This window comes from Erpetoichthys calabaricus, chromosome 1 (genome assembly GCF_900747795.2).
Source record: "Erpetoichthys calabaricus chromosome 1, fErpCal1.3, whole genome shotgun sequence".
In the NCBI taxonomy this organism is placed as follows: domain Eukaryota; kingdom Metazoa; phylum Chordata; class Cladistia; order Polypteriformes; family Polypteridae; genus Erpetoichthys; species Erpetoichthys calabaricus.
The window spans coordinates 167,525,449-167,597,537 of NC_041394.2; the positions used below are offsets into that span (position 1 = coordinate 167,525,449).

General features: G+C 39.8%; 1 protein-coding gene across 1 annotated transcript; it reads left to right on the plus strand.

Moving 5' to 3' along the window:
• Nucleotides 1-5,383: 5,383 nt before the first annotated feature.
• LOC114656667 (overexpressed in colon carcinoma 1 protein homolog) lies at nucleotides 5,384-35,359 on the plus strand. The gene is made up of 7 exons (XM_051932143.1): nucleotides 5,384-5,874; nucleotides 15,387-15,411; nucleotides 18,943-18,978; nucleotides 19,392-19,471; nucleotides 21,901-21,951; nucleotides 34,266-35,086; nucleotides 35,146-35,359. The coding sequence occupies exons 1-5, from the start codon at nucleotides 5,760-5,762 to the stop codon at nucleotides 21,903-21,905; spliced, it is 261 nt and encodes an 86-aa protein (XP_051788103.1). The 5' UTR covers nucleotides 5,384-5,759; the 3' UTR covers nucleotides 21,906-21,951; nucleotides 34,266-35,086; nucleotides 35,146-35,359.
• The last annotated feature ends 36,730 nt before the right edge of the window (nucleotides 35,360-72,089 follow it).

Sequence of the window (72,089 nt, forward strand, 5' to 3'; positions counted from 1 at the left end):
GTTCCTCAAGACTCTCACTTTTTCATCTCCTACAATTTTCTAATCAAACAACTTATTTCTCCAGATGACCATGTGGCCACAGTTTGAGAAGCACTATTGTCAAAAACTCTCAATGACAACAACGTCTATAAATGCATTCAAAACCAACAATGCTCTGCAGACATTTTCTTCTTGTCAACTCCCTGAGGAGCCTGTATAACTAAAATAAAGTCTATGAGGGGCCCTTAAATATTGATGTCTGCTGATATGCAAGAAAAAAGTGTGATAACTTTCTTTGCCACAGTTACACTACATGAAGTTTAAGTAAGATCGTAGTGGAGCCAAACATAAGTAAAAGCTCTTTCCTAAAGAAAATGTGTTTGCTGAACAGTATATATGTAAGTCATCATGTTGGTAAAATAAAGAATTAGCAAGATGATGGAAGAATAACTAAAACTACTAAAACAATCAGGGTATGTGCATGTGGTGGAGGAGGATAATATTTCCATTCTACCCAAACCATTTATCAGTTAGCAGTAAGAGCGTTTTGCTGAACTATGATGAGATCACCAAATACACTTTAGTTTCATTTTATAAGTGACACTGAATTAGTCTAAACTCCAAGGGCCTCATATATAACGCCGTGCGTAGAACTCACACTATAACATGGCGTTAGCACAAAAGCGGGAATGTGCGTACGCACAGAAAAATCCAGATGCAGGAATCTGTGCGTACGCAAACTTTCACATTCTTCCACTACATAAATCCCGATCAGCGTGAAAAGTAATGCACGTGCCTTCTGTCCTGCCCCAACTCCTCCCAGAATTATGCCTCTTTGAATATGCAAATCGATATAAATAGCCTTCTGTGAAAAGATAATGGGAAAAGCACGGGGGAAAATATAAGAATTTCAGCGAATACCAAGTGGAGGCAAAGGAAAAACGTACTATTTGTTGGTTTAAACAGTGGTATAATCAACAAAAGAAAGTTGATCGAGTGACAGAGTGTCGGAGAAACTTGAAAGCTCAAGTTCACAAAGTCGCACAGTGCCGGAAATAAAAAAGAAGTCACATATCAAAGTCGGCATGAAAAGGCGACTCGTAGCGGACCGTCTGAGTGTTATATGAAAGCTTATTAGGGTACAGAGAAAAAAAATAGGCACCCAGTGGGAAAAAAGCACAAAATGTTAACTTTAATCTCGAAATTTCCACTTTAATCATGTAGTTTATTTTGTCATTAAAGTAGATCATAAACTTCATCTTAAAATCGTTTATTTTACTAGTTTCTCAAGTAGCATGTTAAATGCTTTGTTCTGTGTTTGATCTTCTATATGCTCTATGTGTGTGAATCACTACATGCTTCCGTTCTCTTTCTCCGACAGGACACAGAATCCATTACATTCGTGATATTACAGCTCTCTGAATAATTAAAATACTGAGATGTATACGTGATATCTGTTTCATGAGGATAGGAATGAAAGCATGTTATTAAACATGGGAACACGGTGGCACAGTGATTGTTCATATCTCACGCAAGAGGCTTACTGCGCCATGTGCGACCTTCGATGAAATAATTTATTACAGAAGTTCTGTCTCTTTCAAACATACTAACCTCCAATTCCTGTCCTTACTTTTCTTTCTCCAAATACCCAATCGCCACACAATCAGCTCTGTAATAGACGTTAAGCCATCTGTAAGCTTAGAATGCCGATTCTTCAAAACTTTTAAGGAACATTGAAATATCTTCGTAGTACATGTTTAATTATTCTATCCATCTATCCTTCCAGTGTTGCGTCAGCACCGGCAATAATACAGCGCAAGGCAGGAGCTATCCGTGAACTAGCTAGCGCTGCGGCACCGTGTCCTCACATGTTTAATTATTAACAATACAGATCATTTAAATGAAGTTAAAGTTTTATCTGTATACTATAAGCAACATGTTCTGCTGCATTTCATCTTAAAAATGATATCGTCATCATATGCGCTTTATAAAGTGGCGCAAGTTGTGCAATATTATAACTGTAGTGCAAGTTTACAGTGGGGTAATTGTACTTATAAGTACAAACAGTTCTACAAGGAGCACTTGATTGAGTGCGTTTATAGTTCTTGGGATGAAACTGTTTCTGAAACGCGAGGTCCGTACAGGAAAGACTGACGCGTTTTGCCGTGGCTGAGGTAGTGTGTGTTTGAAACTGTATACCGATAATTCTCTTTCCGATCAGCTGCTGCTGTGATTCCCCACTCAGATACAGTGATATAAATACTCAGTGCAGTGAGAGTAATATGGAAAAAGATGATCCGCTGTGGCAACCCTTAACGGGAGCAGCTGAAAGAAGAACAAGATGCAGTGAGAGTAACAACGCTAAAGCAGTTATGGTATTTGGAATACTATGGCTATTCCCTGGACCATTATATTGCTACAGGTTAATTACAATCAGATGCATTACACTAATAAACAATACGCAGTTAATTTCAGTGTATTTATAAAGCCGCGTCAGGAATGTGGGTCTAAGACAGAAAGGGTAACCACACAGGAACAGTAGCACTGCTTAGACACTAAGTTTTATACATCGCGATTTGAGCGTGGAAACGTTCGTACGCAACATTTCTGTGCGTATGCACCGTTTATACATGAGGCCCCGGATGTCTGGAAGGCACCAAAATGCTTAATCCGGTGGAGACGTTTTGTCTGGGGGGCCCTCCATGAATGTAATTACAATCCCCTATCATTTTATTGTCTTATAGTGGTAGACACAAATTCCCTCATACAGTTTATTGTATTTTTGGACTTTTTGGCTGGGCTGGAATTTGAATCCAAGAACCTAGAGCTATGAGGCAGCAGCATTGTGCACTGTGCACCTTATTGTTGTCTGTGTTATATTTAAGGCTTTAATAATCACACAAACATTTAATTGTGGCCTTTCATTAATGGAAAACCAGAAACACTTCTGTCGGGGTATTTCTTGTACTGGGTTGCACAGAATAAGTAACTCTTTAAGATGGCATATTGGCTCATTTGGAAACTGGTACTGTTTCTAGCCTGGAAGACTTCTGCATGACGTTTGCATGCTCTCTTAATGTTTCACTGACTTCTTCTGGAGACTACGGTTTCCTATTGCAGAAAACATAATATAATCTACTATAATGTGAATGTAACCCATGCAGATGGAATGTGTTTCATGTACCGCGGTTCAGAGGATGGTGCAAAAATACAGTATGCGCTACGACCCTAGAATTCAAATAAATTGGATGCAAGGCCGAATTGAGACCTTCACAGGCCCCTGGGTGGTTTAATGAATAGAGCTCCTTAACAGGGACTTGACCTATTAACAATTGATTTTAGCGTGAAGACACCCAGTTGTTTCATCAAGTGGAGGGGTTTGAGTTTTGAGGTGTCCTTCTTGGTGTTTTCGGACACTTGATCACTTCACTATGTAGTACAGCTTGGGTTTGGGTGGGTATATCACTTGGTGATTTTCAACACTCTCAGTCATTTCATTGGGGGGTTGTGAGGTGTCAGACACTCATCTGTTTTGTTGATTGTGGGGGGAGGAATCCTCCTTTGTGAAATAGGAGCATGGACACTCAATCGTTTCAGCGGACACAGCGATGGAGACCCCCCAAAGTAAATCTGCTGCATGTACACTTGATCATTACATCGAGCAGAAGGGTGAGTTGATGCAGGATTGGTGATTGCAAGATGAAAAAGCCCATTGTCGTCATGGGCCCCTGGGCTCGCAACCAGAACGTCCAGATGGCAGACCTGCCTGTGATTTTGTGGGTAGATTGATATATAAATTAATAGTTATTGATTTTATGTGTAGCTAGAAATCAGAGAACTAATCAGATTTTCCTTGAATGCTATGATTGATTCAGGTCAGGTTGTGGAGCATTCACTGGTACAGCACTTTGCTGCACCCATCACATGAGAAAACAGCTTAGGATCCTGTTTGGCAACCCCCCAGGCAGACATGCGGTCCAGTTCCACCCTCTAGAAATGACCATCTATCTGCCTCAGCCAGGTGTTATGTGGGTGTCCCCTTGGCCTGGTTCAGCCACTCGGGTACTCAATATTAGCCTATGGGCCAGCTCACCCTCAGGGAATCTCACAGCATGACCGTAATGCAGTAACTGACGCTCCCTCACAATATAGGTAATGTGCCTCATTCAGGACAATGTGAGCAACCGCTCGTTCAACACAAAGTCAAATAAGCAGTACCCAAGGATTCTCCGAAGAGACATAGTACCAAAGAAGTCCATAATTGATTGATTGCTTTGAAAACAAACTGTAGCTGGACATGGTTTCATCTCTGCACAGCCCTGGACCTTAAAAATAATTGCATAACTAGCTATAGACTAAATAAGAGAAGGATAAACTCCCTCAATACACTTTTAAAATCACTTGCCATCCTCTTCAGGGATGGTTCCTCCCTTGTACTAGATAATGCTAAGATAAACATTTAATTACTTAGCTTCTGTTATGTTTAACTATATGTTTACCACAAGCTGAATGGGGCACAAAGTTCTGCCAATCGCCTCTTTAATGTGCTTGCATTTTCACAATGCATAATTTGCAACCCTAGTACTCCAACACTTCAGCATGATAAAACACCTGCAAAAATTGCCATTCAGTTTTAACACCGTCCAAAAATAATTTGAGCAAGTTAAAAAAAAAAACACTCGAGATGTGTGTCAAAATAGCTTTGACAAACCAATCGCCTAACATTTTGGAAAATCTGACCTATGGTTTCAAAACGAAAAGTCGAGCACGTAATGAGCTTTTGAAGTCTGCCTGAAAAGACAGTATCAGATGATCGATGAGAGCTAAGCTGGACACAAAACTGGAGCACAAAGTGCGTTGCCTACACGCCCCCTGACTTCGTACCAATGTCAACTTTAGGACTCGCACGTTGCAGCGCCTCTCTTCATATACAAAAGTAATCGCCCACACTACCGGTCGGTGAAAAATACATGACTATTAAATGAGAAGATGTAGCTTCTCAGATTTCACCCCCGATGGAAAATAGGTTTACTGTCAAAATATCATTTGGAGACACGGAATGCATTAATTAATTTTTTGATTCCACTTTCAGCATTACACAGTTGAGGAAGACGAAATATAATGCAATAAAACCATGGAACATAGTGCAATATTTTTCCGTTTAGAAAGGTATTTATATTTTGTGTCACATATATGCACAAGTATAGAAATGACGTGTTTCTGTACATATACCCGTAGCGGTCCGTTCATTACGTCCTCCAAACAGTATTTCTTCACGACTGAATCAGCCCATCCGGGTAACCCTAAAAACACCCTGCCGGGAAGCCTGCCCCAATTAGTGCTGTTGATTTCTCATTACTGCGATCACAAGAGTTTATATCACAAGAGATGGGAGATTCAGAATCATATGCACTCTGTGTTGCGACCGATATATGTCTTGGTCAGTCCGAGTAATGAGTGTCTCCACGTTGTGTCCGTCCATACCAAAATAAACTACTCACTCCTCTGTTGTTGTAGTGCGGCTTCGAAATTGAATAAAGCTAATTTCTTCGAGGTCTCTGCAAAATTATCAGGACACGAGCAAAATAACCGTCGGTTTTAGCAGCCAAGACTCGAATTGCACCTTACAGCTCACGCTCCGGCCTCTCGGTTCTGCTCGCTGCCTGCCGCACGCCATTGGAGCAGCTCTCGCGGGGTGGGGAGAGGAAGGCTCTGCCCTCGTCTTGTCCTCATCCCGCTCTCTCCTCCATATCTGACTGCTTCCATCCTTCTAGCTGGAGATGAGACAGAGCGAGAGAAGCATCGAGAAGCCGAGAACCGTACCCCACAAACGCTCCTTATTTTTCTTCAGCATGGGATGTGGAAATTCGACTGCCACCAGCACAACGAGCGGGGGTAAGTTGTTCCAATCGTGCTGAGGCTTGTTTCATGTTTGTCTGTCTGTCTGTCTGCAGGAATGTTGACGTGGGCGCATAGAAACACACGCCTACCCACGCACGCACTCACAGAAACAGGGACAAAGTCACTTCTGTATACGGGGAGGCGAGCGCGTGCACATAGCTAGCAATGCATCCACAGCTTGTAGGGTACAGGGGCGGGTTGATATTGGAGACTTGACCAGCAGGGGGCTTTTTTTGGTTCTTCATTCTGTTTATTTGCCCTTGTCAGGCAGCTTAATTAGTGTGCATTGCCCCAGGTGTCCCCCTGCTTCGTACTCACCTCTCAGTCTGACAGTAACTGTTGTCTTTTGTGGCCTCCTATTATGTGCTACACCTTCTTAAACAAATCCATGTCACATTGTGAATATTTGCTTGAGCATGCTCTGGTTTGCGATCTCATTCTCTATTCCGACAGGTAACAATCGCCTTGGTGCCCTTCTGCATATTTCACTGGTAATTTGTGCTGGTGCTACCCACCTCAGTTTAGACTAACTAGTTATCCCCTGTGATATAAGAATACTATACTGAGCTAGTTGATGTCCAGGTATCAATCTACTAATCTCATTGCTAATTAGTGCCCAATGCCCTTGAAGCTGCTGAAGCTATATCTTTTCTAACCGATAGCATGGCCAGGTGCATTTCTGTCCAATTCTCATTTGAATTACAGCTCTTACTCAAGTGCCCCTCTAGCTGCCTTTAATGTGACTATCAGTTTCTCTCTCACCTTTGTCCACCTGTAATGTTAATGGTAGCTTGTGGTGGTGATGACCCCGTTACTTTTACACTCTTTAAAACACTGGTTCCTTAATAGCACTTCACTGGGTTATCTGGTTCTTCATAGATCCATTGCTTGACAAAGAATCATGTCATTCTGTGAAGGATTCTTTGCATATAAAATTGTTTTTGGGCTTTGAAAAGGTTATTCATTTGTGGACAAAACAGGAATCTTTAATGTATAGCAAGCTACCTAGCAGGGCACTTACAAATCTAGAAAACTTGAACTTTGTCTATGTTATTGTATACAGCAAGAGACATTTGCATGAACCCGTTGGTATTTCTCATATTTAATATTATTTATAGAGCCTGTTATGAATCTAAACAATGAAAGGTTCTTTCTGGAACCTTCACGTGGATCGTTCTTTTGTAAACCAAAAGTGGATCTCCTATGGCATCGCTCTGAAGAAACTTTTTGCACCATTATTTTTAAGAGTGTACCTCCATCCTGCCCTGGTGCCCCTTTACAGGTATTTGCCTCTTGTCCAACCTTTGAGTGGTAGCTCATACTGTTAACACTCTTCATTTCTACATTCTAACTAGTAGCTCGTTTTCTAGTTGCTACTCTACCAGGTTGCATTCTGAGTGATTGCAGTTGTCCCAGTGCCCCTCTGCTCTCCACTAGTGTAAATGGTAGCTTATGGGGCTGTCCCCCTAACTACCAACATTTTGAATAATTACTTACTTCCACCCTATTATTACTATCCTCATGCACCCTGAACACTTTTAATATAACTTGGAATGAATGATCTGGCACTCACTGTCTGATTCTAGTTTCATTAGTGGCTTTGGTTCCTGGTGCCTCTTTGTTTTCCTGACCTTTAGCTAACTTGTGGCTATTGCCCCTTGCCTCTCTGCATTCAGTATGAAAGGTAGCTGTTGTCTGCTACCCACCTCCAACATACACTCTTAAAAATAAAATTGTCAAAGTGGCTCTGTAGGTTGAAGCCATAGGGGAAACGTTTTTGGTTCCTTAAAGAATCATCTTCATGAATGTTCCAGAAAGATCGTTAATTTACTTAGACCAGTAATAGGTTCTATAAATAACCTTGAACAGATAATAGCAGATTTAAAAAAAAAAGTGTTTGAGATTAAAAGGACTCTTTCTACTTAAAGTAACACAACTAAGTTCAGCTATTTTGTATCTGTTTTTAGGTAGCCTACTGCACATTAAAGTTCTCTTATTCTTCTACATATTAGGAACCATTTTAGAGAACCAATTCCATATGCAAAGAATCTGTCCCAGAATAAAATTGTTCTATGCCAAGCAATATAATAATAATTAATAATTCTTTACATTTATATAGCCATGGTTCTATTAGGAATCCCAAATCCCAGTAAAGTGACATTTCAGAACCATTATAAGAGTGTAATTGGGCGGGTTATCCTAGTGCTGTTCTTTTATCCCCTAATCTTACTAAAACAACACTATTTATTTATATAGCACATTTTTATACAGAAAGTGTATCTTAAAGTGCTTTGCAAAAAGGAAAAGGAAATTATTACAATTACAAAAAATTCAGATGTGAGCATCAGTAGGCTTTGCTTCCCTTGAACCAAGTTACCTGAACTATTCTATAACATTTCAGTAATTATTTACCACTCTGATGCTGATCATTTTGATCATAAAATAGGTCATTATGATAGCAATTGATGAGAAGAATTCATAATTAATTTCAGAATTATGGTATTTGCCATAACTCAAGAAATTATCAAAAATTAATTTGAGGGTTGAAGAATTTGAGGGAGTGCATCTTTCTCCTGCACGATTTGGCTCAAAAACTAATCAGCACATCATCATCTCAAACCAGGGTTAAGATTCTAGTTTGGTATTTGTTTTTATTCTAGTTTGGTATTTGGTATTATGTTTTAGCACTAGACCATCCTCAAAAAACTGTGACACACAGACACACAACCCTCACTGTGGTCAGATGATCAGGGAGGAGAGGAAAATAAAAACTCCAGCTGATGACATGAAGAAATTATTAGTAACTAGTTTCCCTGGCACAGTATTCTCACTGGCTGCTATTGCCCTGGTACCTCTCAGCCTACCTGTAGTTTGAGTGGTAGTTAATATCCTTAGTGCCTTTCTTTATGCTAGGCATGTAATTTCAGTGGTGCCCTTATGCCAATACCAGTTTGATAAGTAGCTCTTGTATTATTGCCTTCCTTCTGACCTCCAATTTGACCTGCACCTGTTACACAGATAAGCTACTACCTGCCTCCTATTGAAAGTCTTTATCCAAGGGCAATCCAATTTGACTGGCATCATTTCCACCAGTGACTCTTGATTTACACATATTATTGTTGTACTTAATATTGTTGTAGCCTATTTTACCCGTATTTTCTTTGATTGCCACTATTGGTCCATGGGTGCCATTCATTCCCAGACACTAGTCTGATAGATCATTATTGCCCTATAGCCCTTCAGTTTGGCTGGTAGCTGTTTACTTGTGGGCATTTGTGCAACATTTAACCGATGTAAATTAATTTTGTCTGCAAGCCTGTTGCGAGGGTGTCCTTAGCTAAATGTTCATTCGCAGCCTGCGCCATATTCCCCGAAGAGGCGCACAGGTTGTCGGCGGCATCGTCTCTCCAATTAAACAATCCAGTACACAGCGGCGCTAATTAAAATGTTTGAACCAGAGATTCGGATCGCTGAAATTCCGCACACCTGGTAATTTAAGATTCAGCTCAGCTCCACAGCCACACATACTCAGCTCGATCTGGCCATGTGGAGAGGAATAAGGCGCTTATCTGTCAACAAGCGTATAACCGGGGTTGACAAATTGGTCGCGTTGTCGCAAGTCGATATGTCCGTGTCAGCTTCACGCTGAACGAGCAATGGCAAAGCCTAACACAAAGCGATGCACGTTTTACTTTTCCGAAGGTTATGCAAGCGTCTGGTTTTAAGCTCAGTTGCTCGTAGCTAGCAGACCAAGCCTCGTATGTGTGATGGGTATGTTGACCTACGTCTTGCCCATACAGGCGGTCGGGGACTAAGTGCGGGATCACCTGTACATTCAGACTGTTAAAAAATAACAGAATACATATTTTTTAAACAAAGCATCCTCGAGACCAGGTTTTCAAGAGTTACTGTCCCAAGCAGTTCTTTGAAAACGGAAGTCAGGAAGGGGTAGTTGGAAAATGGATTGACACCATGGCAATCAAAGATGAGATTTAAATGTCAAGGTGGCCCCACCCGTGATACACCTGTTTAGTCAGCTTTCATGCATCTAGGGGGGCACACATTCCCCTTCCGTCAGTTTCCTTAACCCCCTTTAGATGGAATTTACCTAACCTGGCAACTCTGGACCCTGAGCCCGCTCTGCTTGTTCCCCGCCCCTGACCCCTGACGCTGCGTTGCTAGGTTACACGAGTGCGAAAAAAGCAGCGTCATTTAGCAAATGCACCCTTTAATTTTTTTTCAGGCACTTCAAGGCCGAGTAGTGAGAGTCGCATGGATGCGCTGGCCCCACCTTTATCGAAGCCCGTCCCAAAACAGACCGGTTAACCCCTTCAGATCCACTCATCTACCAAACATTCGCCTACACTTTGTTTTCTTGCCCTTGAAATAAACTGCGTTACCAAAACAAAACGAGGCATATATTGTTTTGAAACAAGGACAAATACATTGCGAAATTACAAACGCATAAAAAGCCTCAGAAAGCAAGAAACACACGTACTCACCCACACAGACAGCAACAAGGACAACCACATTTACAAAAACACCGCCGTAGTGGTGAGGCGTTATCAGCCGTTGGACTGCATAGGGTCATTACAAAGTCCTTGTATGTCTTAAATTTTTAACTTACGTTTTTTATAGTAAATTACGAAAAATCAATCGGTAAAATGCGTAAGTATGGTACTTTATTCAGGTTCTAACATTTAATTTCGGGATTGTTAAAATTTAAGCAACGTGCATAGTTCGCCTTTCCCTTTATAAGCGCTGGGCAGATTACATAAAAACAGACGGGGGAAAAACAGAATAAATGAATCTCTCTCTTTGTTCCATTGCATACACAGAAAAAATGACCACCAAATCATTATTAATGCATGGTGTAAAAATAAGAAAATGTTTAGAAATGCCTTGAATTCATCCTAAACCACAATTCAGCAGAGCAGGAGTGTCGAACTGTGATCTTGGAAAGTCTCAGTAGTTGCAGGTTTTTCTGTCCTGACACTTTCTTAATCAGTAAACAATTTTTGCTGTTAATTGGCTTTTTTTGCCCTGATTTTAGTCATCTTGTTATTTTTTTATTTTTTTTAAGACGCAATCCTTTGAATTGCTTCTTTTTCCTTAAATGGCAGGCAAACAAAATTAAGATGCAAAGTGTGCCAACAGATGACCAGCTAAGTCTGGTCCTCAAACTCCAATCAATTTTACTTCAAACAGTTTCTTAATTTGATGCCAATTCTTGTTGTTAACTACACACATTACTTAATTTCATGACTAGTTGATGCTCTTATTTGCCACAGCTGACATTACCAAAACTGTTGATTTACTTTTCTAAGGGCATTGTCGAAATGTTTTGTGAATGTTGAGCAGCTCAGCATTACTGAGATCTTCTCCTTCATATTCAGATATTGTGTGATGGACACTGGTTAGATGGTTATGTGATGGCTCATTTGGTTTTTCATAATTGGTTATTAATTAAGGAAAAAATAACCAATTACAGTATAGAGTCTGAGTCTTAAATAGAAAATTAGTTAAAATTAAGACAAAAGAATTTAATAAGCAACAGAAATTGGATCTGGTGTAACCAGAACTGAAAAATAAGTGTCTGATATTGTGATTTGTGAAGCTAGGGCAATTCTTTCAGACAGGGACCTTAAGTGATTAAGGCAGGCCTTACCCATCGCTTTCAGCAAGAGACCATGACTGATTAATGCAGATGCATTGTTCACAGATAGTGGAACAAACATTCTACTGTATATTGCAGACTTAGAAGAGCCCAGTCCATACATAGCCATATAAAAGTAGCTCACCGAGTATGCTAAACATGTGGGTGTTCAACGCTATACCTGGTATTGATCACAAATAACTCACTGAAAATGCAAAATTTGTGAGTATTTAAGGGTTGTCAGGGAACATCTAGCCAGAAAAATACCTCCTGTGCTCCACCAAAACAGAACTGCAGTCATCAGCATTCCTCTACTAAAGAACTGAACGATGATTGTGCTGTTGCAGTGGCTTCTCTTTGGACTGGATTTGTATGTATAATGTTATCTATAATTGTATGTATACACTACAATGTATGTTAGGAGTAAATGCTGCTTTTTAAGTCAAGTTAAATATATAACTATCTATTATATAAAGAAATGTTGGGTCAAGACATGATCATCTCGGAGAGACACTTTGAAGTCCTGCAAGACTACTTGCACATCATGCCCTACTTACAAACAATTTGTAGGAGACACATTAACATCCTGCAAGACAAGGAAGTGAGACAAAAGGACAGTTGCTGTACAGGTTTTTAAATGATCATCGCGCAGCACGACATGCAAAACATGCAGCTCAGTAGCAGCAACTGCAAGCCAGCAGCTGATCCGTCCGCATCTCCTTAGCATGTGTTCAGCCCTCCCCCCCTCCCAATGCGAGCGGCAAAGGCGCGAAATGGCACGCATGAAGCGCGCCCCCGGGGGATTGGTTGTGGGGGTGGGCGAGCGAAGTGAGTAGGGGGCAAATATATATATATATTTACTGTAAGTACGATATCCTTTTGTACTTTATTTCTCTTGTCTTAATATTTCCACAATGGTTTCTGAAGGGGTATACATATACAGGTTCAAGTATATGCTGCATTTCAAAAAAAAAAAAAAAGAACACATTGCCAGGGAGCAAGCACCCCCTGCTGGACTTAAATGGTTAGAATGAAAACCTGCAGCCACTATAGCCCACCAGGATTGAAGTTGGACACCCCGGTAAAGCAATCGTGTATCCTTAAAAATAGTTTTAACAAGAAAATTTAGTCATGACCATAAAAATCTTCCAAGATTTTTAATATTGATATATAACACATTGCTATCACAAATAAAGAGCACATGAAGAATAACTGATATTAACAAAAGCTAACACCATGACATAGCGATCTGTGACTGAACAGTAATCTGCAAGCATTCATAAAAGGAAGCTTGCACTGAAAAATAAAAGATAAAAAGGCTTTGAGAGGTAAGTTTTCTGCTTTCTTGACCCCTAACTTACCTTTGGTTTGAAATCAATTGTGGATGTTTTTGAGTGCCCATGTAGTAATAGCTTTCTCAATTACTCCAGTAAACATGATGCTGAGTAAATGGTTTGATAGAAAGACTTGGCTGTGTTCCAGTATGGCAGAGAGGCTATTCTTTTACTTCCTCTTGGTGTGGTCTAGGGCAGTGTTTCCCTACCTCAGCCCTGGGGACCCTCTGTGGCTGCAGGTTTTTGTTCCAACCAGCTTCTGTTTTTAATTGGACTCCTGGGCTAATTAAGTGATGTGTTATTTCCCAAGTTCTGTGTTTTGGGAACAATATAGAAATTAGAAAACTAAGTTTGGTTTTATATATATATATATATATATATTAAAATGTATCAAGCAGTCATATGGGAATAATGTTTTTTTTTTTTAAAACAATATTTTCATCTTGATTTTCATTCTACTTTTCTAGGTGTTCTAATTGTTTAATTAATCTATTATTTACTAATTAATGGGGTTGATGCTAAAATACTTACAGCCTTTGATTATTCAGTGTTGTTTGCCAATGTGTCTGCTCTGTTCATTTTTAATTGTCATTAATAAGATACAACAAAAGGGGAAATCTGCACAGAGAAAGGGCAAAATATAATGAAATCAACAAAATAGATTTAAGCATTTAAATCTATAGCAAAGCAGTAATACTTCTAAATGTCTTATAAATGTAAAAATCATGCTGCTGTGCTTTTCTGAATGCAGAATAAAAGAAAAGTAATACCAGCTAATTAAATGAGATCAGTGTTATCAGGTGTTATCACTTATTAGGAATCTGATTGGAACAAAAACCTACAGCCACAGTGTGCCTCCAGGACCGAGGTTGGGAAACACTGGTCTAGGGTGAGCTGGTCAACCTGCTTGTTCTCCAGATTTTATAAAGAATGTGGTCTGTTATGAGAAATGTTCAATACGCACCACACAGTAGCTAGAACATGCAGATATAAAATGAAGGGTAATAACAGATCATTTCAATGTTTTGTATCAGATATAACATGAAAATGTCAATTAGTATCATATGCCTTTATTTCTGAATGTGAAATAAATTAGCCATTGGCAACATAAACCAAAAAACTGATCTGTTTAATGACAAATATGTATTACAAGATGTACATTATAAAACAATCAAAAATTGAAATATATCATCTCATCACACAGCTCATCCAGGAAGTTGTTGCCTAAATGGAGTGAGAAGCAAATACTGTACTGAAATTGGGAGGGAAAAGCTTAATGACATAAGAAAGAAGTATTTTAAATGCAGTAAATAATAAAAAAAAACAGCAAAAAGGATCTTTAAACAACACAGAGTGAGAAATAAAGAGCAACTCCCTCTACACTCATAGTAAGGTTTGCTTATTTAGTCAGTTGTGAGAGTTAATGAACAGCTCGGATGCTTTTTCAGCATATGACAGTATGCTTAGAATCAGGATTATTAAGAAATGTACAATATTCCAGTACTTTGCAAATAAAATAAGAGAAAATTAATGGGACTCACATCATCTTGTAAACTGTATTGCATTTTTAGTGTAAACGTATCATACAATGAAAAGGTACTAAGTACTAAATATTTCCTGACAGCTTGTTTGACAAGGGAAATAATAGATTAGTTAATTTAATGTTAGGTAACTGGCTGACCAGCTGGATGTTAGGAACAATGGATGTTTAAAAGTACAGAATTCTATCATTTTAAAATCTTTTGTCTGGCTGATCTCTCTGCTCAGTGTGGTCTTGAGGGGAGCAGAGAACAGGACTGCAGGTTCCTGTTGGTGACGCATGCTATGGTGATGACTTTGACTGTGGAATTTCTCTCTAAAGCTATGAACTTTGTGTGTCATTAACAGCTATAGAAGATGCAGAGTCACTGAGTCCTTTGTGAGTGTATTATCTTCTACTATTGGTCAGTGCTGTGCAATCCCTAAGCTGACAGGAACAGCCTGATTTTTCACTGCCAGTGTAGAGTATGACATAGGTGATGAAGTATACAGTAGACGAAAAATTAAAGAGAACACAAAGTTTCATTATAGCTCCACAAAAAACATGCAAAGGAAATGACTGAATTCAACTGTCTTTCATGTTGTTGTTGTGGTTGGTTTTTTTTTTTGGCAGTAGGGTGATCCTGACTTCAATACGACAGACATTTACTCATTTATTACTCCTGGTAGTTACCAAATGATTAGTGGATTGGCTACTCTGTTACTCCTTATTGCTAGAACCAGACTGACAACAAATGCTGTGTGTTGCTGGTTGGTAGGGCAAACTTTGTGTAGAAGTGTAGACTATTTGCTTCCATTTTAACAATGTAAATCAGAATAACCCAGAAAACAGTACTGAGCTGAGACAAACTGGACCAAAGAAAGCAGCTGAGCCTAGTACAATTTTATGGATCTTTACATGTCTTTTGAGCTGATGCTCATGCCTTCATCTGCATTATCTGTACTGACCCAAGCATTTTTTTTCTCTTTGATTCTAGGTCCTACTGGAACAACAAAGGAGACGTAAGTATGTTTGTTCTTACCTTCTTCACACTTAAAAATAACACTTTAATGGCCCTTTACAGGGTAGTGTGGTTCCTCGTAGAACCACTGTATGGCAAAGAACTAATTTATTTCTGTGAAATTGGTTATTTAGGATTTGAAAAGCTTCCCAAAACAGAAATCTTTAATGGATAGTAGGCTACCTAGCAGGATATTGACAATCAAGAAAACCTCTTAGCCTGTGTTATTATTTGCAGCAACCTTTTAAAATTAGAAATGCATTGGTATTTCACAAATCTGTTATCTACTCATGGCAATTCACTCTATGGAAGCTGTTACAGATCTAAATAAATACAGGTTCTTTCCAGAACCTTCATATGGATTATTCTTTATGAAACCAAAATGGTTCCACGGTGGCACTACTCAGAAGAACCACTTTAGCACCTTTACATTTTAGAGCATTTAATCATATTTTCTACACTGTAGTATACGTGTGCTCTGGAGAATGTGATGCTCCAGTATGAGTCATATTTCCTGCATGTAGTTTATGACTGCAAAATTAACAGTGACCTCACAATATAGAGTAGTATGGTGGACCTACCAGATTATTGATAATTTAGTTCAGTTTACTTTTATATAGAACACCTAATATCAATATTACTTTATAACTGTATAGAAATAAAACGCAGTATAGCCAAAGTATTACTAACTTTGCAACCTTCATTTCACAACACAGTGGACTGGCATGTTTCTAGATACATTTATTTCATTTTGGCAATTTTTGAAGTACAGTTAGTTTGCTCTATGTTAGAGAATAACAGATTTCAGCTGTGTTACCATTATTACAAGAGTTTCTCTAATAACCAAATATCTTTAAACATGATTAATTATGAGCTATAAGAGTTTACCATTAGGGCACTGGATATATGCCTGCAGAAAATGGGGATTTGTTGTCCTATGTGAAGAATTAACTATAAATCACTCATTTAAAACATTGGTAATGTCTTGGCCATATATTAAAATCAATGTAATAATGCCTTGGTAATAAAGTATGAATTTCTATCAAAAATATAAACATTTCCGAGTGATTCAGAAGGCACAGTAATCTTAGTCCATTTGGCAACAGAAGAGAAGAAACTAAATATAGACTGCCTCAGATGCATAATAATATCATCCAGCCATATAGGTCTTCCATGTGCATTGTAAATTACAGGCTAGCATCTATGATGTTTAAGAAACATGACAAAAGTCAGATGCTTGTTTCATCATTGCTGAGACTAGCAACTCCTATACATTATAAGGTCCCATCACAAAATCACAAATGATAAATTTGTCAAAGTCAGCTACAGGACATCAAGAATAGACTGCAATGACTGTCACAGTTATTAAAAAGAAATGCAACACCTCTGATAGGAATATGATATGTGAAATGATGAGTAAATGCCAAGGCTAAACAGCTTCTCTTATAGTGGAAGGAAGATATTCCTAGATTGTCCTGTAGCTGAAGGCTCAGCTCCCTAATACTTTATTTATTCATGGAATTTAAGCAGGCTCGTATCTGGTAATTTCTGACTAGTAATGGCAAAATGGATATTGTGGTTAGAAACAGCTAAAATGAGGTTCTTCTGTATAACTGCTGGGCTGCTCATCATAATAGATCTTTGAACCTAGACAAGCAATTTGAGGTGGTTTAGTTAAAAATGTACACTAGGAGAAGACCCAAGATACACTGGTGGGATTATATCTCATAGCTAATCTTAGAATTACTCAAACATACATTGAGGCTTTTGCTGAGGATACAGTAATTGGGTCTAACTAGTGAGTGAGTGAGTGTGAGAGACAGACAGACTTTGGTAAATTTCCCTAGATGCAAACTGCACAAAATAAATAACATTTTAAATATGAGCAAGTGGAGCACTGCCTTTTGTGAAAAAGTTTACTGAACAATACTAGAGATAAGTTAGCATGTTTCAGGTGTCATTTTCTGCAGATCATCTTTGTTTCCACCATTCAAATGAAACCTGTTGTAATTGTCTAATTAGTGTGTGTTTGAAAAATTAAATGGTTCAGACAAGAAAATACTGGTCATTTGTCTGACTTATAAGGTATATCTGAGACACTATGGCCATTAAAGCAGTGAAATTTTAGTTTTTTCTTTATTTGAACATTATGGAATTTGCCATAGGTTACGTGGCAGACAGCCAATGGTGTCTCAAATGTGCAAAGGAAATCAGGCATTTCTGCATTAGTGTAATCAGAACTGATCTTCCAAATCATTCCAAACAAAAAGCTGTGCTCTTTCGTTTGTGTTTCAGTTCAGTCCAACTTCTTTTACCAGAGCGTTTTCCATTTAATCAAATTGTATGGTGACTTTGATTCAATTAATATTTGCTTTACATAACACCTTTTTATCTGTTAGTCACTCTTTTTCATATATTTATGCATCTAAGGCATGAAAGTATAGTCAGTCAGTCATTTTCTAACCTGCTTAGGCCTGAACAGGGTCTCGGGGTTTGGGGGGGTGGTTCTAGTGCCTATCCCAGCCAGCACAGGGCACAAGTTAGGAACAAAAACCCTGGACAGGGTGCCAGTCCATCACAGGGTGAAAACATACACACCTACTACACCTGAACTACACAGTAGGGCCAATTCCGTATCGCCAGTCCACCCAACCAGCATGCCTATGAACTGTAGCAGGAACCTGGAGCACCCAGAAGAAATCCACACAGACACGGGGAGAAAATGCAAAGTCTATGTAGGGAGGACCTGGTATATGAGCCCTGGCCTCCTTAACACTAGAATTCCTGAAGCCTACGAAAAAACTCATAATCCCGGCCCACCTTAAATCCCTTCACACCTCTATCATCAGCATCTTTTGTTTTGTAAATACGTCAATCAGCACAAGCAGCAGGCAGCCTGCTGTCCCATCCCCTACCTGGACAGAGCTCAACTCGCGTGCAAAAAGGTCTCCCAGATCAAGCCAAGGCTCCTTATCTGTGGGTAAATAATGCAGTATATCATTATTTGGTATACATGCATTTCATGTGTGTTCCGTGTCTACAAAGATCTGGGTAAGTGTAGGATGAAAAGAAATGTGAGAAATGCAAAAAATGCTGAACACATACCTAAAGAAGAAACTTTTTCCATGTTACACTAATAATGACAAGAAGTATATAATGTGTGAAGACTTTAGTCCAAATATCAAATAAATACATGCGCTTTTATTCAAGAATATAACCAAAGAAAAAAAAAAAGCATTCAATTTGTAGCTGTCAATGAGTTAAAAACTCAAGCTAAAATGTCAATCAACAGGGAGTTTACACATATTTGTGAATGATGAAGAGGAAAGAACTGCTGCCTTATAACCCGAAGGTCCCAGGTTTGAGACTGGGTGCTCTGTGTTTTGAGCAGGGAGCTGCCAAGGGACAGAGTGACTGGTGGAGTGCAATTCCTACTAAAAATGTTAAAATAAAACTCCTGTTTTTGAATTTTGTCAATTTCATCTTGTATGCATCGTGGAGGGGTTACTGAACTGTTTCTTGTTAATTTTAGGACAGAAGAGTCCACATCAGAAGATGAAAAAAGAAGGTAAAAATCCAGAGACAGAAATAATTATAAAGCTTTAGTTGTCTGATGTGAGCTTGATACAATTTCTTCCCAGTGCTTCTGATGAAAAAAGTATTACAGGTATTTATTTTTTTCAACAGTAGAACTAGGACCATTACTTTGTGCCAGGTGGCGCTGCATCTGTGTCTTGTATTGCATTAAATCAATTCAGTTTATTTTCGTATACTGTATTTGAATGATCAAACATCAGTGAGTTGCACTTTTGCTATCTGCTTATTGGCCTAGAACTCATTTAAAGCATCACGTTACATGACACAAGCCTTCTTTTCACCTGTTGACTAGTAACTCACCTTCAGATAAATATGTTGACTCCTTCCACTCCAGCTTGCTATCCCAACATTTCTTCATTCTTTACTCTTTTGTACTTACCATAGGAACTATGGTGGTGTGTATGTTGGGCTGCCTGTTGATCCTCCTGCAGTAGCATCCAGCCATTCCAAGTCAAATACAAAAGGTAAGTGACCTTTCTTTTTCTCCACTCCTATGGACACTCGTGAACTATGAAAGTTTCTCATCACGTATTACAAACAAAGCTAGCATTTAGCTTAACTTTATAATTTCAAAACATATGACTGTTAAAACAAACCACACCATCATAACAAAAGTCTCTGGTACAGCAGGCATGCTGTCGGTGGTCTTTTCAGTTGTATCAAGGGTGGTTTGCTTTAGGGAAAAGGTTTAAAGGCTGAATAGCCTGATGACTTCCAACTGGACTGCACTCAGATATGAAATCGAAGTGTCAGACATATAGGTAGCAAGCAGCATGGTGAGGTGGCTGCACTTTTTCTACTCCTGTTTAAATAGTAAACAGTATTGTTTCCCCACACATTTCTTTTTCTGTCTCTTATGATCTGTACATAGAGCAGTGAACTCCATCTTTGGTAGTGGAGTGCTACTGTGGCTGCACAACCTGAATTTGTAAATTTTTTCTTAAACAGTTCATAAACAGATGTCCTGCGTCAAGGCCTCAAAATTTCAATCTAACTTGTTCCTTAAATAAAAGCAGGTACTATGAAACTAATAAAGTTTAAGCTTTAGGACCCTTAATCCCGGAGGGGCCCTATAAGTGACTTTATTGCAGATTGTTTTAAAGATTTGGGGTTTCTGCTAAATGAAAAGTAGTTTATAAAACCCCTACATGTAGTCGGTAAATTTTTAAAAAAACATTTTTGGTGATCTGTCATGGCACAACCCCATTGAAGAAGATAACAGTGGTTACCCAGACCTTGTTGCTGGTTGTGAAGTGGGCCCCATAACAGTTCAAGTTTCAAGGCCCCAAAAATGTAGGTCTGCCAGTGATAAGCCAATTTTTGTTGTTAATTATACCCTATTATTTAATTTCTTGGCTTGTTGGTGCTCTCATTCTTCCACAGTAGACATTTCCAAAGCTGTTGTCTTTTTTCTAATAACACTGTCAAAATGTTTTGAGGACCTGAGCAGATCAACATTATTGAGACATTCACCTTTCTTTATTTTCAGATATTGTATAATGGACACAGGTTGCTGGTCATGTATTGGCTCATTTTGTAACTCTTTATTGCTTGAATGCTAATTAAGGAAAAAAGAACTAATTAACACATCTGAGTCTTAAATAGTAAGTCAATTAAAATTAAGGCAAAAGAAGTAAATTAAGCAGCAACCAGTGGTCACTAATTAAGAAAAGTGTTAGAATGCAGGCAGTGTGTAGTGGTTAAGACTTTATACTTCAATATCTGAGGTTGTGGGTTCAAATCCTGCTACTGACACTGTGTGACTATGAGCACGTTACTTGACCTGCCTGGGCTCCAATTTGAAAGGCAAAAAGAAATGTAACCAATTGTATCATAAATGTTGTAAGTTACCTTGGATAAAGGCATTAGCCAAATAGGTAAATGTAAATGAATGAAAACCTGCAGCCACAACAGTGCTCCAGGACCACAGTAGGAGACCATTGACCCAGAGTAATCTGTTAAAGTTCTTGGCTATATAAAATGATTAGTTCTTGACCTTCAGCTCTGTCGTGTTTCTGGTTGTTTTCATTTAAAAGATGTTTTGTTGTATAGCTCGTATAATGGCTCATATTCCTAGGACAAGCTATAGTACTTTCATGTGTGTGGTTAATACAAGCAAAACCTATGTGCAAATATGTCAGTATAGAAAAGAATCATATAAATTATATAACCATTAAAGCCTAAATCACAGTGACATATAAATATTTGATTATATTTGCTGCACACCACAACTAACTACACTAGCATTTAGATCCACATGTCATAACTGAAGCAACACAGCCACATGGACACCCCAGACTCCCATTTACGCAAATGCTCGTGCTTTAAAAGCACACACATAAAATGCGTGTGTCAACATGAACAGCCATAAAACGTGCCATAAAATACAAACACCTAATAAAAGAAGTACATTTGGGCATAAAAGTATGAAAATTGAGTTCTTACGCTTAGTATTCAAATATCCAAACACACATACTTCTGAGCATACAAAGACACAATGATATGCATAACATTCAGTACATGGTACAGATTGTGAAGAGAATAACTTACGGCCTGAATATTCATAGTCAAGAGACATATCCATCTGAAAGTAGGGTAGGTACATTGTGTGACATATCCGTCTGAAAAAAGGTAGTACATTGTGGGATTTACCTAACTGAACTAATAGTTTGCAGCTACTCCATGATGCTTTCCAGAAATGTAGTCTTCAGAAATCCAATTACATTTATGTAGGATTTGTCTGAATGTAAAAAACCCTTTCAAATGCTTTGGTCACTGGTAGTGTAAAGACAAGTTTAGTGGCTTCCCTTAGGACAGAGCAGTGAAACAGTGAGAATGTCTGGTGATTCTGAATTGACATTAGTCTCCCTTCCCTCTTTTTTTCTTCCTTAAGACTAACAGATTATATCTGAAGAGATGGAGCCCAGCGAGTGGCCAGATTCAGGTAAATGCAACTAAGGAGAAGTAGAAGTGTGGGTGGTTTGTGTTCACAAATTAAGATCAAGAAGGGAATTAAATTTTAAGTGCTAAAATAAGTTAACCTGCAAAGTGCAGAAAAAATGAAGTGATTTTGGCATTGACTCAAAAGCTAAAAAATATTTGTTTGCCTTGGTTTCTTTTTTAGCAGAGTGAAATCATGAATGCTTTCTGTACCTAGTCAAAAATGAGTCCTGTTTTTTTCAGTAAACTAGATTTTTACTACAATGACAAACTGGAAGTTTTTGACTGTTGATTGTAATACAAGGCCAGGGTATTCAGATGCTCAATAATATGCAAGGGGTTGGACAAATTCCACATTTAATTTTCTAATTCTGGATTCCCTGTTATTTCTACAGTTTTCTGTAACTGAATTAGCATTTGCTGCATAACACAGCAGGCAGAAAACCTGACAACCACATTTTAGCTGTGTTATTTGAAGTACATTTTAGAAGGAATTATTTAATCCCACATCCTCAGGTCTTGAGTTTCACAGCATGCATTTGTAATGCATGACCTGCAAATTAAGCTGCAAACAACCTGCAATTTTTATTCAGAACTGAAAGCACATTGTGAACAATTTGTGAATAAGGGAGCTCTCCAAAAGGGGGAGGGGTCTAGGCCCCCAATTTGAATCCCCAAAAGCTGGAAAATCAAAATTGTTGGGAGTTCCTGAAAACATATTTTTAAAACATGTCACAGTGTTAAAGATCTATTACAGGGTTTTCGAGAATCTGTTGTACCAGTTAGCACAATGTTCCTTATACTGTAAGCTAGTTGGGAAGGCAGTTGTGTGTGAGTGTGTCACAGACTGGACTGAGTTAAATGCTTAAATGGTAGCAGGCTGGATAGGCATAGATGCTAGAGTGGAAGCAGCCTGTTCAGCAGTGAAGGGAAGCATATCATTTGGCAAGCCCTGAAAATATTCAAAAAAGAAGGCAGAGGTCTTTAGAATAGTATAAATCGAAACTCAACACAGTTAGTGCTTGTCTTGGTCATAGTGATGGTGAGGAATGTGTCGGTGGATATAAGAAAGTGATTGAGACTGCTCATATGGTCATACTAGCAGCATTCATGTTGCATAAAATCAATGATTTACTTTTGTAGTCATTCTGTTTTCTGTGCTCTTAGCCAAATGTAGCTGCAAAACTGGCCTGTGGCAGATTTGTTCATGGTATGTAAATGCCTTAATCTGTATGATGAAATGGCTATTTTACTGTTGCCCACATAGTGTTTTCATATATCATGAAAAGTGGCTATTTTGCATGATGCCCATTTGTGTATGAATGATGGTCTTTGTCTACTTAATATATAAATATTCTAACTGATAGCATTGTGTATAGATAATTTATTGTACAGTATATCCCATACTGCCAGAGTAAGAGTTGTGTGTTCAGACAACAACTGGGTCACTAATGGGTCCCCCTGATTAACACAGGGTATTCCGCATACTGGTTGTCAGTCCATGCTGCTTGTGATCAATATTTAGAAGCAGTCTTACACTCTAATTCCAAAAAACCATGACCATATTCAGAGTTAGCCTTATGTTTTAAATCCAAATGGCATTTGATACTGGAACTCCTCGGTACCTCAGAATGGCTATTGTATTTTTTTAATATGTTTTAATTAAGCACTAATTTATTCATTTCTTTTATCTGCTGCCTAGGCAATGCAAAATACTTAGGAATCCACAAATGATAGGCTTGTTAAAAAGCTAGTGTTAACAGGCAATTTATAGATTTAATTTCAGCGATCTTAGTTATAGGTTTATCAGTTGTTTCTCCATTTCAATTTTAAACATGACTACAGCATAGGATCTTCTTCTTCTTTCAGCTGCTCCCGTTAGGGGTTGCCACAGCGGATCATCTTCTTCCATATCTTTCTGTCCTCTGCATCTTGTTCTGTTACACCCATCACCTGCATGTCCTCTCTCACCACATCTATAAACCTTCAATTAGGCCTTCCTCTTTTCCTCTTCTCTGGCAGCTCTATCCTTAGCATCCTTCTCCCAATATACCCAGCATCACTCCTCTGCACATGTCCAAACCAACGCAATCTCGCCTCTCTGACTTTGTCTCCCAACCGTTCAACCTGAGCTGACCCTCTAATGTACTCATTTCTAATCCTATCCATCCTTGTCACACCCAGTACAAATCTTAGCATCTTTAACTCTGCTACCTCCAGCTCTGTCTCTTGCTTTCTGGTCAGTGCCACCGTCTCCAACCCATATAACATAGCTGGTCTCACTACCGTCCTGTAGACCTTTCCTTTCACTCTTGCTGATACCCGTCTGTCACAAATTACTCCTGACACTCTTCTCCACCCATTCCACCCTGCCTGCACTCTCTTTTTCACCTCTCTTCCACAATCCCCATTACTCTGTTCTGTTGATCCCAAGTATTTAAACTCATCCACCTCGCCAACTCTACTCCCTGCATCCTCATTATTCCACTGACTACCCTCTCATTTACACATATGTATTCTGTCTTGTTCCTACTGACCTTCATTCCTCTCCTCTCTAGAGCATATCTCCACCTCCCCAGGGTCTCCTCAACCTGCTCCCTACTATCGCTACAGATCACAATGTCATCAGCAAACATCATAGTCCACAGGGACTCCTGTCTAATCTCGTCTGTCAGCCTGTCCATCACCATTGCAAATAAGAAAGGGCTCAGAGCCGATTCCTGATGTACTGTAATCCCACTTCCAACTTGAATGCATCCGTCACTCCTACTGCAGACCTCACCACTGTCCCACTTCCCTCGTACATATCCTGTACAACTCTTACATACTTCTCTGCCACTCCTGACTTCCTCATACAATACCACAGCTCCTCTCGAGGCACCCTGTCATATGCTTTCTCCAGGTCCACAAAGATGCAATGCAACTCCTTCTGGCCTTCTCTGTACTTCTCCATCAACATCCTCAAAGCAAACATTGCATCTGTGGTGCTCTTTCTTGACATGAAACCATACTGCTGCTCACTAATCATCACCTTACTTCTTAACCTAGCTTCCACTGCTCTTTCCCATAACTTCATGCTGTGGCTCATCAATTTTATTCCCCTGTAGTTACTGCAGTCCTGCACATCCCCCTTTTTCTTAAATATCGGCACCAGTACACTTCTTCTCCACTCCTCAGGCATCCTCTCACTTTCCAAGATTCCATTAAACAATCTGGCGAAAAACTCCACTGTCATCTCTCCTAAAGACTTCCATGTTTCCATAGGTATGTCATCTGGACCAACGGCCTTTCCATTTTTCATCCTCTTCATAGCTGTCCTTACTTCCTCCTTGCGAATCCTTTGCTCTTCCTGATTAGTTATCTCCACATCATCCAACCTCTTCTCTCTCTCATTCTCTTCATTCATCAGCCTCTCAAAGTACTCTTTCCATCTGCTCAACACACTCTTCTCGCTTGTGAGTACGTTTCCATCTTTATTATTTATCACCCTAACCAGCTGCAGATCTTTCCCAGCTCGGTCCCTCTGTCTAGCCAATCGGTACAGGTCCTTTTCTCCCTCCTTAGTGTCCAACCTGTCATACAACTCATCATACGCCTTTTCTTTAGCCTTCGCCACCTCTCTCTTCACCTTGCGTCTTATCTCCTTGTACTCTTGTCTACTTTCTGCATCTCTCTGACTATCCCACTTCTTCCGTGCCATCCTCTTCCTCTCTATACTCTCCTGTATTTCCTCATTCCACCACCAGGTTTCCTTTTCCTCCTTCCTCTTTACCAGATGTCACGCCAAGCACCCTTCTTGCTGTCACCCTTACTACATCTGCTGTAGTTTCCCAGCTGTCTGGTAACTCTTCACTGCCACCCAGTGCCTGTCTCACCTCCTCCCTAAACTCAACCTTGCAGTCTTCCTGTTTCAACTTCCACCATTTAATCCTTGGCTCTGCCCTCACTCTCTTCCTCTTCTTGATCTCCAACGTTATCCTACAGACCACCATCCTACACTTTCCCCTGCCACCACTTTGCAGTCTTCAATCTCCTCCAGATCAACTCTTCTGTATAGGATGTAATCTACCTGTGCATCTACCTCCACTCTTGTACGTAACCCTGTTCCTCCCTCTTCTTGAAAAACATTCACCACAGCCATGTCCATCCTTTTGGCAAAATCCATTATCCTCTGACCTTCTTCATTCCTCTCCTTGACACCATACTTACCCATCACCTCTTCGTCTCCACTGTTCCCTTCACCAACATGCCCATTGATATCTGCTCCAATCACCACTTTCTGTCCCTTGGGTATACTGTTCATCACTTCATCCAACTCACTCCAAAAATCTTCTTTCTTGCCCATTGCACACCCAACTTGCAGTGCATATGCAGTAACAACATTCATCATCACACCTCCAATTTCCAGCTTCATAATAATTACTCTGCCTGACACTGTTTTCACCTCCAAAACACTCTTGACATACTGTTCCTTCAGAATAACTCCTACCCCATTTCTCCTCCCATCCACACCATGATAGAACAATTTGAATCCACCTCCGATCCACCTGGCCTTACTCCCTTTCCATTTAGTCTCTTGGGACTGGCACGAAGAAACACACCGGTTTGTGCATCCCCTGTGGATAAGTAATCAAAATTAAGGGGCTCTTATTCTGTATTTCTTAGTAGTGCAAGACAGTTAATGAAAAGTATTGCACAATTTAAGGCCTCATTCATCTTGTTATATGGAACAGAATCAGATTAACCATTCTTTATTCCATTTTAAAAAATAAAAAAGAAATGTTCAAAAAGGCAATGGGAACAATATTAGTGATTTATCATTGTGAAAGCTGTGACTTGAACTAAAACATAGTCAGTAAACACTGACAGAGACAAAACTCCAAGGGGAAAATGTCAACAGCATCATTTATTGGGCTGGTCCACAACGCCATTAGTCAGATTTGCAGCTATCACTGGGCTGAAAATATTTTCAGGGCCTGGAAACAGTGGCAAAGCATGTTTCCCCTGTTGTATATGCTCATCAGCATGACTATAGTTTGCACCAGTTTCCAACTCTGAAATATCCAGATTTTAGCCATCCACAGCCCAGGAATTTACTATCTTTCATCTTGCCATTGCTACACATTTATCTTGAGGAGTCAGTAAGGTGGCCACCTAAACTATCTTTTCAAAGAGTGCTCCCAATACTTGCTTCATCTTCACTACACATGAAGATGCGGTAAGATCATTCCAGTTACTTTCCTGAAAGAATTGTGTCTTACAGCTGCTTCAGTTAAAGGCAGGTTTATGCTGGCTTTACAAATGAATCAACATTGCTTCTTTCATTAGTTTAAAAATTGGACTGTCTTTCATGGGCATCAGTTGTGGACTTTGTGATTTATTTGTTTTATATGTGTTCTGGTGGTACGTTTTTGGAGGAAAATGTAGTATATTTTGTGCATTGCTTATTGTCTCTTATGGTCTGTTTATTCAAATGTTCTATTTTATATTTATATCTATGGGTTTTCTAGTATCCTTTAGTTAATTTAATATATGCTCTATTTTTTATATTCAATTGTGTTAATCATTGTTTCTCATGTTGGTGCGGACAGGGCCCTGGATATGATATAATATTGGCTAAGTTTGGGCAGTGAGGCAAATCATTCGCATTCTTGTTTGAGTGAGTCATTACAAATTGACTAAAGGCCACACAACTTAACTTTAAATTATTATTGAATATTTCTCTCTTTTATAAAAAAAATCCTGGGAGGGAGACGATATGTGATCTTCTCAGAATACAATTTGACGTACTGTGAGACACACTTTAGTATCACACTAAGACAATTTGACGTCCTGGAAGAGACACTTTAATGTTACGCGACTCAAGGCAGTGAGACAACATTTAAAACAAGTTCACGAACATCTAATCAATCAGTTGTTGGAATGCTTTTGGCAGACAGACATCATGTCCTCCCAGCTCTTAAAACAATGACAAGCAACAAGCAGAACACGCAGCTTGCCAGCAGCAGCAGCAGGAAACCAGTAGATGATCCGACCGCTTCTCTTTAGTGTGTGTTTAGCCCCACCCCAACCCCACTTTCACATCGCGAGCAGCAGAGACACGAAGTGACAAAAGGACAGCTACTGTACAGGCTTTTAAAAGATCGACACAAACCGTGACAAGCAGAAAACGCAGCTCGCCAGCAGCAACAAGCCAGAAGATAATCCGACTGCAACTCCTTAGCGTGCGTTCAGCCCCCCCCCCCCCCCCCCCCCCCATCACCACGTGAGCAGCTGAGACACAAAGTGGCAAAAGGACAGCTGATATACAGACTTTTAAATGATCAACGTGTAGCGCAACAAAAAGAACACACAGCTTGCCAGCAGCAGCAGCAACAGCAGAAAGACAGCAGATGATCCGACGGCATTTCCTTAGTGTGCGTTCAGCTTCACAACACGAGCAGCGTTATACAGTGCATCCGGAAAGTATTCACAGCGCATCACTTTTTCCACATTTTGTTATGTTACAGCCTTATTCCAAAATGGATTAAATTCATTTTTTTCCTCAGAATTCTGCACACAACACCCCATAATAACAACGTGAAAAAAGATTACTTGAGGTTTTTACAAATTTATTAAAAATAAAAAAATTGAGAAAGCACATGTACATATTCACAGCCTTTGCCATGAAGCTCAAAATTGAGCTCAGGTGCATCCTGTTTCCCCTGATCATCCTTGAGATGTTTCTGCAGCTTCATTGGAGTCCACCTGTGGTAAATTCAGTTGATTGGACATGATTTGAAAAGGCACACACCTGTCTATGTAAGGTCCCACAGTTGACAGTTCATGTCAGAGCACAAACCAAGCATGAAGTCAAAGGAATTGCTTTAGACCTCCGAGAGAGGATTGTCTCGAGGCACAAATCTGGGGAAGGTTACAGAAAAATTTCTGCTGCTTTGAAGGTCCCAATGAGCACAGTGGCCTCCATCATCCGTAAGTGGAAGAAGTTCAAAACCACCAGGACTCTTCCTAGAGCTGGCCGGCCATCTAAACTGAGAGATCCGGGAGAAGGGCCTTAGTCAGGGAGGTGATCAAGAACCCGATGGTCACTCTGTCATAGCTCCAGAGGTCCTCTGTGGAGAGAGGAGAATCTTCCAGAAGGACAACCATATCTGCAGCAATCCACCAATCAGGCCTGTATGATAGAGTGGCCAGACGGAAGCCACTCCTTAGTAAAAGGCACATGGAAGCCCGCCTGAAGTCTGCCAAAAGGCACCTGAAGGACTCTCAGACCATGAGAAAGAAAATTCTCTGGTCTGATGAGACAAAGATTGAACTCTTTGGTGTGAATGCCAGGCGTCACGTTTGGAGGAAACCAGGCACCGCTCATCACCAGGCCAATACCATCCCTACAGTGAAGCATGGTGGTGGCAGCATCATGCTGTGGGGATGTTTTTCAGTGGCAGGGACTGGGAGACTAGTCAGGATAAAAGGAAAGATGACTGCAGCAATGTACAGATACATCTTGGATGAAAACCTGCTCCAGAGCGCTCTTGACTTCAGACTAGGGCGACGGTTCATCTTTCAGCAGAACAACGACCCTAAGCACACAACCAAGATATCAAAGGAGTGGCTTCAGGACAACTCTTGAATGTCCTTGAGTGGCCCAGCCAGAGCCCAGACTTGAATCCGATTGAACATCTCTGGAGAGATCTTAAAATGGATGTGCACCAACGCTTCCCATCCAACCTGATGGAGCTTGAGAGGTGCTGCAATGAGGAATGGGAGAAACTGGCCAAGGATAGGTGTGCCAAGCTTGTGGCATCATATTCAAAAAGACTTGAGGCTGTAATTGCTGCAAAAAGGTGCATCGACAAAGTATTGAGCAAAGCCTGTGAATACTTATGTACATGGGATTTCTCAGTTTTTTTATTTTTAATAAATTTGCAAAAACCTCAAGTAAACTTTTTTCAATTTGTCATTATGGGGTATTCTGTGTAGAATTCTGAGGAAAAAAATGAATTTAATCCATTTTGGAATAAGGCTATAATATAACAAAATGTGGAAAAAGTGATGCGCTGTGAATACTTTCCGGATGCACTGAACGTCCTGTGAGAAGAAGATTTAACCATGCCCGGGGTTTGAAATAAAGGACAAGTATTGTTTTTACAAAAGTTTTAAAGTAAAAGTGAAAATAATGCATATGTAACAATTCCCATGAAAATAACAATCTCTTTAAATTGTATATCCGGTAAACCAAACCCGGGGGTGGGCGAGCGAAGCGAGCAGGGGGTGCCCCCTGGTACTGATAAAAGGAAAAAATTTGAATATATCACAAAATGTGATTTAAACCTTATCTTATCTACCAAACATGAGTAAACCTGACCTTGCATTATAATCTATTCAATATCTTTTTTTTTTAGAAAGTTAACTTGAGATAAATAGTAAAGTTCCTTTTCAGTACAGGAGAGTGTGAATGTTACTGTTTCCTCAAGCATTGAATTTATAACTGTGTCTGGTTTAATACTAAAAAAGGGGAATTAGATCTAACTGAACAGTGTGCTTTCTGTTCATCTCTTGTAACCTACATGAATGTCTGCCTATTTTTACCTTCTTTCACCACATAAGTAATGATTAATTTATTTATTGTTCTGTATTTATAGGCTTTTTGTAAAGTGGCTAGCTGAAAAAATGTTTTCTTTTATTGAAATGACAAATATGAAGAATATCGTCTTTGTAGATATTAATAAGATTTAAATTTAAAATACATGAGTACATTTTGAAACATGTCTCATACTCAATTTCAGCTTTTTATGGTAAAAATGTTAAATGATTTGTCACTGTATATGTTAACACTTGCTTGTAGCACTGTTGAATGTTTTGGTGCATTTTTCATTGTATCCAAAAATATTTTGGTAGGTCTTTATTTGCAAATTAAAGCATGAATTTAAATATCTACTGTATAATAAGTCATCCAGTGACACCTGGGCTATCATTTCTGATACCCTTAAATAGCCACTGTTGTTTAATCCTTACAAATTAATTATTTAACCAGAACCTAGGTTCAACTAAAAACCAGTATGCATGGAAATTGCATGTCCCTGGATGGACTGGGACCCACTGTAGAGTCTGAATTCTCCATTGGACCTGATGCTGCCTGGTTGGGCTCTGGTTCCATGAGACTTGTGCTCAGTGCTGCAGATTATGGCTCCCCCACCCTGCAGTGGAATAAATGAGTTCAAATGAATAAGCAGAAATTCTGAGAAGTCAGTGAGAAATTCTAAAAATATTGCTAATACTGTGTTTCAGTAAGTGTGCCAGAAAGAAAAGAAGTATTGCAACAAGATTTTGAGTTATGTTGCCTTGTAAATATAAGTATAAATAATGCAACAGTTTTTAATTGCTTTACCTTGAACAAAAGCTACAATTTGCTTAGGTACAAAAGTCTTCAAATTAGACACTGTGGACCCAGAATAAACAAAACAAAGTCATTAAAATATTTTGGGGCTCCACAATAGATCTTTTTTTGCCATCTTTTTAGAGCACTCACAACCAAAGACATGTGTGTCTTGTCTCTTGGTGATCTTGAAATTGACGCCCATAGAGGGGGCTGCAGGCTGTTACATTAGGGGTAGAGTGGAAGAGAAAGGGTGTTGGTGTTGTTTGGGTTCCTTTGGTTAGTCTTCTTTTGAGTTAAAGGTAGGAGAGAAAGGTTAAGTTAGTATGCCACACTTTCCCCAGGTACTTATTAAACAAATTGTGACCCATGATGTGAAAGACAAAAAGTTCTCTTTTGGCATTTGGAAAATACATTTTCAATTTTGTTTTTCTGTGAGCTAATCCTTACACATTAGCAGTCTTGTGTTAATGGCAGTGTCTATTTATCTAATGAGTCATCTGATGTTTTTTTACCATGTATAATGTAATGGTTTGTGTTTTGAAACATTTGTGTTTATTTTGGCCTAGTTTATTTTTCATTTTGTTTTTGATTGTTCTTTTTATTTATGTGATGCACTGGTCACATTAGTGGAGCAATGGCAGTGGTACCATGTATTGCTACCTCTCTGTTGGAAAAGAATCAATAAAAAAAACTCTAGTGCAGTTAGTTTCTCTCAACTAGGGCAAGTGATATGTTCGCTTCTGGTTTTGAACTCCTGTTGTTTCCTGACTTAGATTCTTGGTTTGCCCTTGTGTTTTGTTTGCCAGGTTTTTCTGTCTTTCTGGTTTTGACCTTGATCTGTCCCACACTACATTTCTTTATCAGATTTGTATTGTAACATAATTTTTCTCCCAATAATCCTTGAAGTCTCTCACATGTCTATTCATGCTTCACTATACTCCTTTTTAGCATCTTGTTTTAAACTGAAAACAGCACAACCTAACTGTAGAAATTAAGTGAGATTCTGACTACAAGAAGGTAACTGAACTTTTTTGAAATACCTGACTACATGACATAAAGCATAGCCTAGTGCATATAGTGTCCTAATGACCATAGGATCCGAAATGGCAATGCCAATGAAAACCAGCACACAAAAGGTGATTAATTTATATCGCCAAAATAGTAATAAATGATAAACAAACCAAAATGAACAATTATGAAAAAATATTCACCTTTTTTACAGGCATATTTTTGGGATGTGAGTAGAAGAGGTTGTATCTAGAGAAGACTCATGAGAACCTGGAGAAAATAAGTAAACTCCACAAAGACAGTGGAGCACCATCTAAGCACATCTTAGCAATATTGTAGATAAATGTTCCTTTTCTTTGCTTTCATATCTCAGTATCCAGTATATACACTTCATTTTTGTTGCCATGTTTTGTTAGCTAATAAATTAAATTTTAAACAAAGGTTTCTTGATTGCCTTAGCTATCTAAAGTATGGGTCACAGGTTGCCACCAGTGGGTTGCGAGTCACAGCTGTACTTAATATGAATGCGTTGCATATAGTTTGTTAAGTGGGTCACAGTGGGTCACCGCAGGTTGATTAAGCAATCAAAATTGCTCTGATGATCTTCCCTGATCCAAAGCACTCTGATAAATGGCAGCGATTCTCCAAGGGAGATGCCACTGTCCTACTCCAGGGATTGGTGGCAATTCTTCTAGAGAGAATGCTATGACAATCGCACGTGAATCTGAAAGGGGGAACCACACCTCCCCATTCTTATCAAGGAATAGGTCTCAAAGACAGAAGGGCAAGATTGGGTCAAGACAAAAATAAAAAAAATGTAGGGAACTCTGCTCTAAATGGTTCTCAATGCCATCTGGGGCAAGGGGTTTGATATCCATCATAATGATAGTGAAATATTCACTATCACGATTTTAGGGTTTCTAGTACCCTGAATTATATTCTACAGCTGTATTGTGTTTTTATGTCCATTTTGACTGTATTAATCATTTTTACTGATGTGTTTATTGATTTACTGCATTACTAATTAGAATTTTTTAATTGTGGGCACTGCTGTTTTGTGACTTTTTTAGCAGTGACAGCCATATTGTTGTTAGTAATGTCATGAGTCATGTAACATCATCACTTAGATAATATTTAAGATGGTATTGACCAAGGTTTGGGATATTGTGGAAGAATTCTTCCATCTGTTTTGTTTGTGAAATAAATTTTAGGGTGACAAGACTTCGCTTAAATTATTTAGTTTGATTTTTGGCTAGCTTACTGGGTGGTCTAGTATTGGATGTGTGATAAATGTTTTTTTCTGTTGTGGCAGAACACCACAGCATCCATCTCACCAGCCTAGTCAAGATTAATTGATCTAAAACATCCCACCATTTCTGGTGTTGTGTGGAGCATCCTAATGCACTCTGTTAGAAAACTGCAGAATTCTCTGGTGAAACACATCCTCAGATCTCTAATCTAACACACAAAGATCTGAGTATACTCTGTTCTATAATGTCATTACAGCTGGTACTTCATTAAGACCTGTTATCTTCTAGGAAACCAGCTGTATGATGATAACAGTATGTTAAAGATAACCAAGATCTTTACCCAAGTAGACATTCATGACTTTAATGTCATTCACACATAAAGACCTGAATCTGAACCTCATTATGCTCACAAATTTGATGTCATCTCACCTGCTGATCTATAAATACTTAACATCTTTGTCACCACAGTCTGGTTACCTGTGCTGTTTTCAATTAATGATTCAGCATTTTCACCATTGATTTTGGACACCAGCTATTGTAATTTCGTTAGACTGTTTCTTCTCTTCCAGGTAAATTGCCACTGATTGTTTACTTTACACCTACTGAAACCTTCCAGATGACCCTATTGTATGTGGTGAGTGGATCTTGTTTAATTCCTAATGTTTGTCTCTTTTCTAACAGCTCTCCAGAGTGTTCATTTCAGCCCATATCACTGCCTGCACTTTCAACTGTCTCTGGAGGCCAGAGCTGAATCTTTCCCTGCTACACTTCATAGCCAGATTTAGTGGAAAGGATATTGTTTTGTGACAGCTGCTACCGGAGGAGCTGACCAGCAGGCCATCATGTCCTCAATACATATATGATTGCCATGTGTCCATTCTGTTTTCTGTTTCCTTATAGACAGCTAGCTACACGATGGGATTTTTTGCAGACCTCAAACAACTGGCCTTTTTTTTCCCAACCACCCTCTCCCATTCAGTCCATGAGGTTGAAGAGGCTACCCGTAGGGTAAATTGACCAAAGAGCATTCTGAGAGCTTTCTTACTTATTGCAGCCATTTTCCTGCCTTATTTGTGTCATGCTTCATTATAAGCCAAAAATTGAGCCCAGCTAAAGTTGTCCATTAAAATGGTTCACTCTGCTCACCTTGGCCACACATACTGAGAATCAATTATGTATCTTTCACAAAAGTTTGTTGAGAAGGTCCTTACATCTCCTGATACTGAAGAGCATCTTTCTAAGAAATCTCACAGACTATGAGGTTTAGTAGTTGGGGGCTAAACTTTCCTGGATGGTACTTCTCTGTCCACAGACCTTGATGACCACTGAGGCCAATAGTGGGGTTTCAGTGTTTAAAGTTTTCTCTCTCCCACTCAGGCTTTGTCTGGGAAACGAAGCTGACTGTATGGGTCAATAACACATGTGACTGTCCTAGTTGATACTGTTGATCCCTCTAAGATCCTGTGGAACACTTCACTAGCTGATGGGGTAAACAGCTAAAGGTCAAGCAATGCATACTCCAGTTACATTTTAAAATGCACTGAACAGCATACATGCAAAGGGAATAGGAATATAGAGTGTCTGCTCATCCCTGCATACTTCTACCTGGATGTTACTGGCCGGGTGTGTCCAATTTGCACCAGAAAAGATGGAGAATATCCTGGTTGGTGCCAGCATCAATATTGTATGACTGTCACCAAGAGGCGCCTACTGCACATTGTTGTTCATCTGCCCAATAATTGTGTTGTAAAGCAATAAATTATTTTTATCTTGTTGCCTTTCTGGTTACTCTTTTCAGTGTGGGCCAGTTCTGCATACCGTTATGTTTCTGTTCAAAGACTAATGCGCTCTTTTTAAATCACCAGACTATCCACAGAGCTTCCAGTTAGTTTGCAATAATAAACCTGACTGCCATGAAGGATCTTACTGTTCCAGATGAGAAGTAGGTCAGAAATGGTCATAGTGTTGCTTTCAATAGCAGAAACTGATTGTCCCCACCTTCTGGCCACATGGGACTAGAACGGTGCATTAGCATTGCCTGTGAATGAATCAGAAAATTGCTACATACAAACTAGATAGGCAAAATGTGAGAGCAAACATGAATAATGATATGTACAGCTGAGAAAACGATCTTAGAATAGGAAATTAGCTCACCCAAGAATGAAGTGGAAGAGAAAAAAATGAGATGGGTCCATACAGACTCTGAAGAACATTCAGAGCCTGCATTATCCCACAATTATTTTTCATGTAGTTTTAAATAATGATGTATGCTGGTGTAGATTTTACTTAGGACCACACAGAAGGTCAGAAAAGTTACCTTGAAATGGTGGGTGTGGGTGCTTCTGTACCTTAATAATCCTTAGAAGCATCCAGAGATTTACACTGCTAATAGGACTGCCCATGCCAGATTGGTGCAGAGGACAAACAATCCATGAAATACCTTCAGGATTAAATCAAAGAGAACCTCAGAACAGGGATATTGGGAACTACTGCTGGAGAAACACCCAGGAGTGGTGTTCACTGGCAAATGACTGCTGGTGATGTGACATGCGCAGCCTACTCAGGCTCAGTCTAAAAAATTCACATGGAACCTCTGGTGGGGAAGAAGTCAAAGCTCACAAAGGTGGCCAAAAAATATTGTCTTGCTATCCGACTCTATGGTGATGGTTCTGGAACTAACATCTTAATCAAGGGTGGTCTGTCACCTACTTTGGAGTAGCCTTAAAAGTGATTCTTCAGCTGAGTGCCATACAGTTGGAATTTGTTTTGGTGAATAAGATGAAAACAGTTGACTGTTGTTTGTGTGTATGTACCAAACCACTTCTCAGAGTATCCTGCCTTTTTTGTGACATTGGATTCAGTGCTTGAAAGTGTGCTACTATTTCTGTAGTCCTAGTGGGAGACTTTAACACTAACATAGGGAATGACTGAGATATACGAAGAGGAATGACTGGGAGGAACAGTTTCCTTGGTCTGAACTCGAATTGGGAATTGTGATTGGATTCTTGTGCTAGCCATGGATTGGCTATAACAAGCACCATGTTGGAATACAAGAATGCTAATAAGTCAACGTTTAGTCTAAGGTTAGTGATCAGCTTTATTGTTGTGTCAACTAATCTGAGGATATGTTCTGGATACTCAGGTAAAGAGTGGTTCTGAGCTGTCAAGTGGTCACCTTTTGGTGGTGACCGAACTGAGATGGACAGAAGTCTGTGAAGATTTGCTGGCAAGAACTAGTGGATGCTTCTGTTTATGGTGATTCCAGCTCTCGGCTCCGGACAAGTTTCTTTTGCATCTCACTACAGTCTAAGATGTACTTTAGAGTCTGAATGGATTGTCTTGGAAGACCTCAGTAGTGGAGGCTGCTGGATGCAACTGTGGCCAGAATGTTGCCTGTTATGTGGAAACCCCATTGGTGAATATGAGCAGTAAGGAAAACTATCAAGATGATTAAAGAGACCTTCCATACATTGTTAGCAGAAAGAATGACCAACAGGCACTGCTCAAAATGTAATGGATAAAACAGTGAATATTGTAAAACCCTATGTGGTGGTGGTGGAGTCTGATGAGGCCATGGAAAATGACTTTCAGCCTGGCTACAAGGCAGGGGGGTTCACTCAGACTATTGTCAGCAAGGATGGGGAAATATTATGATTAGGTATGATTCAGAAAATATAAAAATTAGAACCTACTACCCTCAGGGCTCGGTCTTCTTTCAGAAAAAGAGAGGCGTAATCACTGCAGTTAAGGGACTGAGCAGTTCATAAGTAAAGGAATAGTTGATGGAGACATTTACCAATGAACTGGTGCAGCAGTAGTAGTTTTGTAGACATTGTTCTGGATTATGAAGGTACTGACAGTGCTAAATCCTCAGATGAAGCTTTTAGTTTCACAGTCAGTCTACATCCCAGTCCTATGAGGTCAGAAGTGCAAGTGGCCGAAATGAGGCTCCTGCATGGAGTTGCTAGGAACAAACTGCATGATATGGTCAGCTCAGAGAATGACCACTGCTTCCACAGATCATCAGGAACCATTTGAGGTGGTTTGCGCATTGTGGACGCTAGAGGTGCTGTTGCCCCGCTAAACCCACCAGACAGATGTCCAAGACACACTTATAAAAGCACCAAGAAGATTTCTTTAGTATTTTTCTCCAAAACTAGTGCACAAAGCACCCCACACTCCACAATTATCCAATATTCAATAATAATCACAACAATAATCAATAATACAATCCTCCACTCCCAGCAGCATAGTCACCCAACCTCCCAACTTCGGCTCCCTTGCTGGGTTTTGACCAGTTCTTTAAATAGTCCATGACCTGGAAGTATTCCTTCTCCGGGTCAAACGCCATATCATCCTACAAGTAGCCCGGAAGTACTGCAGGCTTCCGTCCTCATGCCTCCGAAGTACTTCCGGGTCATAACAACAATAGGAGTCCCCAGGTTCCTTGTGAGCTCCCCCTAGGAGGCACCCACGGCACCCAACAGGGCTGAGGAAACGGACTCCATGTCCCATGATGCCCTGAGGGAATCCAGGGAACCATTTCCGTCCAGGGGAGCTGCCACCTAGCGTCCCGGGGGATGCAGTGCCCTGAAAAGCCTGCTCTTCTTCCTTTTTTCTGTTCAGGGACGTCCCGGCCAGACTGAAACGCCGGCCGTCCATCACAGCATGTAATTAGGATGTATTCTTGGTGCCACACACAGCAGATGTAGAAAGCCAGACCCACTGGGAGAAGATCCAGGACACTATATGACTACATCTCATGAACTCCCCCAGAAGGTGCTGAGGACAAGGTGGCCTAGTCAGCTTAGCTTCCATGACATTCATCACTCTTAATGGAATGAAAGTGATAATGTTGATTAACCACTTCCCCACACTATGGGAGTAATAGCATTGCGCAATTCCCCCTACTCTTTTTACCAAGAGCTGCATCATGTAATTTCTTCTATTGTGTTGTGTTTGCTGGTAAAGCCAACAGAGGCTAATGTTCAGCAAGTTCTGATTTGGATGCCTTTTTTCCGGTGACAGTTACACCTTCCTTCATACAATTTATTAAGAGCTCAAACTCAGCAGATGTAAACAAGCCATACTGAAGATCACCATACTGAATTATGAAAAAAAATAAATATATATATATATACAGTGGAACCTCGGTTCACGAACGCCTCGGTACACGTACAACTCGGTTTACGACCAAAAAGTTCGCCAAACTTTTGCCTCGGTTCATGACCACACACTCGGTATACGAACAAGCCAGTTTCCCTTTCGGTTTGTGCGCGCTGATGATTTCCGCACGTGTTGCATTGTTCTCGGTCTGACGTGAACTGCTGAACTGCTGCAATGTAAGAGAGAGAGAGAGAGAGAGCAGGCAGGCTCGTGTGCTGATGAGAGAGAGCAGGCAGGCTTGTGTGCTGATGAGAGAGAGAGAGAGAGCAGGCAGGCTCGTGTGCTGATGAGAGAGAGAGAGAGCAGGCAGGCTCGTGTGCTGATGAGAGAGAGAGAGAGGGAGAGCAGGCAGGCTTGCATGCTAGAGAGAGAGAGAGAGAGTGCGTGCAGCTGAGAGCGAGCCTGTACGTGCAGCTGAGCAGGGAGCCTGGGTGTTTGTCAGTGTTATTCAATTTTTTTACATTAGTTTACTATTACACTGTGCATTCTGTGGTGTAATTAACTATATTTGTGCTTAAAAATATTTTAAAAAATACATTTACATACAGTTCGTACGGTCTGGAACGGATTAATTGTATTTACATACAATCCTATGGGGGAAATTGCTTTGGTTCACGACCAATTCGGTTTACGACCAGAGGTTTGGAACGAATTATGGTCGTGAACCGAGGTTCCACTGTATATATATATATATATATATATACAGTGTATACAGTAGATACAGATGGTGATAAGAAATCTAACTAAATTTTGAGTTTTTCTTCTTTAATTAAATATCTACAGAAAATGGTTTCTTTTGACTTTGGAAATATATTGCTACAGAATAAGAGCTCACATTAAAATTACTGAATGGATATTCTTGGTCTGCAAATCTTTTGTTATACTGAAATTAAGATGACTTTCAAGGGGATTTAATACTTTTGCACACCACTGTATATATATGTGTTTGTGTGTTTATATACAGTGCATCCAGAAAGTATTCACAGCGCATCACTTTTTCTACATTTTGTTATGTTACAACCTTATTCCAAAATGGATTAAATTCATTTTTTTCCTCAGAATTCTGCACACAACACTCCATAATGACAACGTGAAAAAAGTTTACTTGAGGTTTTTGCAAATTTATTAAAAATAAAAAAAACTGAGAAATCACATGTGCATAAGTATTCACAGCCTTTGCTCAATACTTTGTTGATGCACACTTGGCAGCAATTACAGCCTCAAGTCTTTTTGAATATGATGCCACAAGCTTGGCACACCTGTCCTTGGCCAGTTTCGCCCATTCCTCTTTGCAGCACCTCTCAAGCTCCATCAGGTTGGATGGGAAGCGTCGGTGTACAGCCATTTTAAGATCTCTCCAGAGATGTTCAATCGGATTCAAATCTAGGCTCTGGCTGGGCCACTCAAGGACATTCACAGAGTTGTCCTGAAGCCACTCCTTTGATATCTTGGCTATGTGCTTAGGGTCGTTGTCCTGCTGAAAGATGAACCATCGCCCCAGTCTGAGATCAAGAGCGCTCTGGAGCAGGTTTTCATCCAGGATGTCTCTGTACATTGCTGCAGTCATCTTTCCCTTTATCCTGACTAGTCTCCCAGTTCCTGACGCTGAAAAACATCCCCACAGCATGATGCTGCCACCACCATGCTTCACTGTAGGGATGGTGCCAGATTTCCTCCAAACCTGACGCCTGGCATTCACACCAAAGAGTTCAATCTTTGTCTCATCAGACCAGAGAATTTTCTTTCTCATGGTTTGAGAGTCCTTCAGGTGCCTTTTGGCAAACTCCAGGCTGGCTGCCATGTGCCTTTTACTAAGGAGTGGCTTCCTTCTGGCCGCTCTACCATACAGGCCTGATTGGTGGATTGCTGCAGAGATGGTTGTCCTTCTGGAAGGTTCTCCTCTCTCCACAGAGGACCTCTGGAGCTCTGACAGAGTGACCATCGGGTTCTTGGTCACCTCCCTGACTAAGGCCCTTCTCCCCCGATCGCTCAGTTTAGATGGCCGGCCAGCTCTAGGAAGAGTCCTGGTGGTTTCGAACTTCTTCCACTTACGGATGATGGAGGCCACTGTGCTCATTGGGACCTCCAAAGCAGCAGAAATTTTTCTGTAACCTTCCTCAGATTTGTGCCTCGAGACAATCCTGTCTCAGAGGTCTACAGACAATTCCTTTAACTTCATGCTTGGTTTGTGCTCTGACATGAACTGTCAACTGTGGGACCTTATATAGACAGGTGTGTGCCTTTCCAAATCATGTCCAGTCAACTGAATTTACCACAGGTGGACTCCAATTAAGCTGCAGAAACATCTCAAGGATGATCAGGGGAAACAGGATGCACCTGGGCTCAATTTCGAGCTTCACGGCAAAGGCTGTGAATACTTATACAGTGGTGTGAAAAACTATTTGCCCCCTTCCTGATTTCTTATTCTTTTGCATGTTTGTCACACAAAATGTTTCTGATCATCAAACACATTTAACCATTAGTCAAATATAACACAAGTAAACACAAAATGCAGTTTTTAAATGATGGTTTTTATTATTTAGGGAGAAAAAAAATCCAAACCTACATGGCCCTGTGTGAAAAAGTAATTGCCCCCTTGTTAAAAAATAACCTAACTGTGGTGTATCACACCTGAGTTCAATTTCCGTAGCCACCCCCAGGCCTGATTACTGCCACACCTGTTTCAATCAAGAAATCACTTAAATAGGAGCTGCCTGACACAGAGAAGTAGACCAAAAGCACCTCAAAAGCTAGACATCATGCCAAGATCCAAAGAAATTCAGGAACAAATGAGAACAGAAGTAATTGAGATCTATCAGTCTGGTAAAGGTTATAAAACCATTTCTAAAGCTTTGGGACTCCAGCGAACCACAGTGAGAGCCATTATCCACAAATGGCAAAAACATGGAACAGTGGTGAACCTTCCCAGGAGTGGCCGGCCGACCAAAATTACCCCAAGAGCGCAGAGACGACTCATCTGAAAGGTCACAAAAGACCCCAGGACAACTGCAGGCCTCACTTGCCTCAATTAAGGTCAGTGTTCATGACTCCACCATAAGAAAGAGACTGGGCAAAAATGGCCTGCATGGCAGATTTCCAAGACGCAAACCACTGTTAAGCAAAAAGAACATTAGGGCTCGTCTCAATTTTGCTAAGAAACATCTCAATGATTGGCAAGACTTTTGGGAAAATACCTTGTGGACTGATGAGTCAAAAGTTGAACTTTTTGGAAGGCAAATGTCCCGTTACATCTGGCGTAAAAGGAACACAGCATTTCAGAAAAAGAACATCATACCAACAGTAAAATATGGTGGTGGTAGTGTGATGGTCTGGGGTTGTTTTGCTGCTTCAGGACCTGGAAGGCTTGCTGTGATAGATGGAACCATGAATTCTACTGTCTACCAAAAAATCCTGAAGGAGAATGTCCGGCCATCTGTTCGTCAACTCAAGCTGAAGCGATCTTGGGTGCTGCAACAGGACAATGACCCAAAACACACCAGCAAATCCACCTCTGAATGGCTGAAGAAAAACAAAATGAAGACTTTGGAGTGACCTAGTCAAAGTCCTGACCTGAATCCAATTGAGATGCTATGGCATGACCTTAAAAAGGCGGTTCATGCTAGAAAACCCTCAAATAAAGCTGAATTACAACAATTTTGCAAAGATGAGTGGGCCAAAATTCCTCCAGAGCGCTGTAAAAGACTCATTGCAAGTTATCGCAAACGCTTGATTGCAGTTATTGCTGCTAAGGGTGGCCCAACCAGTTATTAGGTTCAGGGGGCAATTACTTTTTCACACAGGGCCATGTAGGTTTGGATTTTTTTTTCTCCCTAAATAATAAAAACCACCATTTACAAACTGCATTTTGTGTTTACTTGTGTTATATTTGACTAATGGTTAAATGTGTTTGATGATCAGAAACATTTTGTGTGACAAACATGCAAAAGAATAAGAAATCAGGAAGGGGGCAAATAGTTTTTCACACCACTGTATACATGTGCTTTGTCAATTTTTTTATTTTTAATAAATTTGCAAAAACCTCAAGTAATCTTTTTTTATGTTGTCATTATGGAGTGTTGTGTGTAGAATTCTGAGGAAAAAAATTAATTTAATCCATTTTGGAATAAGGCTGTAACATAACAAAATGTGGAAAAAGTGATGCGCTGTGAATACTTTCCGGATGCACTGTATATGTGTGTGTCTATATATATATATAATTGTATATATATTTATACAATATTTATACCGTATATATATATATATATATATATGTATATATATATATATATATATATATATATATATATATATATATATATATTCACGGCATTCGTTCTGTTCTGTGTACTGTACTGTATTGTATTGTATTGACCCCCTTCTTTTGACACCCACTGCACGCCCAATCTACCTGGAAAGGGGTCTCTCTTTGAACTGCCTTTCCCAAGGTTTCTTCCATTTTTCCCTACTAGGTTTTTTTGGGAGTTTTTCCTTGTCTTCTTATAGAGTCAAGGCTGGGGGGCTGTCAAGAGGCAGGGCCTGTTAAAGCCCATTGCGGCACTTCCTGTGTGATTTTGGGCTATACAAAAATAAACTGTATTGTATTGTATTGTATTCGTAGTCTGTGTCACAATCTGATTGTATGGGTGGTTACCTACCAGGTAACGCTTGTGGTTGGCCAGCAATCTGCTAACATCCGCCACGGTGCCCTCAGTTTGTGAGGAGCAGATCATAGAATGGTTGAAATAGTTTACTGTCAAATAAATGCAAAGAGTACGTGACACGTGTTTCGCCCTCATTTTGGGCTCATCAGGCGTACACACTCCACTGCACTCCCTCTCGGGAATCGAACCTCGGACGTCAGCACCAGAGGCGATGCCCCTAACGTTGCGCCACGGCGTGTGGTTCGTTTATTTGACAGCATGTAGATCGGGGTAATTACATTCACGGCATTCGTAGTCTGTGTCACAATCTGATTGTATGGGTGGTTACCTACCAGGTAACGCTTGTGGTTGGCCAGCAATCTGCTAACATCCGCCACAGTGCCCTCAGTTTGTGAGGAGCAGATCATAGAATGGTTGAAATAGTTTACTGTCAAATAAATGCAAAGAGTACGCAACACGTGTTTCGCCCTCATTCTGGGCTCATCAGGCGTACACACTCCACTGCACTCCCTCTCGGGAATCGAACCTCGGACGTCAGCGCCAGAGGCGATGCCCCTAACGTCGCGCCACGGCGTGTGGTTCGTTTATTTGACAGCATGTAGATCGGGGTAATTACATTCACGGCATTCGTAGTCTGTGTCACAATCTGATTGTATGGGCGGTTACCTACCAGGTAACGCTTGTGGTTGGCCAGCAATCTGCTAACATCCGCCACGGTGCCCTCAGTTTGTGAGGAGCAGATCATAGAATGGTTGAAATAGTTTACTGTCAAATAAATGCAAAGAGTACGCGACACCTGTTTCACCCTCATTCTGGGCTCATCAGGTGTATACACTCCACTGCACTCCCTCTCGGGAATCGAACCTCGAACGTCAGCACCAGAGGCGATGCCCCTAACGTTGCGCCACGGCGTGTGGTTCGTTTATTTGACAGCATGTAGATCGGGGTAATTACATTCACGGCATTCGTAGTCTGTGTCACAATCTGATTGTATGGGTGGTTACCTACCAGGTAACGCTTGTGGTTGGCCAGCAATCTGCTAACATCCGCCACAGTGCCCTCAGTTTGTGAGGAGCAGATCATAGAATGGTTGAAATAGTTTACTGTCAAATAAATGCAAAGAGTACGCAACACGTGTTTCGCCCTCATTCTGGGCTCATCAGGCGTACACACTCCACTGCACTCCCTCTCGGGAATCGAACCTCGGACGTCAGCGCCAGAGGCGATGCCCCTAACGTCGCGCCACGGCGTGTGGTTCGTTTATTTGACAGCATGTAGATCGGGGTAATTACATTCACGGCATTCGTAGTCTGTGTCACAATCTGATTGTATGGGCGGTTACCTACCAGGTAACGCTTGTGGTTGGCCAGCAATCTGCTAACATCCGCCACGGTGCCCTCAGTTTGTGAGGAGCAGATCATAGAATGGTTGAAATAGTTTACTGTCAAATAAATGCAAAGAGTACGCGACACCTGTTTCGCCCTCATTCTGGGCTCATCAGGTGTATACACTCCACTGCACTCCCTCTCGGGAATCGAACCTCGGACGTCAGCGCCAGAGGCAATGCCCCTAACGTTGCGCCACGGCGTGTAGTTCGTTTATTTGACAGCATGTAGATCGGGGTAATTACATTCACGGCATTCGTAGTCTGTGTAACAATCTGATTGTATGGGTGGTTACCTACCAGGTAACGCTTGTGGTTGGCCAGCAATCTGCTAACATCCGCCACGGTGCCCTCAGTTTGTGAGGAGCAGATCATAGAATGGTTGAAATAGTTTACTGTCAAATAAATGCAAAGAGTACGCGACACGTGTTTCGCCCTCATTCTGGGCTCATCAGGCGTACACACTCCACTGCACTCCCTCTCGGGAATCGAACCTCGGACGTCAGCCATTCACTACGAATGCCGTGAATGTAATTACCCCGATCTACATGCTGTCAAATAAACGAACCACACGCCGTGGCGCAACTTTAGGGGCATCGCCTCTGGCGCTGACGTCCGAGGTTCGATTCCCGAGAGGGAGTGCAGTGGAGTGTGTACGCCTGATGAGCCCAGAATGAGGGCGAAACAAGTGTCGCGTACTCTTTGCATTTATTTGACAGCAAACTATTTCAACCATATATATATATATATATATATATATATATATTGTGGACCACCATGGGGCGCACCAGCCACCCCAACACAGACAGATGTGGGACACGAGTACAAACACACGCTTTTATTTTTCTTTGTTCCCATGAGAAATGCCTTCCTCTATTTCCCACCAGTAAAGCACAGCAAACACAGTTCAGCCCAAAACCTTTTTCTTCTTGTCTGTCGCCTCCACTCCTCCTGGCAAGCTTTGTCCTCTTCCACCCATTACTGGCTGTTGGTGTAGTGGCTGCTGGCTCCTCTTATAAGGCACCCAGAGGTGCTCCAGGTGCTTGTTGACCTACTTCCAGCAACACTTCCAAGTGTGGGGGGAGTGTGGCAAACAAGGGCTCAGCAGTTCCCCAAGTGCCCCCTGGTGGTGGCTGCAGGCACCAGAAGGGTTGAGTTTCAATGCTCCAAACCCATGGAATGCCAGGGGGCAGCCTTTTAGCGCTCCAAGCAAGTTAATACTCTAGATATGCTCTCTCCCCCACACCTTCCATTATAGTGGTGTTCTGGATCTGCCACATTATACAGTATATATATATATATATATATATATATATATATATATATATATATATATATATATATATATCTATACTAATAAAAGGCAAAGCCCTCACTGACTGACTGACTGACTCACTGACTGACTGACTCACTCATCACTAATTCTCCAACTTCCTGTGTAGGTAGAAGGCTGAAATTTGGCAGGCTCATTCCTTACTGCTTACTTACAAAAATTAGGCAGGTTTCATTTCGAAATTCAAAGCGTAATGGTCATAACTGGAACATATTTTTTGTCCATACACTGTAATGGAGGAGGCGGAGTCACGTATCGCGTCATCACGCCTCCTACGTAATCACGTGAACTAAAAACAAGGAAGAGATTTACACCACGAGTCGCACGCGGGAACGAAGGTAAATGACGTTAATTTTTGACTGTTTTTTAATACTGTGTAAGCATACATATTAACACATGTGCAATTAAACGTGTGCATTTACGGGGTGATTTCTCAGGCTTAAAAGCTCACCTTTTATCAAACGCGGGAACAAAGGTAACTGACGTTGTTCACTGTCTTTTAATACTGTGTAACCATACATATTAACACGTCCAATTAAACGTGTGCATTTACGGGGTGATTTCTCAGGCTTAAAAGCTCGCCTTTTACTAAAAAGGTAAATGCAAAACTATTTTCAATCAGTTTATTGAAACGCTCCCGTTAAGGATTGCAATAACATATTCGCGAGATAAAAGAACAAAGTAGGGGGAAATGGAGGAAGAGCCGCAAACAGCGAAGAGCAAAAAATTAATTAAACAATTGAGAACGGAGCGAGTTAAGCATACAAGCATGTTCATAAGGGAAACAAAGCACGGTGTAAAACGTAAGTTTAAATTAAGTTTATAGAAACGCTCCCACTGCGGATTGCAATAACATATTCGCGAGATAAAAGTTTAATGAGAAGACACGAGGTATAAACGAACCACACGCCGTGGCGCAACGTTAGGGGCAACAGTTTCAACCATTCTATGATCTGCTTCTCGCAACTGAAAGACGGCACATGGCGGATGTTAGCCGACTTGCTGACCGCAACGTTAGGGGCTTCAACTATGGCTCTGACGCCACATCTCAGTGCCAACACTTTGCAGACTCTACTTAAAAGACACGCCCTCCTCACTGGACAGTTAAAAACACCAATCAAACTAACAATGACATCAAGTATTACCCAATCAAAAGTAGGAAAGGAGGCATCTTCATAAAATGCGTGTGGGATGATTTGCATGAGACGCTGCTTTAAAAAAAAAATGATAAAAAAAATACAGGATAAATCCCGTCCAGTATTGATTCAAAACGGGACGCGCAATTTCATTCTCAAACGCGGCACGATTCCGTATTTTAAAGGACGGGTGCCAACCCTACAGTGCCAGGTAACCACCCATACAATCAGATTGTGATTCAGACTAGGAATGCAATGAATGTAATTACCCCGATCTACATACAAGGCGAAAGTCTTGCAACATTCAAAGATGATGGTTTGGGATAAGTACACCATACAACATAAAACAGCTTATGAAGCCTTGAACCGAAAAAAGCAAGATCTCAGAGATCGTAAAAAAAAAAATAGGAGGTAATGTCGTTTTACTCGCTGTACATTTTAGTCAAACATTACCAGTTATTCCACGAGGGAGACCAGCAGATGAACTCAACGCGTGTTTAAAATCCATGCTTCTCCCACGCTCGGTTATATGTCGCGTGTTCTCCGGTAGGTGCACCAAAAAATGTATACATTTAAGCATGTAATGGGCAAACAAAAAATGAGGTATACCCGAAGGCACTGCAGTAGTACTTAATGTAACTTTACTTCTTAAATGTTAATGTTTTACTGTTTAATAATTTATACGCTTCTTATATGTTGTTCAAATTCTTTTATCAAAATACCACTGACAGCGCAATGCACGATAACATGGAGTGAATACACCATACGCATCCGCCCACGGCTGCCCTGCTGTGCGCAGATAGGAGTTGATTCTACAATAAAATAAAATAAACATAAAAAGAGTAAAACAATCATCACCCATAAAGCATGTGTGTGTGTATATATGTGTATATATATATGTTGATATGTGGATGTGTATATGTATATATGTATATATATATATGTAGATATGTATATATATGTGTATATGTATATGTATATATATGTTTATATGTGTGTGTGTGTATTTTATTTTATATATATAAAACACAGCAACACTCATAACAATGACAACACAATTACATTGACAATCATGTTACGTTATTTTTAAAATGTTTCCTTTTTTTTTCATAACCTCTTTAACACACTGCTTCTCCGCTGCGAAGCGCGGGTATTTTGCTAGTATATATATATACTAGGGGGAAAGCCCCCTGCTTGCTTCATGAGCCCACCCCCTCCCCTACCCCCGGCACACCACACACCAGCCACTTCACGTCTCTGCCGCTCGCAATGTGAAGGGGGTGGCTGAAGGAGATGCAGATGGATAACTTGCTTGCTTACTGCTCCTCCTGCCATGCTGCGTGTTCTGCTTCTCACGCTGTACGTTGATCATTTCAAAGCCTGTACAGCAGCTGTCCTTGCTTCACTCGCCCACCCCACAACCCCCACCCCTGGGGGCGTGCTTCACACTAGCCTCTTTGCGTCTCTGCCACTCGCAATGTGAAGTGGGGGGGGGCTTAACGCACGCTAAAGACAGATCAGCTGCTGGCTTACTGCTAGCTGGTACTGAGCTGTGTGATCTGCATGTCACGCTGCGCGTCAATCATTTAAAAGCCTGTACAGCAGCTGCTGCTGCCTTGCTGAATGATCTGTATGTTGTGCTGTGCGTCGATTATTTAAAAGCCTGTACAGCAGCTGCTGCTACCGAGCTGTGTAATCTGCATGTCACGCTGCGTGTCGCTCATTTAAAACCCTGTATAGCAGCTGTCCTTTTGTCTCACTTCCTTGTCTCGTGGGACATTAAAGTGTCTCCGAGAAATTGTTTGTAAGTAGGGTGTGACGTGCAAGAAGTCTTGCGGGACTTCAAAGTGTCTTTCCGAGATTATCACGTCTTGACCCTAACTTTTTTTATGTAATAGATAGATATATTGTCGTGGTACATTGGACAGACAAATGCCAACCAGGCCACTGTATTTAATAATGAATCAACAAAAAAGAAAATAACATAGCTCTTGGCAGCAAAATAAACAGACACTCGACAGCACACATGCTGTAACTACCAATGGCTCTTTCCTACGTGTCTGTCTGTAGAGCTCTCTCCTGCAGTATGTTTTGTTGAGACTGAGTCACTACATTCTAGGTATCACAACCTTTAAATGGTGGCGTGGGTTGTCTCGGATGGAGGGGGGTGGAGTCATTCGTCCTCAAGACACTGCAGAGGGAAGAGACAAGACTGTTAGCGACAGCACCCCCTATCTGATATAAGCTGATAAGGTGATTCACAGACGTGCATGTGCTAAAATTACATATATATACAGTATATATATATATATATATATATATATATATATATATATATATATGTATATATATATATATTAAGATTGCTAGACATATTTCTGGAATGTGAAAAAGCAACATTATTTGTTAGCCTGGGGTAATTAAGATTAGCCTGTGCATTAGGAAATGAGTACCTTTTTGTTAGGCAAACGTGACAGTGATTTTAGGATTACCAATCATTTGAGTAATCATTGTTACCTCCACATGGAAAGAGACATTTAAGTTTGGGATGCATGCTGCACTAAGGCTTGAAGGGACTTCTCATCACGATAGATAGATAGATAGATAGATAGATAGATAGATAGATAGATAGATAGACAGACAGACAGACAGACAGACAGACAGACAGACAGACAGACAGACAGACAGACAGACAGACAGACAGATAGATAGATAGATAGATAGATAGATAGATAGATAGATAGATAGATAGATAGATAGATAGATAGATAGATAGATAGATAGATAGATAGATAGATCGGTACATGTGGGGCAGTCTAACTTCAGTATGTAGTGCAGGTGAATCAAAATAATGAATAAGTGAACTTCCATGTTATAACAAAGGGCCTTTCATAAGTCCTGCATCTATCTGTATATTGGTTTATAGAGTCTTAATTGTCAAGTGTACACAGTACAGTGAACTTCATACTTGCACATATACTAAGATCAAGAAATAAATACTAATGAAACCACGACCTGGAATCAACAGACTGTGAAAATGGATGAATTGAAGAAAAACAATGGTGCAATATTTACAACATTGCTATACATTATACAGTATCTGTATGTAGAATGAATGGACCCTGCAAATGCAGTGGGAATTAATATATTTCAATCTACTGTCCAGTTCTTTTGCCTGCCCAGAAAGAAGCCATATGTTTCTCTCCAACAAATCTTTATTTGTTACTATTTAAAGTGTTAAAATCACAATGACCTAACCCAAGTGGTTTGAAACCTAACCAGCCAGATGATCCACCTTGTCATCCATCAGTCTGTTCATTTTCTCATCCCACTAATTCCACTACAAGGTCTTGAGGAGCCTCAGAGTTTATTTCGGCAGCATTGCACATAGAGTGGGATCCAAACTTGGGTGGGGCAGCGGATTATGTCAAGGCACACACATAAGTAATAAAATAAGTAAATTGAAAATCAGATATTATTACAAGAAATGTGTACATCTAACTGAAAAGTAGTGTGCTGCTGGTCTTTAAATTTGACTCAGGGATAGAGTATACAGAACAGAAACAGATCATGAGCAAGTGCAGGTGCAGCAGGAACACTGTTGGTTATTGTTGGTTAAAATATATTATTGATCACCTGGGGCCTCATGTATAAACGGTGCGTATGCACAAAAATGTTGCGTAAGCCCGTTTCCACGTTCAAATCGCGATGTATAAAACCTAAACTTGGCATAAAGCCACGCACATTTTCACGGTAGCTAAATGCTTGGCGTACGCAAGTTCTCCGCTCGGTTTTGCAAACTGGCGGCACCTAGCGTCAAAAGTTTTGAAGAATCGGTGTTCTAACGTTACAGATGGCTTAATGTCTATTACAGAGCTGATTGTGTGGCAATTGGGTATTTGGAGAAAGGAAAGTGTTAACATATAAATGTAAAATGCTCTCAATTGAAAGATGTGTTCCCTTTCTTAAGTGCTTGCGTGATTTTGGTGCATGGTAGTGCGCATGTGCATCTAAAAAGATTTTTTTTTGTTCATAATAAAAAGGAGACTGCATGACCGGTGTTTTTTACCCTGGTCAAGAAGCTTCAGAGAGTGTTGTTATTCTATGCTGTTAATAGTTTTCTTTCCATCGCAAGGACATTTAGTCTACATGTCAACAGGTTATGGGCCCAGGACATGTGTGAGTTAATTGGCAAGAAATTTCGAGTAAAACGACATGACGGGTACTGCAGAGGCTACTGGAATTAAAAAGAGATAACAGGGTAATTGATGGAGTAGGTTAGTGTTCGATGGAGAAGAGAAGAACTATGAACTGTGGGAAACAAAATTTTTGGGCCATCTGCGGTTACAAGGGTTAAAAGAGACGATACGCCGAAAGAAATGGTGAGGTCTATGCTGAATTAATACAGTTTCTAGACGATAAGAGCCTCTTCCTCATTATGCGAGAAGCTGCAGATGACAGCAGAAAAGCACTAAAAATCTTAAGAGACTATTACGCTGGTAAGGGCAAGCCACAAACAATTAATTAGTTTGTACACTGAGTTGACCTCATTACAGAAGGCACATGAAGAAAGCGTAACCAATTATATAATACGTGCAGAGAACGCCATTACAGCGCTAAGAAGTGCGGGGGAAACATTAAGTGATGGTCTTCTGATAGCAATGATTTTGAAGGGCCTTCCAGAAACATTTAAGCCGTTTACTGTGTATGTGATGCATAGTGATGAGACAATGACCTTTGCAGACTTTAAAGTAAAATTGAGAAGTTATGAAGATACTGAGAAATACAGTGTTTGTGCATCAGATGATCATGTGAGGAGAGTACAGATACAAGAAAAGCCCAGCGCACCAGCACAAAGCCGGGCAGATATTATATACTATAGTTGTGGTCAGAAAGGACAAATAGCCAGAGCATGTCTGAAAAAGCATTCTGGACAGACCCAGTGGTGCAGTTATTACAAAAGTAAGACACACAGAGATGCAACATGCTGAAGGAGATGGCAGGACAATGACAATGCAAAGCAGATGGCTGAGGAGGACACCGAACACACTTATGCTTTCAAGACAAGTGAAAACCTGAGCCAGCCAAGGCTGAAGCTAAAAGGCTTGATGGTCAACACAGGAGCAACATCCCATATCATTACAGACATCAAAAGCTTTAAGACATTTGATGACAAGTTCCAGCCAGGGAGGCACACCATGGAGCTGGCTGATGGAACCAAAACCAGAGGAATCGCGCAACAGAGAAGAGATGCAGAAGTGGAGCTGATTGACAGCAGAGGACAACAGTGCACAGCAACACTCAGAGAAGCGCTATACATTCCCTTATACCCACAGGACATTTTCTCAGTGAAAGCAGTGACAGCCAGCATAACCAGTATGATCTTCCAGCAAGACAGAGATATAATTCAGCTCAAAGACAGAAATTCATTTGACATCAAAGAGTATAACAGACTGTACTTCTTAAACATGGTATGTGATGGAAACGATGACAGTTGTAAAAGTTGTCAGGATGTGCAGACATGGCATGAAATTCTTGGCCATTGTAATTATGATGACATATTGAAGCTACAACATGTTGACAGATTAAAAATCAAGGGTAAAGGTGGTAAGACCAGTCTCACCTGTGAAGTTTGCATTCAAGGAAAATTACCCAGAGTAGAAACAGATGTCCTGACAAAAGAGCCAAAGAAGTACTTGAATTAGTTCACACAGATTTAGCAGGTCCAATTGACCCAGTATCAAAGGGGGGATATAAATATGTGATGGTATTCACTGATGACTTTTCCAGTGTAATATTTGTCAATTTTTTAAAGGATAAAAGTGTTAGCTTTGGAGAAGTTTATTGCTGACAGTGCCCCTTATGGGAAAATCAAATGTATGCGGTCAGACAATGGTACAGAATTTATGTCTGAAAGCTTTAAATCACTGCTGACCAAAAATGATATCAGGCATGAAACTTCTGCACCTTACTCACCTCACCAGAATGGTACTGCTGAACGACAGTGGAGAACACTATTTGATATGGCTAGGTGCATGCTCATTGAGAGTAACCTCCCCAAAGAGCTATGGATTATGCAGTGCAAACAGCAGCGATAATCAGGAACAGGTGCTACTGCAATCATACCAAACAGACACCATACTTTCTGTTGACAGGGAAAAGGCCTAATGTTTCTGGGATGCATAAGTTTGGGTCAGTATGCTATGCATACATACAAGACAAATAGAAGTTAGACAGTAGTGTGAGAAAGGTATTTTTGTTGGCTATGACAAATATAGCCCAGCCTACATAATCTACTATTCAGATACTAACAGGGTCCTAAAGCACAGACTAGTGAAATTTATTGAGAAGGGTATGATAGAGAAGAGCACACAAATTGACCGGGAACAGATTGATGACAGTGATGATTATGACCCGAGGAGGGGTAATACTAGGCAGATTAGCAGAATTATTAGTAGTTCTGACATTACTGATGAAAAGCCAGTACAGGTTCATGGAAATCAAACTGGAGCAGGTAACCAAGACAATTCACAAGCCAATCCAGGTACACGCAATCCCAGCAGAGAGCATAGGAAGCTAGCGTACTTGGATGATTATGTATTTGATATAGATAACAACAACCAAACAACAGTTAATATTGATTATTGTTACAATATTATAAGTAAGGTGCCACAAACATTTACAGAAGCCGTAAATTCCAATCAATCTAGTGAGTGGAAGAATTCAATGTAGGAAGAAATTAACTCATTGAAAGAAAATAAGACTTTAACGTTAACCACCTTACCTGAGGGTAAAAATGCAGTGGGGGGTCGATGGGTGTATACCATTAAGAACAATCCTGATGGTTCTGAGACATACAAATCAAGCTATGTAGCTAAAGGGTACAATCAGGTGGTAGGAGTAGATTATAAAGAGACTTTTTCTCCAACTGCAAATATGACAAGCATAAGAGTTTTGATCCAAATAACTGCACAGAATGGTATGTTCTTACATCAGATGGATGTAAAAACTGCATACTTGTATGCACCAATAGACTGTGAAGTGTATATAGTACAGCCAGAAGGATTTGAGGTTGATTCTGAGAAAAGAGAAAAATTAGTATACAAATTGGAGAAATCACTGTATGGGTTAAAACAGTCAGGCAGGAATTGGTACAAAATGTTACATTATCACTTGTGTAAAAATGGATTCATACAAAATCCGGCTGACCATTGTGAGTATACCAGAGAAACTGGATATGACAAAATAACAATCATTATTTGGGTTGACGATTTGATACTAGCTGCAAGTGATGAAGAGGTAATGAAAAATGTAAAAGAAATGCTAACAGAGAAGTTTAGAATGAAAGACCTGGGAAAACTGAACATTTCTTAGGAATAAACTTTGAGCAAGGAGATTATTTTATAAAAATGGACCAAGAGGGGTATATTAAGAAAATTTTGGAAAGGTTTGACTTGACAGACTGCGTTGGGTTGGCACCCTGCCCGGGATTGGTTCCTGCCTTGTGCCCTGTGTTGGCTGGGATTGGCTGCAGCAGACCCCCATGACCCTGTAGTTAGGAATATAGTGGGTTGGAAAATGGATGGATGGATGGACTTGACAGAATGTAAAACAAGAGCAACACCATGTGAGGAGAAGCTAGATTATAACCAGGAATATGATAAGTCAGTTGATCCCAAAAGGTTTAAAAAACTAGTTGGCAGATTGATCTATTTAATGACATGTACTAGACTAGGCATAGGTTTTGTCTTCAGTAAGCTATCACAGTACTTGTCCAAACCAAGTACCCAACAGTGGGTGACAGCAAAACATGTGTAACGATATTTGAAAGGAACTGCTGACTTTGCTATATGTTATAGAAAATGTGAAGATCAATTAAAATTACAAGCCTATAGTGATGCAGATTGGGCAACAGATGCAGATGATAGAAGACTGGATACTGTTTCAGTCTAAGTAAAATGGGGGCTTTAATTTCATGGAAAACAAAGAAGCAATCCACTGTGACATTATCTACATGTGAAGCTAAGTATATGGCACTTACTGCCACAGTACAGGAGGGTATGTATCTAATCCAGCCCTTAAAAGGAATAGATGGTGAAATTCAGCATGAACCAATGGAAATTTATGAGGATAACCAGGGTGTAATTGCCCTAGCAAAGAACCCTGTAAGCAGACAGAGGTGTAAACATGTGGACATTAGGTACCACTTTGTCAGAGCAATGTTAAATGATGGAAAAATTACTCTGAAGTACTGTCCAACAGAAGAAATGGTTGCTGATATTATGACAAAACCTGTAACAAAGATGAAATTGGAAAGGTTCAAAGGATTTGTATTCGGTATGTAAATTGAGAAGTCTATTCTGTTTTTATGGAAGGCTGTTGTCAAAAATGCATAGCAATGTGAGAGCAAGTGGGGGTGTTAACATATAAATGTAAAATACTCTCAATTGAAAGATGTGTTCCCTTTTTTAAGTGCTTGCGTGATTTTGGTGCACAGTGGTGCGCATGTGCATGTAAAAAGATTTTTTTTTTTATAATAAAAAGGAGACTGCATGACCGGTGTTTTTTTACCCAGGTCAAGAAGCTTCAGAGAGTGTTGTTGTTCTTCCAACATCAGTATATTACCCAAGCGTACGCTGTTAATAGTTTTCTTGCCATCGCAAGGACATTTAGTCTACATGTCAACAAAAAGTAAGGACAGGAATTTGGGGTTAGTACGTTTGAAAGAGACAGTACTGCTGCAATAAATTATTTCATTGAATTTCACATACGGCGCAGCAAGCATCTTGTGTGAGGCAGGAACAATCACTGCGCCACTGTGTTGCCATGTTTAATAACATGCTTTAACTCCTATCATCATGAAAATGATATCAAGTATACATCTCAGTATTTTAATTATTCAGAGAGCTGTAATATCAGGAATGTAATGGATTCTGTGTCCTGTCGGAGGAAGAGAAAGCCCGTTTAAGAAGCATGTAGTGATTCACACACAGAGTACTTAGAAGAACACATACAAAACAAATCATTTAACTTGCTACTTTAGTTACAATGGGATTTGAGAAACTAGTAAATGAAACAATTTTAAGATGAAGTTTATGATGTTCTACTTTAATGACAAAATAAACTATGTGATTAAAGTGGAAATTTCAAGATTAAAGGTTTTTTCCCCACTGTGTGCCAATTTTTTTTTTCTCTGTACCCTAATAAGCTTTCATATGGCACTCATACGACTCGCATTTTCACGGCAACTTTGACAACTGACAACTTCTTTTTTATTTCAGGCACTGTGCGACTTTGTGAACTTGAGCTTTCGAGTTTCTCCGACACTCTATGTCACTTGATCAACTTTCTTTTGTTGTTTATACCACTGTTTAAACCAACAAATAGTACATTTTTCCTTGCCTCCACTTGGTATTCGCTGAAATTCTTTTATTTCCCCCATGCTTTTGCCATTGCCTTTTAACAGAACGCTGAGCTTAAGGGCTATTTATATTGATTTGCATGTTCAATGAGACGTAATTCTGGGAGGAGTTTGGGGAGTGGCAGCAGTCGCGTGCACGTGCATTACTTTTCACGCTGACCGGAATTTATGGAGCGGAAGAATGTGGAAGTTGGTGAACGCACAGATTTATGCATCTGGATTTTTATGTGTGTACGCACATTTCCGCTTTTGTCCCTACGCCATGTTTTAGTGTGAATTCTACACACTGCGTTATGCATGAGGCCACTGGAACTTATAAAAGGAAAAAAAAAGAATTATTAATTCATATTTGCCTCATATGGCAGTCATGATAGGCCCCAATCCCCTTGTGCATGGATTTGGACTTCATGAGTTTGAGAATGTATAAATGGAAGTACACTAAAAAAAATTAAGGGAACACTTAAATCACATATTGGATCTCGACAAATTAAATATTCAAGTGGAAAATGTTTACTAAGTAATATTGTGTAATTCATCAAGAACAAAATGATATAACAACGGTCAGTGGAAGTCAAAATCACCAACTCATTGTGGGCTGGATCCAACATCACACAGAAAATCAAAGTCAAAAATTTTAATCAAAGGCTGATCCAACCTGTGTGAATATCAGCATGGTAGCTCATAATGTGACTCAGTAGTGTATATGGGTTCCATGTGTCTGTATGCACTCCCGAAAATGTCTGGTCATACTCCTGATGAGATGGTGGATAGTGTCCTTGGGGATCTTCTCCCAGACCAAGATCATGACATCAGTGAACTCCTGGATAGTCTGTAGTGCTACTTGGTGGCGTCGGGTGCACCGATACATAAGATTCTAAAGGTTTTCAATTGGATTCAGGTCTGGAGAATGTGCAGGCCAGTCAATGGCATCAATGCTTTCATCATCCAGGATCTGTCTACACACTCTGGCCACATGAGACTGGGCATTGTCTTGCACTAGGAGGTACCCAGGGCCCACTGCACTAGCGTAAGGTCTGACGATGGCTCTGAGGATTTCATCCTGGTACCTAACAGCAGTAAGGGTACCGTTGCCTAGCATGTGGAGGTCTTTGTGACCTTCCAAGGATATGCCTTCCCAGACCACCACTGACTCACCCCAAACCAGTCATGCTGGATAATGTTGCAGGCTGCACAATATTCACCATGGCGTCTCCAGACTCTTTCCCATCTGTCATATACACTCAGTGTGAACCTGCACTGCAAAAAATGCATATGCAAAAACTAGATAATAAACTTTAAACGAGAGTTGCTTTGCTTGTGTTTAGCAAAAAAAAATCTGCCAAAGAGGTAAGCAAAATTTACTTGACAAGATTTCTTAAAGTAAGCTAAATAATCGTAAATGCAAATTTTCGGATATGTCAATAATTCTTACATTAAAGAAAACTAGATTTAATATCAAGATTTATATGCTTTTCACTTGGCATAGATTTCATTTTTTGCAGTGTGCTCTCATCTGTGAAGAAAACAGGGCGCCAGTAACAGAGTCACCAATTGTGGTATTCTCCGGCAAATTCCAATGGAGCTGCATGGTGATGGTCTGTATGCACAGGTCATGCCACCCTCATGGAGTCTATTTCTGACAGTTTGTTCAGAAACATACCCTCCAGTAGCCAGCTGGAGGTCATTTTGTAGGGCTCTGGCAGTGTTCCTCCTTTTCCTCCTTGCACAAAGGAGCAGATTGCCGGTCCTGCTGCTGAGTTATCTGCCCAGCTCTCTTCATGTAATGCCTTGTCTCCTGGTATCTCCTCCATGCTCTTGAGACTGTGCTGAGAAACACAGCAAACCTTCTTGTGACGGCACGTATGGATGTGTCATCCTGGAAGAGCTGGACTACCTGTGCAACCACCTCTTGATACCAGTAGTGACAAGGACACTAGCAAAATGCAAAATTGGAGAAGAATTAATCAGGAAGGATATGCAGAGAGCAATTGTCTGTGAACTCCACCTGCCAAACCATTCCCATTTTGGGGGGAGTGTCTTGCTGTTGCTTCTCCATTGCACCTGTTGCCACTTTCGTTTGCACCAAAGCAGGCAAAGTTGATGCACAATCACTTCTGCTGGCTAACTGATCAGATTGATATACTTGAAGCTTAATTGACTTGGCATTAGACTGCGATGATTAAGTATTTTCTTATTTTTTTTGAGCAGTGTATTTTTAAGAAATGCTTCTTGTTACAGGTATATAATCTGAATATAGTATTCATAAAAGTGTTTCAATATCAACCCAAAATAAATAAAATCACTTATGAAGTTACAAATATTCAAAAGCAGTGGCTGATTAGGTCCATTTGTCTTGATATATGCTCTTGATCACATCTAAATTTCTGGAAAACTAAACAGTAGACGGAAAATAGCAAGTCATCATTTCATCCTTATACAGTAAGTTATAATAGGCCACCAATATATTAAATAAATATAGAAACCATGAAAACACAACAGACACCTCAAGCTTTATAACAAAAGGGCACCCATAACTCTCTCTCTCTGATTTCAAAATAATATACAACAAATAATGTCATAATAATACACAATTTCATGAAGCAAAATCATAATACATCTACAAAGATGCACATACAGATTGTTGTAGTGACAAAGATTTTCCATATCATGGAAGGTAAGATACATAAAAACTAATTCAATTAATATGCAAATACCAATAACAAATTAATAAATTATAACAATAACAAATTAATAAAGCATACATTTAAGTAGGCCCCGTGACCCTGTATTCGGATTCAGCGGGTTGGAAAATGGATGGATGGATGGATTTAAGTAGGTCATTGTATCTTCTGCTAGAAACCGAGCCAACAGCTGCTGTGCAATTTTGGCCTTGCGCCTCTATCCACACCTACGCAGACTAACAGGTTTTGAGACCCCTGGATCCTGGTGATCCAGATCATTCAGACTAAAGGTCTGGTATATTTTTATATAAAAAGAGTGTTTTATCATAAGGTTTCCAAAGGTGACTTTACTTATTTACAACAGTGCACTTTTCGGTTTTTATTGTATTATTTTGTTTTGTCATATTTTGTATAGAATTTTTTCTTCTATAGATTTAGATATAAGTAAGGATGTTTATCAAGAGCAACAGACCATGTGAAGGCATACCACAGTGAGTTGAGCAGCAGCTATTTAAGTATTTGGGAGCATTTCTATTACACTTTTCATTTTTTCAGGTATTACGATGAGAGAAAAAAACTGGACCTCAGTTAAAATGTCCTGACTCATTTACGACCATTGTGCCAAGAAGCTCTGAACATTTCTTTTAATTGCAGAACGTTTGAATGGATGGATTTATTAGCTCTTTTGGGTTGGTGGAGAGGTTCTTATATAATTTTTGGTCTTCTAATTTTAAATGAATCCATGCTAATAAGATCTCACTGGAACTTGAGGTTGCCAGACACAAGCACATGAAGTGTTTGTAGTGACCTGCAAAATAGTGTCCAGCAGATGGCAGTTGACATCTACAACTGCATATATAGATGTTTATTATGCACTGTGTATTATTTCTTTGATCCTGCAATATTTAAAAGAGAAAGATACTCTCATTATTATGACACTCATTGTTGAATATAGATACTGTTAGAGTATCCACAGTATGTTCGGTAATGCAGTTGGCAACAGGAGATGTAGAGATTGGTCCTTCAGCTTTATTGGATCACGTCACAGTACAGACTACCAAGTTAAGCAGTACACACACATCTTTATACATCACCATAACAGAACACATCATGACACTCATAGAGCAATTCAAAGTAACATTTGCCTCATATGTTTAATTACTTCATGCACATAGTAACACCCCTTCATTTATTTTCCTAACCTGTTTATCCAGATGCAGGGGCACAGATCAGCTGAAGCCTATCTCAAACATCAAGGCAAGAGCAACACCTGGGCTGGATACCAGTCTATCGCAGGGTCAACACATACACACATAGCATACACACACGCACGCACACGCATGCACACACACATACACATAATATATTCAAACCCACATAATCCTATTCTGGTGAAATCAGGATCCTGTCTCATGTTAATGTCTATTATCAATGAAAATAAGGAGCAGTTGCAAAATAAAAAAATAATTCATATTTCATACTACACATATTATTTAACTTAGGAAACCAACATATACTGTACCAATACATAGTTGTATGTGGTCTGATCCTATCATGTCAGTGTTGAGTGCAACACAGAAAGCCACCCTAGATCAGATACTCAAGGCACCCTCACACTCAGTCACCTGAATCCAGTTTTCATTCATTCAGCCTAGCTTGCATACATCTGAGAGCCAGGAATACTAAAAGAAAATGCATAAGCATTACCAACCTGAGACTTAAAAACAGGAGTTTGAAGCTGTAAGACTGCAGGTCTAAACATTGGACCACCTCACGTACAATATAGTGACCAATCTCAAATGCTTGCACATGGGACTTAATCAGATGAGGCAATACATTTTATACACAACCAATTCATGTGGTCAGTCTGATATATAAATTGCTGCCTGTGTTAGCCTGTGTAGCCCATATGTTCGAACAGTTGGCCTATTAGGCTTCCAAAGAAGGATGCTATCTGTCTGACACAGTTGATACAATTGGTCTAAAGACCCATGATATCTCCTCACCCAAACTGTTCTCCCTATCCAGATGACCTCTAGACAGTTTTGATCTGGATCTTTATTTCTTACCAGGCTTCATCTGTCAAGCTTTTGATTTACATTTTGATATACTTTGTCAGTCCCTTAGGGGAAATTGTCTTTTTGCATGATCTTTGAAAATCAGAGCACAGGATTAGCCATTGTACAGCACCCTTGTTTAAGGCTTTGCTCAAGGGCCCAGCAGAGTAGGATCCCTTATGGCAGTAACAGATCCCTTCCCTGTCTAGAAGGCATGTGGCCAGTTTTCACTTGCATCTCTGTCTTTTTAATCCACGGCTTCGTGGTTAGTTTTTCAAGTAAATTAAATCTACTTACAACATAATTATATTCTTGCCTTTCAGTTTAGGAAGGTTCCATTACTGGGGACAATAATGAGTGTGGAGACCGTCATTATGACTAGAATATATGTACATTTAACCTCGAAGGCACCAGTTTTATTGTCAGGTATTTTCCTCTTAGGCACTTTGCTGGAAGAGGGATGCCATATCCAATCCCTAAACATATTTCAGAAAAGCCATTTAGTGGACAATGAATAACTGTGTGCTGGTTTGACTTACTGCCATGGAGAGCGTGTCCAGGAATGGCAAGCCCTTAATTTCTAGTCCATTTCACTTTCTGTCTTCGGGAATTTTCTGACCTTTTAGTAGAATTGCTTTTACAGCTGTAGAACTGAGAGGGATCTTGAAATTAGAGCTTGGGCTTGCTGACTGTGTATGTGTGTGTGTGTGCATTATGTGTGTATTGAAAGATCTAGAAGAGGGTCTTTTGTCTGACTCAGTGCTTACCAATGACAATAAAAAGATGTAGAGAGCAGATATCAGAGAAAAGACATCTTCTGCGGGTATAAAAATATGTAAACAATCACTGCGGAGAGCAGCTGCGGTGCTCACAACTACAAAAGCGAACTGATCTGTTGATACTGCTAACTTCTAACACTGCAACCTGATGGCACCTCTTATTTAGAGCATATGTAATCTAGCAGTGCAGTAGTAGTGCTGTTGCCTCACAGTAAGGTGACCAAGAGTTATATTGCCCGGTGCTCCGTTAACCCGGTGTCTGGGTGGATTAATCCAGTTACTCCTGTTTCCTACCACTGTCCAAAGGCATGCAGGTTATGTGAATTGGTGTCACTAAATTGGCCCTAGTGTGTGGTTTGTGTGTGTTCACCCCTGCGATGGACTGACAGCTTTTCCAGGATTTGTTCATGCCTTGTACCCAGTGCCAGCTGGGTTTAAACCACCAGCAAGCCTAAGTGACCCTGGTCTGAATTAAGCAGGTTAGAAAATTACATGATTGTTTAGATGTAGCTTTTAAGTGAATAAACTGTATGACTAAGACCTAGCTGACAGATGACAATGATCCATAGGATGTTTTTCAAAAGATAGATTAAAATTTTGGAATGCATGCAAATAGATTAAAAGTATTCTGGAAAGATAAATGTTAGAGTGTTATTATTTTATCTATGTATGTTGTTTTAGTTCAGAAGAAACTAACCAGTGTGAATATGCTTGTGAGAGGAAGAGATAATGTGATATACGTAGGTAATTGGGAACATTACTGACGATATACTTTAAATGTCTTATTCATATTCAGCTGAATGCGACTTCCCTGACAAATGGAAATTGTCATTTATCCTGACTTCGAATGATATCATCTACTAAAAAAATAGCCATCAATAGCACCCTATAAAAAACATTTTCAGAGACATCACAACTTACAGAGACAATCTCTGTTAGATTTTCCATCTACTGCCCCTCTGATCTCAAGTATCACACTTGCCTTAGGAAGACAAAGACTGCAATAAATAAAGCTATCTATAGGTTCGAGCATGTGCTAACAGCACCACACTGGAACCAGTGTAGTCTCCTGATATAAAGCTTGATGTATAACCCCAATTTGAATTGTTCAGGTTTGTATGTATGTGATGAGTGAAGCTTAACAAGGCCTCATTTTCATTATCTCCAGTGCTGGCCCAGTAACATCACTTCAAGTGCACCCCCCCCACCCCCCCCCCCATATCAACAATTTAATTTAAAGGACAGGGCCAGTTATGAGAAACACACCGAACACCCTATAGGTGGAAGCAAAGGAGAGAAGTAAAACAAAACTAAGTACCTTTATGAACAATGCAGCACATCCTCTCTCTCTAACACACTAACACTGACGACCTTCAGCCAATGAATTATTCAGTAGAAGTGTGTCAAGAAACACTACTGGGGCTCCTTTATACCAACAGCAATACGTCTTCATAATGCCTCACTGGAACTGTGAGTGCCAAGCAAGAAGTTTTCTTTTCTTTCTCTGTAGTTTTCTTTCTTTTGTTTTGGTCATACTGGTGTGTACATACAGTGCCCTCCATAATGTTTGGGACAAAGACACATTTTACTTCATTTACTCCTCTCTCCGCAGTTTAAAATTTCAAATGATATAGTTCAGACATGATTAAAGTGCACATTGCAGTCTTTAATTAATTGTTTTTGCATACATTTCTATCACACCAAGTACAAATGACAACACTTTTTCTACATGCCTCCCATTTCAGGGCACCATAATACTTGGGACATAGCAATGGTAGGTATATTAAAACAGTCACATTTAGTACTTTGTTGCATATCCCTTGCATGCAATGACTGCTTGAAGTCTGAGATTCATAGACATCACCAGGTGCTGATAGTCTTCTCTGGTGATGCTCTGTCAAGCCTCTACTGCAGCCATCTTCAGCTACTGCTTGTTTCAGGGGCTTGTCCCTTATGTTTTCTCTTCAACATAGGGAAGACATGCTCAACTAGATTCATATTGGGTGACTGACTTGACCATTTAAGAATTTTCCATTCTTTAGCTTGAAAAACTCCTGTGTTGCCATAATAGTATGTTTGGAATTATTATCTTGCTGTAGGATGAAGTGCTGTCCAAAAAGTTTGGAGACATTTACTTGAACATGAGCAGATAAGATGTTTCTATACACCTCAGAATTCATTGTGCAACTGTCATTAGCACTTGCATCATCAATGAAGTCCCAGTATATGTGGTAGCCATACATGCCCAAGCCATAACATCCCTACCACCATATTTAACAGATGAGGTGGTATGCTTTGGATCTTGGGCAGTTCTTTTTTGTCTCCACATTTTGCTCTTGTCATCACTCTGATTCAGGTTCATCTTTGTCTCGTCTGTCCAAAAGACCTTTTTCTAGAATTCTGCAGGCTGTTTTAAGTACTTTTTCACAAATTGGAATCTGGCCATCGTGTTTTATGGTTTGGTACTGGTTTGTATCTTGCAAAGTGGCCTCTGTATTTCTGTTCATGAAGTTTTCTGTGGAGAATAGTCTCTGATACATACACATCTGCCTCCTGAAGACTGTTTCTGATCTGTTGGACAGGTATTTAAGACTTTTTCTTTACCATGCAGAGGATTCTTCTGTTATCAGCAGTGGAGGTCTTTCTTGGACTACCTTTGTGATTACCAAGCTCACCAGTGTGTACTTTCTTCTTAATAATATCACAGACCGTTGATTTTGGTAGTCCTTAGGTTTAAATGGCTTTGACTTTCATTCACATAGCTCGTGTCCTCATGTTGAACAATGGCAACTACACTCCAAAGGTAATTTGTCGGTAGAAGCAAACATAGGTATCTTATGAAGTAGTGAAGCACACCTGAGGAATCACAAATACTTGGGATGCCAATTGTCCCAAACATTATGGAGTCCTGAAATGGTATGGGGGGGGGGGGGGGGGGGGAATGGGGCATGTATAAAAAGTGTTGAAATTTCTTCATAGTGTGACCAAAATGTATGCAAATTACTTAAAACAAAAGCCTTCAATGTGCACTTTAATCACATCTGAATTGTTTGATGTTTAATTTTAATCTTTGAATCAAAGGGGTAAATCAAGGAAAAATGTGTCTTTGTCTTAAACATTATGGAGGACATTGTATTTATTTGTTTAATGAACTTTTGTAAAAAGCCAAATTTCCCCCTGAGACAAATAAAGCTCATTTGTTTGTTCCATCTATTAACTTGTTTACCAATATAAAAAACGTTATTGGCTAAAGTGCCTTTTTAAGTATTCTTTCACAATAAAACACCCCCAGAACTCCCTGCAGACCACTGGAATAAATGGAAGTTATTATCATGTTCACAGAACCAGCCTGAAATGATGTGTGCTTTGCGACAATGTGTACAGTAGCACATTATCCACATACTGTAGTCGAGCCATAAAAGGATGCAAGGCATTCAAATGATGACAGGATGGTACTAAGAGGCTTAATGTTTGCCAATAAGAATGTTTAGACTTCTTCACAGCATTTCCCTACCACCAACAGCCTGTATGATTGTCACAAGCAGGATGGACACATTGATTCATGTATTTTACTTATATGTTACTGCACAAATCAAGATTTTTCAGATAACACAACACTTTTAAAATATTCAGTCATCCAGATTTGGCAATTAAACAGCCCATGTGGCCTCATCTTTCTGTTTTTTTTTCTTCTGAGAGTAACTGATCCCTACATGATCCTCTGCTACTATAGTCCATACACTTCATGCTCTGACATGTTGTGTTTTTGGAGATGTTCTTCTGTAAGCCACTATTGTAAAGAGTTGTTATTAGTGTACTTGTGACCTTTCTGTTGGTTGGAACAGGCCCGGCTGTTCTCATTGTCAAAGTTTTTTTTACCTACAGACCTTTCACTCACGAGATGCTTTTGTGTGTCACACCATTCTGTGTAAACTCTAGAGACCATAGTGCATGAATATCCCAAGAGGGCAACGCTACGTGCTTGAACCATCACATCTGGCACCAGTCAGACTCAGTTAAGTCATGCTTCTTGCTCATCCTAGTGTTTGAACAAACAATAATGAAACCTCCAAACCCAATATGTGTTCACTGAGTATATTAATATTCATTATTGAATATATATAATAAATATACAAATACATATTCAGGGTTATACATCAACTTACTCCAAACTGACAAAATCACTTACTACAGTATATATATTAGATTTACTGTTGCTTTGTATGTATTGTTTAACAAACGTATATATACTTTGTATATATTCATATATACCTTTCTTCCTATATATCTGTACTGAATCTGCTAAAGTCTCAAATCAGTTTATTTACTAAATTATTAACTTCACAAGGTAATGTGCCGAGCATCTTTCTACACTACTTGGTCAATGTGACTACATGGTCAGACACAGCTACAACTACATCACTAAATTTGATAAAGGTTCTACCATCACAGGCTAGACAACCAACAATGATCAAAGAAGAGGCCTCCCTGTTGACTTGGTAGTACCAAGACAGAAATGTGACCCTTAATGTCAGCAAAATCAAGGACTGTGTCATTGACTTCAATAAAGAGAAGGCAGATGACACTTCCATCTATATTGAAGAGGATGCGCTTAGAAAAGTGCATAGCTTTAAATGACCATGAATGACAAACTGTAGTTGGCACAACACATTTCAGCTCTTATCAAAAAGATTCACCAGTGCCTCTAACTGCCTCAGATATCTAAGGACTTGTTGCATTTCTCCTTCTGATCCTCACTGGTTGCATTGCATCTTTTTGTAGCCCCTGTTCAGCTAAAGATAATATAGCACAGAAGAAATTGATGAAGTCAGTACTGGGCATTACTGGAACACAGCTCCTTTTGGATCAAGATCTATGTAACATACTGAATACTTAGACAGGCAAACAGTCTAAGCTGAACAGTCCAGCTATTCTTCTCACACCTCTCTTCTGGCAAATCGTATATTAGCACTTGCACCAGTAGATTCAGTTTCTATCCACAGGTCATAAGATTACTGAACAGCTAGTCAGACTAACCAATACTGTACAAATTCTAATATATATACATTGTATATAATTGTATAAAGCTTTTATTCTTGTATGCTGTTTTTGTGTGTGTGAGCATCTATTTATTAGGATTGTATTACTGTCACTATTCTGAGGAGAAATGCAAGTAAAAATATCATTATGCTATGCAAGTAGAACAATAGACAAACTTAAATCATCATCATCATTATTATTATTATTATTATTATAGTATCTTTACATTTTATTATTATTTATATCTTAATATATATATATATATATATATACATCTCTTAAGATAAATTTGAACTGTAGTCAATATATGAACAGTGCTATATACATAAATGTATTATTATAAATATTATAATTTGCTATTAATTATTTCAGGGATGTGCAAGAAAATATTCCTCAATGCATCTTAAAATGTATTTTTTGTTGGAACCTATTTCTGTACAAATTAAATCTTTCACACACCCTGTCGACTTTTATGCTTTCTTTCTGTACTGTCAATTAGAATCTTAGCCTTAGAACCTTTTCACTGCCTTCTAGATTTTCCAGGAAATATCTCACTGTTTATGTTATGTTTGCTCTTTATACATTCAGATTGTTCCAGCTGTTTTCTGTATACTGTAAATGTACTGTTTCTTGATCATTTCTCTGGGTATAATAGACAATATATTATATTTGCCCCACCATCCTGCACATAAACTTGATTATCAAAGGCTCCTTTCTGTCTCACTCCCTTCATAATTTTTTCATATACTGTATATATTTGTGTGGAAAGTAATTATGCTTCATTTTTAAATGTAGCATTTTACTCTTAAATCATTTCTGTAATTAGACATGCTGGAGTGGACATTAACCTGGGCACCCTTCAGAACCCCAACTCTTCTTCTGTTTATCTGTGGTTCTTTTCCAGAGAGGACTGGCTCCCATTCTTGCCCCTGTGAACCTAAATTAAACTAGCTGGTTACAAAATGAACAGTTTTGTTTAACTCAAATTTTATTCATTCTCATAAAATATGCTTGAACTGGTTCTTCTCTATATATTTTAGATTTACTGAATATGAACTTCTTCTTTCGGCTGCTCCTGTTAAGGGTTGCCACAGCAGATCATCTTCTTCCATATCTTTCTGTCCTCTGCATCTTGTTCTTTAACACCCATCACCTGCATGTCCTCTCTCACTACATCCATAAACTTTCTCTTAGGCCTTCCTCTTTTCCTCTTTCCTGGCAGCCCTGTCTTTAGCATCCTTTTCCCAATATACCCAGCATCTCTCCTCTGTACATGTCCAAACCAACACAATCTTGCATCTCTGACTTTGTCTCTCAACTGTCCAATCTGAGCTGACCCTCTAATGTACTCATTTCTAATCCTGTCTATCCTTGTCACACCCAAAGCAAATCTTAGCATCTTTAACTCTGCCACCTCCAGCTCTGTCTCCTGCTTTCTGGTCAGTGCCACCATCTCCACCCCATATAACAAAGTTGGTCTCACTACCGTCCTGTAGACCTTCCCTTTTACTCTTGCTGATAACCATCTGTCACAAATCACTCCTGACACTCTTCTCCACCCATTCCACCCTGCCTACACACTCTTTTTCACCTCTCTTCCACAATTCCCATTACTCTGCACTGTTGATCCCAAGTATTTAAACTCATCCGCCTTTGCCAACTCTACTCCCTGCATCCTTACCATTCCACTGACCTCCTTCTCATTTACACACATGTATTCTCTCTTGTTCCTACTGACCTTCATTCCTTTCCTCTCTAGAGCATATCTCCAACCCTTCAGGGTCTCCTCAACCTTCTCCCTGCTATCACTACAGATCACAGTGTCATCAGCAAACATCATAGTCCAAGGGGACTCTTGTCTAATCTCATCTGTCAACCTGTCCATCACCATTGCAAATAAGAAAGGACTCAGAGCCGATTCCTGATGTAATCCCACCTCCACGTTGAATGCATCCGTCACTCCTACTGCAGACCTTACCACTGTCACACTTCCCTCATACATATCCTGTACAACTCTTACATACAGTACTTCTCTGCCACTCCCGACTTCCTCATACAATACTACAACTCCTCTCGGGGCACCCTGTTATATACTTTCTCCAGGTCCACAAAGACAACAACAACAAAATTTATTTATATAGCACATTTTCATACAAAAAAAGTAGCTCAAAGTGCTTTACATAATGAAGAAAAGAAAAATAAAAGACAAAGTAAGAAATTAAAATAAGACAACATTAATTAACATAGAATAAGAGTAAGGTCTGATGGCCAGGGATGGCAGAAAAAACAAAAAAAAATTCCAGACAGCTGAAGAAAAAAATAAAATCTGCAGGGGTTCCAGGCCACGAGGCCGCCCAATCCCCTCTGGGCATTCTACCTAACATAAATGAAATTGTACTCTTTGTATTTAGGGTTGTCACGGAAGGACTTGATGATGATGGTCATGCAGACTTCTGGCTTTTAATCCATCAATGTTGGAACATCATGGTGCTTTGAGTAGATGGTGGTGGCGCAAACCGCCACCACAAAGAAACCGGAAAAAGAAACAGAAGAGAGAGTAGGGGTTAGTATGGATTTTAGAGCCACCATGAATAGTTACTATAATGAATTGAATATACAGAATATCAGGATTAAATTACAGTAAAGTTATGAGAAGGCCATGTTAAAGTAATGGGTTTTCAGCAGTTTTTTGAAGTGCTCCACTGTATTAGCCTGGCGAATTCCTACTGGCAGGCTATTCCAGATTTTAGGTGCATAACCGCAGAAGGCCACCTCACCACTTCTTTTAAGTTTTGCTCTTGGAATTCTAAGGAGACACTCATTTGAGGATCTAAGGTTACGATTTGGAATATAAGATGTCAGACATTCCGATATATAAGATGGGGCAAGATTATTTAAGGTTTTATAAACCATAAGCAGAATTTTAAAGTCAATCCTGAATGACACAGGTAACCAGTGTAGTGACATCAAAACTGGAGAAATGTGCTCGGATTTTCTTTTCCTAGTTAGGATTCTAGCAGCTGCATTCTGCACTAGTTGCAAGCGATTTATGTCTTTTTAGGGTAGTCCTGAGAGGAATGCATCACAGTAATCTAGTTGACTGAAAACAAAAGTGTGAACTAATTTCTCAGCATCTTTCAATGATATAAGAGGTCTAACTTTTGCTATGTTTCTTAAGTGAAAAAATGCTGTCCTAGTGGTCTGATGAATATGCGATTTAAAATTCAGGTTACAGTCAACAGTTATCCCTAAGCTTTTTACCTCCGTCTTGACTTTTAATCCTAATGCATCCATCTTATTTCTGATAGCCTCATTGTATCCATTATTGCCAATCACTAAAATTTCAGTTTGCTCTTTATTTAGCTTTAGAAAATTACTATTTATCCATTCAGAAATACAAGTAAGACATTGTGTTAGTGAATCAAGAGAATCAGGATCATCAGGTGCTATTGATAGGTACAGCCGTGTGTCATCAGCATAGCTGTGGTAGCTCACGTTGTGCCCTGAGATAATCTGACCTAATGGAAGCATGTACAGTAGATTGAGAAGAGCAGTGGACCCAGGATAGAGCCTTGTGGAACATCCATCCATCCATTTTCCAACCCGCTGAATCCGAACACAGGGTCATGGGGGTCTGCTGGAGCCAATCCCAGCTAACACAGGGCACAAGGCAGGAACCAATCCCGGGCAGGGTGCCAACCCACCACAGCTTGTGGAACACCATATAGGATATCATGCGTCTTTCAGTTGTAATTACCACAACTAACAAAGAATTTTCTCCCTGCCAGGTAGGATTCAAACCAATTTAAGACACTGCCAGAGAGGCCCACCCATTGACTAAGGCGATTTCTAAGAATATTATGATCAATGGTGTCAAATGCGGCACTCAGATCTAGGTGGATGAGAACAGATAAATGGCCTCTGTCTGCATTTACCTGCAAGTCATTTACTACTTTAACGAGTGCAGTTTCTGTGCTGTGATTTGTTCTAAAACCTGACTGAAATTTATCAAGAATAGCATGTTTATTGAGGTGGTCATTTAACTGCATAATTACTGCCTTCTCTAGAATTTTACTTAAGAAAGGCAGGTTAGAGATGGGTCTAAAATTTTCAAGAGCAGAGGGGTCAAGATTATTTTTCTTAAGTAGGGGTTTAACTACAGCAGTCTTAAGACAGTCTGGGAAGACCCCCGTATCTAATGATGAATTTACTATGTCAAGAATATTATCAATTAGCACGCCCGATACTTCTTTGAAAAAACTTGTTGGTATTGGGTCAAGGACGCAGGTGGAGGGTTTCAGTTGAGAAATTATTTTATGTAAATCAGGTAAATCTATCCTGGTGAAAGAATTTAATTTGTTTGTAACGGAGTACTGGGGCTTAGGAGGATCTTCAGTGTTGGGGAGATATACTATGTTATTTTTAATATCATTAATTTTTTGATTGAAAAATACAGCAATAGCCTCACAGGTTTTACTGGAAGTACTTTGGAGGCATTCCTTTGAGTTACCTGGGTTTAGCAGACGATCAATCTGGGATTACTAGCATTGTTATTTATAATCTTAGAGAAATAGCAGCGCCTCTCAAGACAGACTGTGTTATTGTATTATGTTATTTTAACCTTTAATATTTCATAGTGGATAGTTAGTTTAGTTTTGCTCCATTTACGCTCAGCTCTACGGCATGTTCTCTTTAAATCAGACACTCTTTGGGTCTTCCATTGTATAACAATGCTAGAAGATTTTTTAACTGTCTTTTCAGGTGCAACTATGTCAACAGCAGCTCTCACTTTACTATTAAATCTTTCCACCTTACTATTTACATTATCCTCGCTATTATAGTTGGCA

What these genes read in the sequence shown, in the direction of transcription:
- LOC114656667 (XM_051932143.1), top strand. Translation starts at nt 5,760, where the DNA reads ATGAGACAGAGCGAGAGAAGCATCGAGAAGCCGAGAACCGTACCCCAC. An exon ending in ACTGGAACAACAAAGGAGAC is followed by an intron (nt 15,412 to 18,942) that starts GTAAGTATGTTT and finishes TGTTAATTTTAG; the next exon opens with GACAGAAGAGTCCACATCAG. An exon ending in TCAGAAGATGAAAAAAGAAG is followed by an intron (nt 18,979 to 19,391) that starts GTAAAAATCCAG and finishes TACTTACCATAG; the next exon opens with GAACTATGGTGGTGTGTATG.